Source organism: Parasteatoda tepidariorum, chromosome 9, assembly GCF_043381705.1.
Source record: "Parasteatoda tepidariorum isolate YZ-2023 chromosome 9, CAS_Ptep_4.0, whole genome shotgun sequence".
NCBI lineage: Eukaryota > Metazoa > Arthropoda > Arachnida > Araneae > Theridiidae > Parasteatoda > Parasteatoda tepidariorum.
In genome coordinates this window covers 62,979,357-63,035,580 of record NC_092212.1, presented here as the reverse complement: position 1 = coordinate 63,035,580, position 56,224 = coordinate 62,979,357, and the positions used below count along the sequence as shown (strand labels likewise).

At 31.8% G+C, this 56,224-nt stretch overlaps 3 protein-coding genes across 3 annotated transcripts in view; all 3 read left to right on the top strand.

Moving 5' to 3' along the window:
- Window positions 1-4,487: 4,487 nt before the first annotated feature.
- Window positions 4,488-29,776, top strand: LOC107440000 (uncharacterized). Its single transcript, XM_071185839.1, has 3 exons — window positions 4,488-11,696; window positions 13,070-13,122; window positions 22,271-29,776. Exons 1-3 carry the CDS (start codon window positions 4,488-4,490, stop codon window positions 29,538-29,540), a joined length of 14,532 nt encoding a protein of 4,843 aa, XP_071041940.1. The 3' UTR covers window positions 29,541-29,776.
- Window positions 29,777-39,102: 9,326 nt separating this feature from the next.
- LOC107440001 (uncharacterized) overlaps window positions 39,103-56,224 on the top strand; it is a 29,292-nt gene continuing 12,170 nt past the window's right edge. Inside the window, exons 1-2 of the mRNA XM_071185838.1 lie at window positions 39,103-44,580; window positions 50,296-50,410. Coding sequence (XP_071041939.1) covers window positions 39,196-44,580; window positions 50,296-50,410 — 5,500 coding nt within the window. The 5' untranslated portion in view covers window positions 39,103-39,195. The remainder of the gene's footprint in view (window positions 44,581-50,295; window positions 50,411-56,224) is intronic.
- The window catches only part of LOC107440002 (uncharacterized), a 29,189-nt gene continuing 25,604 nt past the window's right edge, over window positions 52,640-56,224 (top strand). The window contains exon 1 of the mRNA XM_071185481.1: window positions 52,640-52,773. The gene's annotated coding sequence lies outside the window, so the exon portion shown is untranslated. The remainder of the gene's footprint in view (window positions 52,774-56,224) is intronic.

Genomic DNA, 56,224 nt, shown 5'->3' with positions numbered 1-56,224 from the left:
TCCTGCAATTCCCTCACATTGCGAGGGGGTAGCGTGGCAGCACGAATTTGGTTTTCCAAGTAAGACCACAAATGCTCTATTGGATTAAGGTCAGGTGAATTTAGGGGTCAAGACATGACTTGAAAGTCACTGGAATGCTCCTCGAACCAATCCATGACGATTCGACCCTTATGACATGCTACGACCTTCCCCCTCAGAAAAAACTGTTGCCATGAATGGGTGAACCTGGTCTGCAACTATGTTCAAGTAGCTTACAGACGTCAGAGATTGTTCTATGAGGATTATGGGTCCTAATGTGATCCATGAAAACATTGTTCCTGGGCGAGAAACCATGAAAACCTGGGCGAGCCCATTGTTATAGGTGGAGGGTGGTCATAATGTAATGGCTCTTCGGTGTATATGTTCAATATCAGTGGATTAAAACATTCACTAAAAATTCGAAGGTTTGAAAATTATAGAACGTTGATGTACCAATATTAAGTTAATGATTTAATTACTCAAAACAAAAAATTCGAAAACTGTTTTAATGCTAGTGGATTAAGGTACCGATAAAAAGATAGCTCCCGTATAGGACAAAAGAGACTGGTTTTAATAATTGAAGTAGTTACAGAAGGTTCGCATATAGATGAAAAAATGGGTTCAAGTCTTTAGCTAAAAGGTGTAAGTTCCAGTCTCAATCGAAAGATTTTGATTTTTTCAGTTTTCGAGTTTACTTTCTATCTATGTCAGTAGATTCTGCTATAATTTTCTCAGTTTTCAAGATTCCTCTTCTTTGATGAATACTCGAACTCAAAACATTTTTCTCCATACTTGAACTCTCTATTATTTGGTCCTGTTTTCAAAACTAGTCTCTCTTAACAAATATCACCATGTTTTATCGGCACTCGAACTCGTTATCCGTAGAACAATCTTTTTCGATTACCATTCCCTACTATTATATCGGTACTCAAATTAGACATAATCATATCAGACATTTATCAATTTTCAGAATCAATGTTTCTAATCAATTCTCGAATCCAATATCCTTTCTTAGGTAATCGCACACGCTATCATTTGAGTAAATTATGATCATTTTCAATAAATAAACTTGGAATCCCACTATTTTTGTCTCCATGCATACACGAATCAGCTATTATTTGATCAGTTTTCAAATTCAATCATCATTTAATTAATATTTAAACCAAATTTATTTTTTGATTGATTCTCCCAGCTGCTAGCATTTGAACATTTTCCGAAACCTATATGTTTTAATCAACATTCGAACCCAATCAATTTCGGGAAATCATGACAATTATGGATCCTTTATTTCATTACCCACAGCCTGATGGTGGTATTTTAATCAGCATTACGCATTAACCGCCTTTACTTCTCAGTCGAGCTGGGATAAATTGAGTTGGTGGGCTTAAAAACATCGGGGAGCGAACCGCGGTTCTCCCCGAAGACAGCTTAATGCCTTAATTCTCTGGAACATAGTGACTTTCTTAACAGTGTCCAAGAAAAGATTTTAAAAATGGTCAGTAAACAAATAGTGTTTAGAGAAAAAAATGAGCCTACGATATCTGTTTCAAAGATATAAGTTCTTTTTTTTTTAAAGTTAATAAAATTTGTCTTAGCCATCCTTCTTATTTTGTTTTTCCTTCTTTCTTACGACAGGTAAACACTTGAAGGCAAAATCAAAAACCTTGATTTCTAGTTCAAATATTACCTGAAACATGTTTAGGTTATAAATTATTTTATCGGTCGGGAATGATGGACGAAAATAAATACCGACATTTTCTGATGGATTAGCGTAGGGAAAGAGAATACGAGATATTGGTTTCACGCTAAGGAATTCTGAGTGACACGCACTGCAGTGCTGGAAAAAAGCATTAAGTCGCTGATGAAAGTGATAAAACTTAATACTAAAGGACTTACAGTTAGTAAAAAAAAAGTTATCACCCTGAATAACTTTCATTCTAATAATCTTTCACGAACTATGTGTCAATCTTAATGGTTCCTGGGAGTGACCTCAAATATGCTAATAAATTAGTTCTAACTATTAATTAAGTTACGAAATCAGACACAAAAACGTTTTTTCTCTGAATAATTTTTTTTTTACATATTTGGAATTCAGACACTTGAATTAGTGGAGGGGGGGGGGTAAACAAAATTTTAAGAAAATTGGGTCGCAATAAAGGTTTATATATTTGGCGATAGTCCAGAAAAAGTCGCCAGCGCTAATTAAATATTTTAAGATAACACATTGACTAATTCAAAAAAAGAATGCTTAATTTTACTAGGTTGCTAAGCAACCAACCTCTGACTGTAAAAAAATTGAAATAATGTTCCGTGATGGCTCGGAGAGGTTTAATTAATAACTTATAGAAAATATCTCGAAGTTTCTACGCAACAAACAATTTTTAAGCTGATTTCTGTCCGAAAAGCAAAATTTTTTTTATTTTAATCTCATTTGAAAAGAAAATTTTAATCGATTTATTAAATATTTATGATTTTCAAAGTTTTTAGAATTTAAATACATGAAGTTTTTATCTGATATCATGTTGTTTTTGCTATATTTATTCGAGGATTTCAAACTGAAATCAAATAAACATAACTTATTATGGCTATATACAAAATTTTAGTGATAATCGTTTTTACAGCTTTATCGAGTCTTCTAGACAAGAAAGTTTGAAGGAAAAAAAGTACTAGAAAAATAAAATATATCTTGTATAGTAATTCTAATGCACATTCACAAAGTTTCTTATAATTTACGATATTTTTTTCTATAAATGAAGGAATTGCTGAATGTATAGTGGTATTTTAAAAACATTGAAATATGTTATGTTTAAGAATAAGATGTTGAAATAATATGTTGCAAATTGTATGATTCATTATGCTAGATATTTAGGTTACAAGGTTTTCTTTGGATAAAGACGATTAGCAAATAACATCCTCATGTTTCGATACATTCCGAAACTTGTGTTCACAAATTCACCATAAAATGTCGCACTGCAGATTCTTCAATTTCGATAAGCTACATTTACCCCCAAATACTGCTACTATGACTTTTTTTTCCTTACATATATCTGATACGATACTATGACACATTTTTCTAAAATAAGCAGAAGAAATTGTTTCTTTAGTCTGTGTTTCATACGCATTAAAAAAACACTGATCTTTAAAAAATTTCAAAGAAATTATTTTTACAACATGAATTAATATCAAGGTTATTTTATATAGAAGTATTAAAAAAGAGCACTCAGGAATATCCAAAACTCTAAAAAGTAATAATATTTTTTACAAAAATAATAATTTTCTACATATTAATTGCAAAAGCAGATTTCCAAAAAACTATTTTACGCTTGTTTAATCAAAGACATTACCTAGGTTTTCAAACTTTCGTAACAAGTAATATATTTAAGTAGGAACTTCATATTTGTTTTTAAATTTATCCTCTTTCTTCTATGATATGTTGACTATTTATGATGGATAAAAAAGATCGAGAAATCGAAAGGGAAATTTCAATGAACACTTTTAAATTTATTTATTTAAAAAACTTTACCTTTTTATTATTTTCAAAATTTTCTGATAAATCATATATTTTTATGGGAACTTCAAGCATGTCTCTAATTAAATCGCCTTTCTACTTTTCTAGGTTTTGTCGTTTAACTTACTTATTATTGTCTAAAGGATGTCCATCGAGGTTCTTAATTAATTAGGCAGATCGTAATTAACAACATTTTATTAACATAAACAACAACAATAGTAAAAGACAGAGCGCCGCATTAAAGCGACCGTATTAATTAGCTCGTACATATCATNAGTAGCTACTAGGATTACATTATACAGTAATAAAAGAAATACTAGGTTACTAATAGTAAAACCTAGTATTTCTTTTATGAAATAATTTAAATGACAAAGGTTAAGTTATCTGGAATGTCAATTTATCCGAGGGTACTGCATTTTTTAAATGAATCAAATATGACGACGTTAGCCAGTTCCACAATCAAGCCAATGATTTACAGAGGTTTCTGCACAGAAATCTAAAAGGGGTTTTCCATTTAGGTAGATATTCATAATTGCGTTTAACGCTTCTTATTTAAGACCAGTACGTAATGTGCTTTTTTGTAAGTTCATTGCTGAAAAGCCTCTTTCAGCCGGTGCAGTACTACCAGAGAAAACATCGATTCCATCATGCGCAGTATGTAGCTGTATTTCTAGATTAGAGAGCCATTTTAGAAGTGAGGCGCTGGGCTCTAGTAAGGTAACAAAAATGGAAAATGTATCACGAACATTAACGGTAAAATGGCCGTCCGCGCGGACGGCGGATTCGAGAAATTTGTTGTTCGCGGGGAATTTTTGACCGCCGAGGACGGGCGGTTTTTCGAGCCCTGTCGTACATATCATCTGATGACGTAGGTGGAAGCGTTACGTAATTCTTTTCGCATGTGCGCGTCTTATATAATCTTTAATTTCTCTTAATTCTCCGCAGGTTTCTTCTATTTATGATGGGTGAAAAAGATCTGAAGATCAATTTTGAAGTGCAAAAGTTATTAAAGCTGCTAACGAAATCTGGAAATGCAATAATGCACCAATTCATGCAATACGATGCAACAAATCAAAGACGTACTTACAGAAATATTTTAATAGCAATAGAAAATTCCTTTGAAATCAATGATGAAGTGAGCTTTAAGGAATTATCCAGTATTTTGGCATTACTGACTGATGTAAGCATTTTCCCCAATTTAATTTCTTGCTTTCATTATGATGATAATCCCTTTAAATTGACTAATGTTGTTATTTTGGCTTGTAAACACAACCGATTAGAAAACTTGAACCAAATGTTCAGTGATGATTCTTCGATTATCAGTGATCTCTCCACAAAAGTTGATGCACCTTTTCCTCTGCCTGCCGATAATGATGAAGAAGGTCACAATGCATTTTATTATGCGGTGCGTTCAGGAAATACAAACCTTCTTGAAGTTTTAATGAAGAAGTGGCCATTGGATTATTTTTCATCACACACCCAAGAACTGTGCTCTCTCCTGACGAAAAGCTTGGATGAGTTATTGCTGAAAAATGCCGATGTGTCAACCGAAATGAAAATATATGTACATAGTTTTTTGCTAGACAACTACTTTGAGCAAGTCATTCCATCAGACTCAATTGATTATTCTCACGATGATATCCAAGAAAGTTTGTCACTTATTTTGGAGTATAGTGGTTTAGTTCAAGCAATGTATGGACACAGCGAATCAAAGTATCTAACAGTTTTCTTAGTGAAACAAATAGCCCAGAATATAATGTTATCCAAAAAATGGCTGAAATCTACATATGACAGAATTCCTTGGGAAGAAATGGAATTTCACTTAATTTCCTTCATCCGGTATCTGAGTAATCAAGGAAGTTACATCAACTGTTTTGTAACAGAGAATGACTTGGTGAAATATCTTAGTAATTTTTGTGAGTGTCTGAACAGTGAAATCAAAGAAATTAATCATATGGACAAAGAATCGTTAAGTAAGCTTCCTGAGAAAATAAATCGTGATGATGTGGTAAGCCGCATCATTTCGAAATATCCATATTTCAAAGAATTTTACTTAAATTATGGGGTAATTCGTGATTATGAATCTCTCAATATTATTAAGAAATATGTCGACGTAGTGACTGAAGTGAACAGTCTTGAAAATGGCGGAAAAACTGTCATCATTAGAGCATTGCAAGTTTTGGGAGAGAATTTTAAAAATACTCTGGAATCGCCTAAACTCTCAAGCGCCACAAACGATTTTTTGATGCTGTTCATACCAAACAAAACAAATACTATTCTGAAATTTTTGAGAGACTCTTTTTCGCATGGTTTTCCTTTGTCAACTTGTAAAGTTATTGAAGAACATTACGGTCCTGAGTTTTACACATTTGTTCAGAATGATGTGAAAAGTTTAAGTTATGCTGTAACTTCAGTTCTCCAGAAAATAAAGTTTCAAACTGTCAGATATTTGCTAAAAAGAATTTGCAATTGCAAAGACATTTTTGAATACAAAGACATTACTCGTATGATTCGACCTGTATATTTTGAGAATGATGTAACAGATATTTTACTAAGTAACGACAATACAGTAATTACTGTATTAAAAAAATTAATTGCTGACTTAAGTGAAATTGTAAAAGGAAAAACACATTTTGAAGAGAGTATATTTTCCGAAATAGCAGATATAATTAGTTTTGAAAAGAGTTTTCTAGATAAGTCCAGACTTGAGTTGGAGTTCTATCTTAACTTGCTATATAATTCATCGGTCCCTGACAGTATATTGAATAGTTACACAATTTCTGAGAAAAAGAAGAAAATTAAGCACATGCTAAATGGTATAAACCCTGTAATGGTTCCAGAAAGCTTAACAAGAATAGGATATTTAACTGATGAAATTTTAAAGCATATTTTGTATAAAGAAGATGAGCAAGACATGTCAAATATCTATTCTATAATTTTGAAAATATTTTACATTACTGAATGTCAAGGAGATGAAATCAAACACTTACAGGAACTCAAGAAAAATTTTACGAAGACTAAAAAAATAACTATTGGTAGTATCAGAGAAATAAAAAAATCATCAACAACGTCTTATCAAGATGTCTTGTCAGATGATATTACTTCTTTAAGAAAAATAGTACGTAAACATAATTTATCTGAATTTAACACAGAATCATTTTTCATCTATAAAAATGATTTCAAAATGCAAGTAGAAATTGAAATGCTTATATTATCAATTTTGTCTAGCTTAGAACATTCGAATCTTTTTTTGATAACAACTCAGCTATCTAACGAAGAGGGTCCACTATTAGTTGGCAGATATCTGAGGAATTATCTAGCTCATGGGAATCCTCTCATGGAAGTTTTAATGGATTCCACTCAATCAATATTTTTATTTGCTTTGAAGATTATCAAGCATGATATTTATCAAAAAGGAAATTTTACAAAAAAACGCATAAAGAATCTATTGAATGCAAAATCTATTGTAGAAAATCAAGGAAAACTGTTTTGTGCTTTGTCTAACGGCTCCTTAGCTGATGTGAAACATTGGATGAAAGAAGGAGCTGATATCTACGGAAGGAATCCTGACATGAAAACAGCTTTACATTATGCTTCAAAATCTTCTAACATTAATATTATCAAGTTCTTGATAGATCGCGGATTAAATCCAAAGGCCAAAGATGTTAATGATATAAATATTCTTCACTTAGCTGCTGCATCAGGATGTAAAGATGCAGTTTCTTATATTATAGAAGATTTGGAAGTATCAGTTGATGAAAAATGTAAGCAAAATAAAACAGCTCTTCATATTGCAGCAGAAAATGGGTTTTTCGATGTCGTTGAAATTTTACTTAATCACAAGGCTACAATTAACGTTGATCAGTTTCTTGGGACACCACTGTACAAAGCTGTAATAAACAATAGAGTGAAAACTGCGGAATTATTACTTCAGAATGTTCAGGATATAAATTCAATCCAACATGTAACAGGAATGAACTTATTACATTTTGCTGCTGACTTGGGGTACAAGAATATGGTGCAATATTTGCTCAGTAAAGGAGCAGATGTTAATTCTGTATCTGATACGTTGGTCACACCATTGCACAAATCTGCTTACGCTGGGCATGTAGAAATTGTCACAATATTGATTTGTAATGGCGCAAATATAAATGCTAAGGATTCAGCTGACAACATCCCACTTCATTTTGCTGCGTTTAATGGACAGCCATCAACTGCTGAAATTTTGTTAAAACATGGTGCCGATTTCAATGCTTTTAACAAAGAAAAACGTTCACCTTTGCATCATTCCATTATGAATGGACATTTAAACGTGTTAAAACTTTTTATAGAACACGGTGCAGGTATTGAAGATGTTAAGAGAAGGGATTTTCCCGTATTTAAATATGCAATCCGTTATAATAACTTGGAACTCATAAATATTTTAATTGAAAATGGAATGTCGATTAACATAAGGGATTCTGATAGCTGTACTCCTCTTCATCACAGCATAAAAAATGGTTCGGTAAGTATTTCGCTGAGATTGATCGAATGTGGAGCCGACATTAATTCAGCAGATAAATTCAATCTTACTCCTTTGAGCCTTTCTATCAAACTTGGTTACTTTGAAATAGCAGATAAACTGTTATCCGAACAGGCCAATATTCATTCAGTTGATTATAAAGGACAAACTTTATTGCATATGTGTGTTTTAAGTTTTCTTTTTTGGGACACTATGGGAGAAGAATATTTTACAGAGACCTACAATAACTTAATCTCTAATTCAAGTAGGCTTAACATTTTTAAAAAGCTTGTAGAAAGTGGAATTAGTATTGAAAGTGAGAATATCTTTGGCAGAACTCCTTTGCACTTAGCTTGCATCTCAGGCTATGATGACATCGTTCAATATTTAATCCCTAAATTATCTGACATTAATACTTACGACAAACTAGGATATACACCCTTACATCATGCTGTCAAACATAATCATTTGGAAGTTATAAATATACTGTTAGCTAGTAAAAAATGTTGTTTGGACTCTAAGACGTCTCATAACCAAACAGCTTTATGCTTAGCTGTAACCAACAATTACACTGAATCATTTCGACTGTTAATCAAATATGGAGCAGATGTGAATGATGGGAATCCCCTTCATCGAACTGTATTGCTAGGAAATCAGGAAATGAGTATAATTCTTCTTGAAAACAAATCAACCAATATCGAAGAGCAATTTCAAAATAAATTTGAAACGCTTCTTTGGTACGCAGTGAATAAAGGTCTAAAACGAGTGGTATCTTTCGTTCTAGATAAAACGAAATTTTCGACGTCAGTTGCTTTGAATGAATTCTTATACTTTGCAATTCACAGGGGTTACGAAGATATTGTCACCATTTTATTGAATCATGGAGCTGACGTAAATTTTGTTTTTAAACCTAATTTTTCCCTTTTGCATCTAGCTGTGTTTTGTGGACACTCCGATATCATTAAATTATTGTTAACAAGAGGAGCTGATTTCAATAAACGGAATTCCGATAATCAAAGACCGGTTGATTTGGCTGTATTTCTGGGTCACTTGGAATCAGCACAAATATTTTTTCAGCAGCAAATTATAGACATAAATGAAAAAATCCATGATGGTTCTTCTTTGTTAAATTTAGCTGCTGAATATGGACACCTGGACATAGTAAAATTTCTCATGAATGAAGGTGCCGATTTAAATGTTATAGGAAGCTTCGGCTCAAAACCCATACACATAGCTGCTTATTATGGATATTTACATATTGTTAAATACTTCATTCGGTGCGATGAAAAGCTGTTAACAGACCGTGGATGTGCAAACATGACTCTTCTTCATTACGCAGCTAGTGGAGGCCAAACAGCAATTGTTAAATATCTAATTGAAAAAGGAATTGAGGTCAATGATGAGTGTGACGATGGATTCCGACCAATTCATTTTGCAATAAAGTCTGACCATGAGGAAGTAATCAAATTACTGCTTAACAATGGCGCTTTTTATGACTGCATTAGATTATCTGAGATAGAAGAAAAAGATATTAAAAGAATTTTTCTGATGATAAAAGAACTTTTTCATTCAGTTATATTCAGCAATATTTCAAAGGTTATATCACTTCTTGATGAGGGTGCGTGCATCAATGCTAAGGATTCAACAGATAATACGGTTTTGCATTATGCAGCATGTAAAGGTTATGCTGAAATTTCTCAAATTTTGGTACAAAACAACGCAAATCCTAATATGTTCGGAGAGGGGAATGCTACACCTCTTCATTACGCGTCAGTCTTTGGCAGAATTGAAGTAATAATAATTCTATTGAAAAATGGTGCTATATATGATGCAATAACAACTGATATGAAAACTCCTCTTGATCTATCATCAAGCAAAAGTGTCAGTGATCTATTAAAACTAATCGATAGCGCTTTCAAATCTGTGCAAAATGCTAATATTGAGATTTTAAAAACCCTGGCAAAAATTATGGATTCCAATGTGTTAAAATCGATTATGTGTACAAAAAATAAAAAAGGAAAGACTTTACTGTCTTGCGCTATCTGCAATGATTTTCCTAAAATAAATCATCTCAAACAACTATTTTTCAATTATTCAGAAACCTACAATCAAATTTATAATCATTTATTTATTAAAGAAAATTTTAATGATGATATAAGGATGCAAACGAATTTGCTGCAGAAAATTTCTGCAACTCATGTTTCAGATAATCCAAATTCATTAGAAAACAAAGAAAACTATGCAATAATATTGTATAAGCTGCAGAAATATCACGAAGCACTTGATATTTTTCAGGAAATGGTTCAGAGGAAGATGGAGCTATTTGGACTGGGTAACATTCGTACTCAAAAAACACGATTTTATATTGGTTCCATTCTCCATAGATTAGATAGAAACGAAGAAGCAATAGAAATTTTAAAAGATGTTTACTTACAACAAAGCTTTTTAATGGGTTCAGATCATTTTGAGACTTTGATTACTATGTTTAGTGTGGCAGAAGTTTTAAATGAACTTAAACGGTATGATGAAGCACTAAATCAAAATAGGATTATGTTGAGAAAATTTCAGGAAATGTTTGGTTCAGAAAACCCTCTAACTATATACGCTCAACAATCTCAAGCAGATATTTTAACAAATTTGGGCAAGTACTGCGAGGCTCTATCTTTCTGCAAATGTATTTACGAATACAAAAAAACAGAGCTAGGGCCTTCTCATCCAGACACTTTAATGTCACTTTTTAAAGTAAAGTCTTTGTTATGTTATCAAAGTTCATCTGATAAAGCTCTCAATGACTTACAAGATTTTTTAAATATTCAGGGAAATGTTTTAGGTCCAAATCATCGATTTACGTTAATGGCTGAGTATGAATTAGCCAAACTGTCATTCAAATGTCATAGATTTAGTGAGGGTCTTAAAATTCTTAAAAGATATATTCCGAAACGAAAGGTTGTCTCAGGTGAAAATGATTCAATGATTTTAAAACTGCAACAAAAAATAGAAAAATGGATGGATGAGGTTGATTTTTTCAATTTACTAACATCATCCGATAAAGCTCCGAAACCAATCGTGTCACTTGTTCAAGATATGTATCAATTTGAAACTTTTGATTCTGAAGGAACAACGTTTCTTCATTTTGCTGCAAGGGAAGGACATACGTCTTTAGTAAACTATGCATTGCCGATTGGATTCAATGTTATGGCTGTAACCAATACAGGAAATACTGCACTACATGTAGCAGCGTCTAAAGGTCATGCTGAAATTATCGAGTTACTTCTCAAGCATGTAAAAAAAACTAACTTCAAACAATTAACTGATTTTATAAATGCTGGAACACGAAATAAAAGAAATTCTGCATTACATGCAGCTGCAGATGTTGAAACTGTCAAGACTTTGCTCAAGTACGGTGCCATCTATAACATACGAAACAAGGATGGCAGAACACCAAAAGATTGCACAACAGTAGACAGCATTTCTGATTTTTTTCAACTGATTGAGGAATTTTTCATTGGTGCCTTGATTGGAGACGGCAAAATAATATCCAAATTCAAGAATCTTTGCCCAGAAGATAAATTAACAGTTTTAAATGCAAGAAATGAGTTGCACCACACAATACTGCAAGTTGGTTTGAATTATGGGCACAAAAAAATTATTGAGAGTATTAAACTTGATGTCTGAGATTGGAAATTTCATTTTTTAAATACTATAAAAGAAATTTAATGCTTCAAAGCTTCCCAAATGCTAAAGTTGGTAAATTGAATTCTATATAACAATATACATACTTTGTGATACATTATGACTGGCTCCGAAACAATGGGATGGGGGAATTTGAATAAATTTGATAGTTTAACCTTAAAATAAGTGTGTCATGAACCGTCATGAACCGTCATAAACCGTTTTAATATATTTGGTAAATATATTTATGTAATGATTCTTATAATGCATGTAGCACGTTTTGCATCTGGATCTATTCATATTTTATATTTTTTGTATAAATGGTTTGCTAAGTAGAAACTGCAACTCTAAATTTGTATTTTTTTTTTTTTTTGTAAATAATTCTATCCAATCTGGTAATTTTTACGAAAGAGTTTTCCTTTTAACTGTCAAAGTGGAATAACAATTGGAGAATCTAGTTGAATAGATGAAACGTTATATATATTTGGTAAATATAATTGGCAAATATATTTATATAATTCGTATAAAGTATGTAGCAGGTTTTGCATCCAGACCAACTCATATTTTACATTTTTTGTATAAATGGTTAAGTAGAAAATTCAACTCAAAATATGCAATCGTTTTACTAGTTAGTAATTCTCTCAAATCTGGTAATTTTTAAGAAAGAGTTTTCTTTTTAACTGTCAAAGTGGAATAACAATTGGAGAACCTAGTTGAACAGATGAAGCGTTATATATATATTTGGTAAACATATTTATGTAACGATTCTTGTAATGCTTGTAGCACGTTTTGCATCTGGATTTATTCATATGTTACATTTTTTTGTATTTTTTGGTTTGCTAAATAGAAGCTTCAACTCAAAATATGTAATACTTTTACTAGTGAATAATTCTATCCAATCTGGTAACTTTTAAGAAATAGTTTTCTTTTTAACTGTCAAAGTGGAATAAAAATTGGAGAGTCTAGTTGAATAGATGAAGCGTTTAAGTGTATTTTCAAAGATGTTCATCTGAGTAAGAAGAAAATATGGTGTTCGAACTATTTTGTGATAGAATTAAGAGAACGTGGGCTAATACTTCTGTGCCCTATTTATATTACCACTACGTCATTTAAAGAGAAACTAATTCAATCACACACACAAAACTAATGTTTACTTATGTTAAAATTAAAATTGGAAAATAAAAAAAATCTGTTACAAATAGAAAACCCACATTGATTCAACCAGTTTTTACTATTTCGCTTGTTCAATTTATATATTTCTGTAAATGCTCCTAAAAATGTCACTTACTCTCTTCTTTGACACAGTTTTTCGATTTAATTCAATCATTTCCATTAAATTGCAAGAAATATTATTTAATGTTGGACTGCAGTTAGCAAAAAAACCAATTGTTTATGGGTTATCTAGCAATTGGTTAACAGCAAAGTATATGCTTTCACCTTTATTGCTGCAATCAACAATAATACTGCCAAATGTCACTGCTACTAATATACAATTTATCTTGAAAAGAAAAGCTTGTAAAAAATAATATTTTGTATTTATCTTGTTTTTGGAGAAACTAGATCAGCTATTTCTAAATGATGTTCCTCGAAACCCTGAGGTTTTCATATAAAGGCCACAGGGGTTCCGAAAATTAAAATTTTTTTCACGAGTTACGATTTTTGAAACCTGTAATTAGAATTATGTCCAATTAATAAGTTGTTATTTATTTAATGTTTGCGTACTTTGTATGAAATTGTTTAATTGAAATGTTTGTGAGGAAATAAATTTCATAACATTGTTATTTCTAATACTAATATAATGAATGAATTATGAAGAAAAAAAAGTTTATGCATTCGAGAAAAATTACATTAGCATTTCTTATGGAATAAAAAAACGTATTCAACATTGAAAAATTATTTTTCTTATTTAACCATTCAATAACCTCAACTATACTATCTGATGTTTCTCATTTATTTTTCAGTATTATAAAATACATTAACATTTGTGAACTTTTTCATTAAAGTGTCTTATAAATCGGAGATGAGGCTTTTGTTTTGGGCATAGTTCAAGAGCTTATTTCAAAAAAATATTCATAGTTCAAAAAGCATGTTTACGAAACTATGTACAGTCCGCAAAAAAAATATATATATATCACCCGGAATAGCTTTATTCGTTCTAATGATCGGATTTTCACGAACTAAGTGTCAATCTTAATGGTTCCTGGGGGTAACCTCAAATTTGCTAATTAATTAGTGCTAACTATTAATTAAGTTACGAAATCAGACACAAAAACGTTTTTTCTCTGAATAAACACATATTTTTTCACATATTTGGAATCCAGACACATGAATTAGGATGGGGCGGGGTAGGCAAAATTTTAAAAAATTGGGTCGTAAATTGGGTCACAATAAAGGTTTATATGTTTGGCGATAGTCCAGAAAAAGTCGCCAGCGCTAATTAAATATTTTAAGATAACACATTGACTAATTCAAAAGAAGAATGCTAAATTTCACTAGGTTGCTAAGCAACCAAGCTCTGACTGTAAAAAAAAATTGAAATAATGTTCTGTGATTGCTCGGAGAGGTTTAATTAATAGTTAATAGAAAATATCTCGAAGTTTCTAGGCAATAGACAATTTTTAAGCTGATTTCTGCCCAAAAAGCAAATTTTTTTTTTAATTTTAATCTCCTTTAAAAAAAAAATTTGAATCGATTTATAAATTATTTATGATTTTCAAAGTTTTTAGAATTTAAATACATGAACTTTCTGTCTGATATTATTTAGGTCATGTTGTTTTTGCTATATTTATTCGAGGATTTCATACTAAAATCAAATTAACATAACTTATTATGGCTATATGCAAAATTTTAGGGATAATCATTTTTACAGCATTAATTGAGTCTTCTAGGCAAGAAAATTTGAAGGAAAAAAAAGTACGTGAAAAATAAAATGTATATTGTATAGTAATTCCAATGCACATTCACAGGATTTTCTATAATTTACGATAATTCTTTTTTATTTAACTCAAGGAATTGCTGAATGTTTTATGGTATTTTAAAAACATGGAAAAATGTTATATTTAAAAATAAGATATCGAAATAATATGTTGCATATTGTAAGATTCATTGTTTAAAAAATCACTTCATTCTGCTAGATGTTTAGGTTACAAGGTTTTCTTTAGATAAAGATGATTAGCGAATAACATCCTCATGTTTCGATACATTCTGAAACTTACGTTCGCAAATTCACCATAAAATGTCGCACAGCATATTCTTCAATTACGATAAGCTACATTTACCACTAAATACTGCTACTATGATTATTTTTGTTTTCTTATATATATCTGATACGATACTCTCTTCTTAAACAGAGCTCGTAAGGTCCTTAAGATGCTGAAATGGGGGCACGAAAACTTAAAAGATAAAATATTAATAAATATCATTAACTCAAAATATCTGGTCTCAAAATTTTAATTTTAAAGTTATATATAATTTTTGCAATATTGATGCTCTTACGTTTTTAAAGACCACATATATCCTGTTAAAATATGAAAACGCATATGTTTAATGAAGAGGGAAGTAAAAGTCGACATGTTTTGAGCGTTCAAATATAATCGCCCATTCTCAAAACTTGTCAAGCTTGAACAACTTGTGACTTTTATTATTGGAAGCACAAAACATGTCTATTTTTATTATCATCTAATATTTTTTAAATCAGTGAAGTTTTTATATTTTCGATTCAGTTTCTTGGGATTGTCTATTTAGTTACACAACATATTGAATTATTTCACTCGATATTTAAATAAGTTTTTAAGTTATAGGCACAGGTTCTTAGATTGAAAAAATAATAATTCACTACTTTGTAAAAAAATCAATGAAGTGAAATTTTTTTTGCTGCGAGCCTTAAAAATTTAATTTAAGGACATAAAAAAATTCTGTTTACAATTGAAATTTGAAAAGTCGAATGTGAAAATGAAATGTCCCCTAGCACCAGGAATCGAAATTAAATAGTTACAAGGACAACTATTCAAACAAGTTATTGTTTCCGAACTACTCGAAGTTGTTTGAAAAGGTATTTTTTATATATCGATTCCAAAGTCTATTCTACATATATATACTTTCGGAGTATTTAAATCAAGTTTATTTTTACACCCTTATTTGCTTAAAATTATTAAATAATTTGCTTAAAATAAATTATTCAAGCTACATGATTTAATACTATTATAGTATAATAGTAAACGGGGATTCCATCGCATATTTTTAACCTTGATACGGCTTTTTCCTCGTTTTATTTTTCAAGGAAATATGTTCCGATCGAACAGATTTCATTCTGGAAATAGCGAAATTATTGAGTAGGTCCGTTAGAGCAATATCATTCTTATCCTCTTTTGACGAAATATAGGAAAAATTGGTTTTCACAGTTTCTATAAAAAGTATTATTAAGTTATTCTTTAAAAGTAAGTCTTCTTGCCACGTTTTTTTAATTATTTTTTTAAAATTTTTAATCTAAATAAGTTTTTATTTTTTATCTAAATAATTGTGTATTTTTTATTGCATTTTTTCTTAAATCAGATGGTTGAAAAATTGACCGGCTTCGGAATCTTCTAACAAATTTCAATTTTTAATATTTCCTGCTTAACAAAATAAGGCATTTTTCCTGATAACAAATTATACTACAATAATATATTGGGAATCGTGCTGAAGTAAAAAATTAAACAAAATAATTTAGTGTATTATCCGGAAAAAAATCTACATGGAATCATAAAGAAAGAGTAAAAGATATAATGAAATAATTAGTGAATCACACATGGTCAGATAATTAAAAATTTAATTTCACAACTAAAATGTTAGGACGATATTTAAGATACTGATATATTTTAAGACGCTGAAAAATTTTGGCTACGTATTCGACAGTTTTTTATGTTCGGTATCTTTATACTCTTTGTAGTGACTTATAAGACATCAACACTATTTTAGATAATCTATGTTGAAGTCACAAAAAACAAAAACAAAAAAGACAATAAACGATTTATGTTCCTTTTTCAGAAAAAATAGTATGCTTAGTAAATAATCAGCTGTTTTGCATTAAATAATTTTAAACAGTGGAATGTTTTTAATTTCTTAACAATGTTTTATTCTTAGCTAGCAGACAATAATTCTTTTATAAAAAAACTTAACTATAATTTAAAAAGGAACTTTACTTTCAAGAAAACCTAAATTAGAGTACTAAAACAATTGATTAGTATATTAATGAAGAAATAATAAACGTAGTAGGGTAAAGAATAAGATTTTTAAAAATGTTAAAATTTAATTAAGTTGTTGGTAAAATAGTACTGCGTATTACTTCCTCACAGGTGATTGAAAAATCACTTTTAAGATTAAGATAATATATAAGATGTTGAGAAATTTGCGATGATGTGAGATATGCTTAAATATGTTTACTGCGTATTTTTATTAATATTTATAAAAAATATATTGAGGAAATTGATAAATATTTTATTCTAAATCTATTCATACATATGCATATAATTAAAATTGTTTCAGTTATTGAGAAAAGAAACTAAAAAATAAAAAATAATCACATTAAATAAGCACAATCTGGTGAATAATTAAATTCTATCAGAATCAAGCTTTTATAAAACTCGATATTCTTTGAATAAAATTTTTTTTATTCAATAAAGAATTTTACTCACATTTCTTTACTAAATTGCAAGCAGATTTTTAGACGACTAAAAAAGAAACACCGTATTTTATAGTTGTAAAAAAATAAAAATAAAAATATTAGCAAACTATTATTAGCGAAAAAAATATGAATTAAAATTTATGCTACGCGCGCGAAGTCAAGTTCCTCCTAAGTTTATTACATTTTAATATTGATCGTCCCATTTAATTATTTCTTCATTGTCGCCAAATTATTTTTTTTTAAATAATTAATTTTAATTTTTCTCTTCGAATAAATAAAAACAGTTAAAACTTTAGATTTTTCAATTGAAAAATATATAGATCTATATGGTATAAAAATATCCATACCTTGTAATTCAACATTTTTTCATTCTTACTTTAATTAAATAGTAAAAAATGATAAATAATTATTAAAAATTATTTTTTCCTGAAATTATCTTTGGGTAAATGAGTGTTTTGAGTGGGTGCAATTTTTTTTTGAATTGCTTCATTAGTTTTTAAAATATTACTGAAAACGCAAAAAGTGAAATTAATATTAAGGGGTCCAAGCTTTGAATCGCTCTGACCAAACTATGGGGACCACATTTCCCAGATTGCGGCTATCCCCTATATTTTGAAGATAAGAAACCCATATATGCGAAAAATATTTATGTTTATTCAGAGAAAGTACGTTTTTGCGTCTGATTTCGTAATTTAGATAATAGTTAGCACTATTTAATTAACATATTTCAGATCACGCCCCTGAACCATTATGATTGACACTTAGTTCGAGAAAATCCGATCCATTAGAACGAAAGTTATTCAGGATGATATCTTTCTTTTTGTGGACTCTACATCGTTTTATTTTATAATATAGTCATAGATTATGACATAATAAAATCAAAAGCGAAATGAAATTAATAGCAAAATACACTTTACTTTATGTGTCACAATAAGATTTCAACATAATGTAAATTAGAAAAAAGCATGTTAGAAAAGCAAAGTCAGTACGACTATTACATCAGTAATCAAAGTGAGATCCTTTCTATTCAATTACATTCTCGCATTCGTGGACACAGAGAGCGTTCACAAAATGATGATATCAATATTTCTTTAGACATCTTAATTGCATCAATCAAAACCGACTTGCTTCTCAATTGTCCACCAGATCTGTAAATGTATCTTACTAATGTGCCCCAAAGTTTTTCTACCAGATTGAGATATGAGCTACTGGATGGCCGATCAAGGGATTTATGCTTCAGTAGCTTTCATCCAGGAGTGAGTTGAATTATGAAGTATGGACTGGCGCATGTCTTGTAAAATTCCAGTCTCCGAATGTCATAAGAAGAGCAACAGGCTATAGATTTTGATACATTCTGATCTTTTATATATTCTGATTTTTAATATATTCCGAATATATTCTGAAACGTAATTGAATTCATTTTAGTTTGTGTGAATGTAATAGGAGTACCACCGCCTGTAGCAAAAGAAACCGAAACCGTAACAAATCATCCACCAAATTGACGTTTGGTAAATAAACGGGTTATTGTCCGTAAGTAGTACCAAAAACTATTGACAGCCATCTAATTAAACTTCAGAAAAGGACATATCACTTCGATTCGCACCTTTCTCAAGATGTTTCTTTGCAAATGCTAAATAAACATCATCGTGGAAATTAATAAGCGGAGTTTTCTAAATATTAATATTCTTAAATTAAATGTTCTGATTTACTACTGCATGTTGATTGCATTTCATTTTTATTTTACTGCCGATGACATCTTATCGCGCAAGCAAGATTCCAAATTTGTTTTTCTTGCTTTGATATTTTTTTTTTTGTCTTCTGATACGCTGTTTATTGCCTTGGTTTTCAGGATTCCTGAGGTAACTATTTACCTTAGACCTTTTTATTTTCTAGCAGTTTCAGAACCACTCAAGTCAATTTCTTAAAAAGCTAAAATTTTATCGACAGTTCACTAGTATATAGCACGTGTTAACTTGATTTTATCTTGGCGTACCTATTGAGAGATTAAGGTTGACATTGTCCGTAATATATCACCACAAGATCGGCTCGCAGGCACGCTGCTTGTCTCAATCTGAACATGCCTATCTCGATAGAAACGTCCACCTCCATTTGAATATGCCTAGCTTTCTGGAGGGATCAGAGAGAACAATTGCCTTTGCAATATACGACATTGGTCTCCTTGTGCTGTTGCTACTCAGACTAGATCAGACACATTGGGGTACTTTAGCCTAGCCCAACATGGGTGATTCACGGACGTGATCTGAACACGCTTGCCTCAACTAGCTCTCTACAAGCTAATATAGTGAGGTGTATATTTTTTAATATTGGACCAATATCATTTTCTATGTAGGAACCTTATAGACTTAAAATGTTGGGTAAAAATTGGGATGTCTAGATTTTTCAATATTGGTAATAGAATGACTTTCTTTTCAAATTTGATTTCTTGATGCAGGGAACTGAAATACACCAAATAAATCTAAATTTTGCAAAAAAATCGTTTAAAAAGTTTAAAACAGAAATTTGCTAAAACATATAGAAGGTATTAGATGACACTATTGATTTAATATTGTTTGATAAGTTTATTCTGTGTTACAAGTAGAGATATTTGATGGGTATGATTCATTGCTGATTCTGCATATTGCACAAGTTTATCAATATCTGAATCAGTGATTCTGCTAGTGATTAAATCTGCTTGTGAAAATTACGGGTCCTTCTATATTTCTGGGTTCCCTTTTTACTAAAAGCAGCTTTCTATTAAAATATGAATTCCCAACCTCTTTATAGATCTATTTATAAACACATTCATAATATTATTTGATATATTGCTATAAGAAGATATTGATATAGATTTATATATTGATAAATTGATAAACGAAGGATTTTATAACAAGTGGAGTTATGTTTTAACAATCGAGACTTTTACTTAATACTGAACAGACAACTTAAACAAAGAAATGATGTAATTACTCATATTTTATCTTCCAGTTATTTATAATAAAATAAAAGACTTTTTTTATATGTATTTAAAGTTTGTTTTTTATTTTTATTTTGTATCTATAAGTTTACTAACACACTATTTTTTCGCACTGGAAAAATAAGCGTTTCAGGGGACGCGTGTTAACACATTTTTCACTTCCTTCTCGCAATTTTGGCCTCTTTGGCGCGTAAGCGAAAGACCTTAGATAACATCGATTCTAATGTTAAATGTTTTAAACAATATGTCTCATACCATAAAAACTCATATTTTTAAAATCATTTAAAAAAATTTCATTAATGAAGTGAAATAATTCAAAATTAATAATTTTCACTAAATATTTCTAGACATATATAAGTATTTTAGGAAATTATGGCTCCCATGTTACAACATGAAACTAATTCAAAATGAATAGCACCTTACGAGAAATTATTTAAAAAAATTAGCCAACTGTCTATCCTCATGCTTTCGCTTGTCATGCGTGTTTATTAATTAAAAAAAATACTTAAAAATACTCATTTACTTATTTTTATAAATTTTTTTTATAAATAATTCTAACTAAATGTAGATATTTTCGAAATATAACACCCATAGTTCATTAATTAAACTACTTTCATGTTTTATGTTAGCTTCATGTTTCATTTTAGTTTCAATGTATATATTACGAAATACAAAAATGCATATTACACGCAAAAAATTACTAAACGTGTAACAAAATGATAAGAAAAAAATATAAATCATCCACGATAACGTAAAGGCTATATATTCTCTGGACTTTGCGTAATTTTAAAATTTCATAAAAAAAAAATTTAAATTTCCCATGCACATTTAAAGACGTATCGTATATGGTTATTTCTTACAAAAAAATAGTGCCCCTATTTTAACATGAAACTTACCAGGTAGTAAATTGGGCGAAGGGCTTGTATGAATTAGATGCAATTTTTTCATCTTTATAATTAGCCAGCTTTCTTCGTTAATTTATGTTATACAAACATAATAATTTAGTATAACTTTTAGAAAGTAGCTTTCTTTTAATCAAGACGGGACTAGGAAAACATTTTTAAATAACAATTTAATATTACTAAAACACTTAAAAAACAGTAAAATTATGTTGTTCGTCATTTCTAATGATACTTAAATGAGCCAAACTTTTTGCGAATTAAGTTGGGAGGCGCGAATTTCGTTTGACAAGAGAGCACAGCGAAGGTGAAACTAAGTCTCAGCTCACAACCCCACGAAAAAATGGCAACCTCACTCGTGTGACCATTTTTTCAATTTAGACATAGATCTATTGGTAGGGAAATTTTCTCCATATCCCTGTACCTATGGTACTCAGCGACCAGCCTCAAGACTTTGGATGATGCATATTTTACGAGCAAGTATGCGTCGCATGTACTCGGTGGCTCTTAGCGGAGTTAAGAATCAAACCCCAACCCAGAGAATCAAACCCCAACCAATGCCAGATTCTCTAGCCACTGGAATACCACGACTCTAAAGAATTAGAAATTAGTTATGAAATTTCATACTATAATTGTGGTTATTACAAAACTCTATGTAGTATTAAAGAAAAGATCTACCCTAATAATGATAAATGTAAATTAATGCAAAATTTTAGTTGCTGTCAAACAATTTTTGTGTATGCTTAAATTGGAAATAATCTTTAAGAAATGAACTATTCTGAAATTTCATTATAATTTAGAAGCTAAAATAATTGCTTAATTCCAGGAGAACTGCTGAAATACAGAGGCTCCAAATATCCCAGATCTAGAAAATTTGTACCTCCTTATAACTCAGGTAAGTTTTTATAATTTTATTATAAACTTTAGCTAAAGAACACTCTGTATCTTTTACATTAAAATTTCATTCCACATTATAACTCTTAATATTCTCCAAAACCTGAGTTTAATGTAATGTATTTTTTCTTCTCTCTCTCAGGTTCATAATTATGATGAATAGCAAAAAATTGGAAATCGACCCTCAAGTGCAGCAATTATTGAACTTGTTAATGAAATCAGAGAATGCAGTAACTGACCATTTTTCTCAGTATGATGAAGAAAAGAAAATACGTATATACTTAAAAATTTTAATAGCAATAAAAAATGCTATTGAAGCCAATGAGGAAGTAAAATTTCAAAGATTATCGACCTCCTTGTCATTGTTGAGTAAAGGGGCCAGTTCTCCAAATTTAAATTCTTCCTTTAATTGCGATGACAATCCATTTAAAATGTCTAATGTGATTATAATGACTTGTAAATATAACCGATTAGAAATCTTGAACCACATATTTAGTGAAGATTCAATGATTATCAGTGATCTTTCTTCAAAAATTGGAAGAGAATATCCTTTGCCTGCCGATAATGACGAAGAAGATCACAATGCCTTTTATTATGCAATACGTTCAGGAAATATCCGACTTTTGGAAGTTTTAATGAAGAAGTGGCCATCGGACTATTTTTCTTCACACACTGAAGAATTGTGTTCTCTCCTATCAAGGAGCTTAAATGAATTGAACTTAAAAAATGTAGATGTATCAATTGAAATGGAGATGTTTATAAACAGTTTCTTACTTGATTACTATTTAGAAAAAAACCCTCCATCTGACTCAAATGTTTATTCTCACGATGATATCGAAGAAAAACTATCACTAATATTAGAGTACATTGATTTATTTAGAACAAAGAGTGAATTTAAAGATCTGATGATCTTTTCAGCAAAACAACTTGCCGTGAATATAATGATTTTGAAAAAAAGACTGAAATCTACTTATGACAGAATACCTTGGGAAGAAATGGAACTTCATTTAGTTTCGATCATCCGATATCTGAATAACCAGGGGAGTTATATAAACTGCTGTGTAACAATGGCAGACTTCGTAAAATACCTCGGTATTTTTTCACAATGCATACTGAATGAAACCAAAGAAATCGAGCAAGTGGATATAAAAAAGCTATGTGAGCTTCCTGAAAAATTAAAACGAGGAGATGTAGTAAGCCGTATCACCTCTAAATATCCAGACTTTAAAGAATTTTACCAAAATTACGACTTAATACGCGATTATGAGTCTCTTAATATTATTAAAAAATATGTCGATATAGTAACGGAAGTCAACTCTCAAGAAAAGAGTGGGAAGACTGTAATTGTGAGGGCACTGCAAGTCATAGGAGAGAATTTAAAAAATTCACTGGAATCGCCTAAACTTTCTTCTGCTTCAAACGATTTCTTGATGTTGTTTATGCCAAATCAGACTAATACTATTTTGAAAACTTTGAGAGATTCGTTTTCTCACGGATTTCCCTTATCTACCTGCCAAGAAATTGAAGAAGTTTTCGGATCTGATTTTTACTCATTAGTTCAAAATGACGTGAAGAGTTTAATCCATGGCATCACTTCAGTACTTCAGAAAATAAAGTTTAAAACTCTCAGAACTCTATTGGAAAGAATTTGCAATTGCGAAGACATTGATTCATTCAAAGACATTTCCTGTATGATTCGACTTATTAATCTTAAAGATGACCTAACAGATATAAATAATGCTATAGCAGGCAACAATGATATAATTACAGTAGAAAAACTCGTGTCCGGTTTGAATGAAATTATGAAGGAAAAAACACCTATTGAAGAGAGTAACTTTAAGAAAATAGCAGATATTATTAATTTTGAGAAGGGTAAGTTGAAAAACTTCGGAATAAAATTTGATACAACCCTTGCTCTGTTAATTTATGCACGCGTTCCTGAGTGTAAAATGGATAGTTTCTTCATTTCCGAGAGAAAAAAGTTTATAAGGCAGAAGCTGAACTACGTGAATCCTGATAATATGTCACGAAGCTTAACAAGAATTGGAATACTAGCACATGAAATAGCAAGGAATGCGAAAGTAGATGAACAGAATATTTTTAACTTCTATTCCATAATTTTCAAAATTTTCTACATTACTGAATGTCAAGGGCATGAAATTAAACACCTTAAGAAACTCAAGAAAAGTTATGAAAAAACTGTAAAAATCACAAATGAGAAAATTAGAAGCATAAAAAAGTCGTCAACTACCTGTTATCAAGATATCTTATACGATGATATTATTGCTTTAAAGAAAATTGTAAGCGATCACAATTTCTCAGAAAAAAATGTTGTTTCATTTCAACTCTATCAGAATAATAAAAAAGTGCAAGTAGAAATTGAAATGCTTATAATGTCTATTTTATCTAGCTTAGAGCATTCCAACCTTTATTTAATAGCGAGTCAGCTGTCTAACGAAGAAGATAATCCTTTATTGGTTGGAAGATATCTAAGGAATTATCTAGCTCATGGTAATCCTGTAGTAGACATTTTGATGGATTCAACTCAGTTAATATTTTTATATGCTTTAAAAATTATTAAACATGATATTTATCGAAAAGAAAATTTCATGATTAAACGCCTGAAGACTATATTAAAAGCAAAGTCCATTGTTGAAAATCAAGAGAGATTGTTTGGCGCTTTGACTAGAAATTCCACAGACGATGTGATACACTGGATAACAGAAGGGGCTGATATCTATGGAAGAGACCACGACTTGATGACATCGTTACATTTTGCTTCAAAATCATCTAACATTGATAATATAAAACTCTTAATTGGCCGTGGTTTGAATCCAAAAGTCAAAGATTTTTATGACAGAAATATTCTCCACGTAGCTGCTGCAGGATGCAAAGAAATGGCAAGTTACATTATAGAAGAGCTAAGAATATCAGTTGATGAAAAGTGTAAAGGAGATCAGACAGCCCTCCACATTGCAGCAGAAAATGGCTGTGTTGATGTCGTAAAAACATTGCTTCAGAACAAGACTGCAGTAAATATCAAGAGTCTATTACCTAGGACTCCACTGCACAATGCTGTGATCAATAATAAAGTAAACGTTGTTGAACTGTTTCTGGAAAATATGGAAGATATAAATTTGATCAGAAATCCAGAGGGGTTTAATTTATTGCATTTTTCTGCTGAGATGGGTCACTTGGATATGACTTTTTATTTACTTCAAAAAGGAGCTTATGTTAATTCTGCATCTGATAGATTGCTCTCACCATTGCATCTATCTTCTTATGCAGGTCATACTGAAATAGTCAAAACATTGCTTTCAAAAGGGGCAAACGTAAATGCGAAGGATTCATTTAATTACACTCCACTTCATTTCGCTGCAGTAAATGGTCACGCATCCACTGCTGAGGTTTTAATTGCATATGGTGCAGATATATATTCTTCAGGTCATGAAGACCTTTTACCTTTGCATTTAGCCATTGTGAAAGGACATATTAGCGTAATAAACACTTTTGTAAAACACGGTGTAAGTATTAAAGATGTCACAATAAGAGGTGCTTCTGTACTTGAGTATGCAATTCCCCACACAAATTTAGATTTGATAAATTTTTTAATCGATAATGATGCCCCTGTTAATGTGAAAGATGTTAATGGCAGAAATCTTCTTCATCTAAGTATAAAACACGGATCAATAGATTTATTACTGCGATTAATTGAAAGAGGAGTTGATATTAATGCAGTAGATAAAAACGGTTTCACACCTTTGAGTCTCTCCATCGGACTGGGATACTTCGATATGGCTAAAAAACTCTTATCCAAAAAAGCTGATATTGATTCTGTTGATAAACGTAGACAAAATTTATTACACATGTGCGCTACAAATTTAGAATATTGGAATTCAGTTAGCAGTGGTTACAATTTAATTAATGAAGAAAAACACAATGTTTCATTTCCTAACTCGAGTGGGCTTGAAGTATTTAAAATACTTGTTAACTTGGGAATTAACATTGAAATGAAAAATATCTATGGCCATACTCCATTGCACATTGCCTGCATGTTCAATAACCTCCCAATAGTGCAATATTTAACTGATAATTCAGCCAACCTTAACATTCCTGATAAAATTGGGTTTTCACCTTTGCATTACGCTGTTGACAGTAATAATCTTGAGCTTGTTAAAATACTTTTCGCAAGTGGAAAATGTTCATTAAATTCTATGACTTCTGAAGGCGATACTGCATTGTGCTTAGCTTCCAAGAGCAATTACGCTGAAATAACTGAGTTTTTGATCAAAAATAAAGCTGATGTGAATGACGGTGATCCACTTTATAAAGCTCTCGTGCAGGGAAGTCAGGATACGTGCATAATTCTTCTGCAAAATAAATTTATAGATATCGAGAAACAGTTTAAAGATAAGGGTGAAACTCTTCTACAAACAGCTTCACTCAAAGGCTTAGAACGATTGGTGTCCTGCTTTTTAGATAAAAAGAGACTTTCAAAATCAGTTAACATAAACGAGTCCTTGTTTTCAGCAATCCAGTATGGATACGTGGATATTGTAATCCTTCTGTTAAATCACGGAGCTGATGTTAACATTGTTTTTGAAAATCATATTACCCCATTGCTCTTAGCAGCATCACTCGGTCATTCTAAAATCATGCAAGTATTGTTAGACAGAGGTGCGGACTTTAATAAATTAGATTTAGAAGGTAGAAGTTCAATTGAATTGGCTATCATGCATGGTCATTTGGACTCAGTAAAATTATTTCTACAGAATGAGACTGTGGATGTAAATGAAAAAATAAATGGCGATTATACTCTGTTGCACATTGCCGTGCAATGTGGAAATCTAGACGTAGTAAAGTTTCTTATGAACGAAAATGCCTCATTAAATGTTGCTAACGAAATCGGTTCAAAACCTGTTCACGTAGCAGTTCAAGCTGGACATTTACATATTGTTAAGCACTTCCTCCAGTGTGATGAAAAATTGTTAACAGAGCGTGGATGTTCAAACAACACACTTTTACACTATGCAGCTCAAGCAGGCGAAACAGAAATTGCAAAATATTTGATTGAAAAAGGAGCAGATGTCAACGAATCTGGAGATGATGGAGTAAGGCCTATCCATTTAGCTTCAAAGTTTGGCTTTGAGGAAGTACTAAAAGTACTGCTGAACAATGGCGCCATTTACGATTGCAATCTTGATGCCTTTCCAATGACACCACTACTTTTTACTCATAAGGAAGGTGTTAGAAAAATATTAATGCTGACAAAAGAAATTTTTGACTCAGTTAAAAGCAACAATGTTACGAAGGTAAAATCGCTAATTGATAAAGGAGCTTGCATCAATGCGAAAGACTCAGGAAATGCCACCCTTTTGCATTATGCTGCATGGAAAGGGTTGGTGGATATTATTCAAATTCTGTTGCAAAACAAAGCAAATCCTAATATAGTTGGAAAAAATAATTCCACTCCTTTGCATTATGCGTCGAAGTCTGGGAATATTAAGGTCGTAAAAATTCTATTAGAAAATGGAGCCACATATAACGCGATGTCAACAGCTGGGAAAACTCCTCTTGATCTAGCTTCAAGCAAAGACATTATCGATTTATTAAAACTAATCGATACTTCTTTTAAAAATGTACAGAATCGTAATACTCAGGTTTTAGGTGTTCTAGAAAAATTTAAGAAGTCTGAAGAGTTAAGGTCAGTGGTGTGTGCAAAAAATACAGAAGGAAAAACTCTAATAGCTTGGGCTATTTATAATGATTTTCCTGATTTAAATCAGCTTAAGCGTATATTTCTAAATGAATCTGAATCCTACAGGCAAATTTTTAATCAATTATTTAGGAATGAAGATTGCGACGCAGCTCTAAACATTCAATCGAATTTACAGCAGAAAAATTCAGAAATGTTTGGCTTAGATAATCCCTTTACATTAGAAACCAAAGAAATTTCAGCGATAATACTGTATAAGCAGCAAAAGTATTTACAAGCACTAGCTATTTTTCAGGAAATGTTGCAAAAAAAGAAGAAATTGTTTGGACTAAATAATAGTGGAACACAGAAAACACGATTTTATATAGGCTCTATTTTGCATAGCTTAGGTAAAAGTATAGAAGCGATAAATATTTTAGAAGACGTTTACTCGCAACAAAGTAAACTTTTGGGATTCGACCATTTTGAGACTTTGATTACTTTATGTAGTTTGCCAGAAGTTTTGAACGCACTTAAGCGGCATGATGATGCACTGAATAAAAATAACATTGCGTTTAAAAAGTTTCTCGAAATGTTTGGGTCAGACAATCCTATAACTATTCACTCCCAAGAAAATCTTGCGAATACTTTAACTCACTTGGGCAAATACGAAGAAGCATTGTCCAACTATAAATGTGTTTACGAATACAAAAAGAGAGGATTAGGGCATCATCATTCAGCCACTCTGATGTCCCTTCATAATATTAAATATACATCATGCCTTCATAATTTATCTGATAAAACACTCAATGACTTGCGAGAAGTTTTACATATCCAGGAGAAAGTTTTAGGTCCTAAACATGAGTTTACATTGAAAGCTGAAACCAATTTAGGAGCATTATTGTTCAGAAGCGGTAAAATTAGCGAGGGTTTCAAAATTCTTAAAGAGAATATTGAGAAACAAAGAGCTGTGTTTGGTGTTAATAACCCAAAAGTTTTGAAAATGGAACAATTTTTAGAAAAAATGAATCATGGCGTCGATTTGTTCAATTTACGAAAACCGTCGAATCATACTAAGCCTGATCAAGATCCGTCATCTAATGAATCGCTTGCGAAAGACCTGTATCAGTACAGAACTTTTGATTCTGAAGGTAGAACTTTCATTCATTTTGCTGCAAGTGAAGGACAGATGTCTTTAATAAATGATGCATTACAGAATGGATGCAATGTTATGCATACAACCCACAAAGGAAATACAGCTTTGCACATTGCATCGTCTAAAGGACATTTTGAAATTGCTGAAAAGCTCCTAATGCATGCGAAAGAAAATAACTTCGATCAATTGTCTTCATTCATAAATGCTAAAACAACAACTGGAGGAAATTCTGCACTGCATGCAGCTGGAAATGTAGAGACAGTCAAGATTTTGCTTAAGTACGGTGCCATCTACAACATGCGAAATAAGGAGGGTAAAACACCAAAAGATTACACTAAAGTAAAAGAAATTTCTGATTTTCTGCAACTTATTGATGAGTTTTTCACAGGTGCTTCGGTTGGAGACTGCAAAATAATTTCCAAACTGAAGAGCCTTGGACCTGAGGAAAAATTAGCTGTTTCAAATGCAAAAACTGAAGAGAACCTCACGTTACTCCAAGTGGGTGTGACCAATGGAGACAGGAAATTTATTAAAGAAATTGAGATTTGTTTTAAAATCTAAAATTATCTAAACACAAAGTTTTTTTTCAATAACTCTATCAGGGTATCAATTAAATCCAGGATTCTTAAATTTCAGTTCTGATATATTCTATTTTAAATTACAAGCAGCTTTGCTGCGAGATCTGTCAACCAATTTTTGAAGAAATTTACGTAAATGGACATTTATGGCAAAATAATAACATACATATGTGCTTACTGAGATTTGTTCATTAAATTAAAACATGTTTACATTGGTAATTGAAAAATACTTGATTAAATTGTGTATTAATTGTTTTTCATTACTTGTTAGCAACTTTTAATAGTTTGATTTGCAGGTTTTGCACTAATTTTTTCACAAGTGTTTTGCAAAGTGAGAATTACATATTTTATTATCATTTTTCTCAACACTTAGAAACGTCTTTAAATAACTTTCATTTTATGATATGTTTATTAAATATTTGTTTATTTGTATAAGATGTGATAACAATTATTTTGAATTAAAAATACTTTTTATTAACCAAACTAATTTTTTGTGTTGAGACAAAATAATTTATGATACTGAAGATATCATATTTAATTTTGAACTAAGTTTGTATTTTATTTTTATCAGTAATTAGTTTTATAAGTTAAAAATGTCCTTTCAATAAATAAATATAATGTTATTTCATTATAAATTTCTGAATTATCTAAGATATAAAGTTAGAAGCTGAAGGTTTTTGAAGGTTTAAATATTTGAATGTATGTAAAAGATGCTTTAAAATACTGTAGCTAAAACAGTAGTGGTAGCTCTTAGCTCAATATTAAAATAAATCAAATACCAAGATACAAATGATGATTCAAATTATAAATTCAAGGAAAATAATTATATATATATATATATATATAGATATAGATATAGATATAATAAATCTTGGTAGTCAGTGATATACTTAACTTTTCCAGTAAACAAAGTGCATACTATAACGAGGTTTCCAAAAGTCAGTCAGACTGCTCATTAAAGCAAGAAATTTTTCTCCTAGTAGTAGCAAGAATAATACATTCATATTTCAATAAATTAGAATTAAAAGAATTTTTTCCACCACTAAACAAGGGTAACTTTTTTTTTACGCCATTCACTTAACTTTTGCTCTTGACTTCGGAGGATGCCGGATGTGTTGCTCATTTAACGTTACCCAGTGGACACCTGTGAACCTAAGTCACGGAGGCTAGCAACATTACCCACGCCACAGTACCACAGATACCCGTTCATAGGGGGAACCACATTCACACATCACACAACAGAGAACAACACACAGAGAGGGACACATCCATGCCCTGAGCGGGATTCGAACCCATGGCCACTGGCTTCACAGTCAGGCACGCTAAAGGCTCGACCACCTAGCCGGCAACGCGAATAGTTTAAACAGATCATATAGAAGAAAGGTCATATGGACAATCTAAAGGAACAGAGCCCTATCAGATAAATTATATTCATCACCTAACAATAATCTTAAAAGCTGCCACTTTCCTAAACAATGGAAGAAAGCCACCATCGCTCTCTTTCGTAAGCCCCTAACCCAGTTAACCCCTAAGTAAATCCCTAAGCCCCTAACCCAGTTAACGCCTAACTAAGTTAATCCCTAAAACCGTAATAGTTAATCAGTTAACCCCGAAACCCCTAACTAGGACACGGTTATACCACAGAACCATAAACCAATTAGCCTACTAGCAACCTTCAGAATTTTTTTTGAACGTATTACTTATAATAAACTTGAAAATCATTTGCACGTGCTCCTCGATGAGCAATATGGTTTCAGAAGGAACTTGATACGACAAAACAAATTACTCGTATTTTAGAATTCATTGGGCAGGGGTTTAGAAATAAGCAAATTTCGGCCTCCATTAATGTTGGACGTAACTAAAGCTTTCAACCGAGTCTGGCATGCTGATATTACAAAGAAATAATAAAATTAAATATCTCAATAGATTTAAAGCGGGTCGTGATAGCCTAGTTGGTAGGGCACTAGGCCCATGTCGAAGGGATCGGGGGTTCTGTCCCCACCGGCTGAAGAATGTAAAGGGAACATGAAGGAATTGTGAATGGATCTTCATATTCCCATAACAAATATACACCTCGGGGGGTACTGGTCCAGGAACTCCCCTGTCTTCTGGATTGGCATCAAAATTACAAGGATGTGGAGTTGAACATTGGTAGTTTGAAACTCAGAATCGGGTCGATTGTTCATCTAAGATTATAAAATGAAAATAAAAAATAGATTCAAAAACGAGCCGTGATGGCTCAGGGGATAGAACGTTCGCCTTCCAATGAGGTGAATCGGGTACGCATCCCAGCGATGATTAGTCGATATAAATCCGCATCCGGTTTGCACCAACCACAGTGTTGACGTGAAGTATCCTCAGTGGTAGACGGATCATGGGTTAGAGTTTCTTTGCCGTCAGGCTAACCGTGGGAGGTTCTCGCGGTCTTTCCCTCCATGTGCCGCAAATGCTGGTAAGTTCCATCAAAAAGTTCTCCACGAAGGCAAATTTCTCCCAATACTTGATCCAGGAGTTCCCCTGTCTTCTGGATTGGGTTCATAAATACAAGGCTACGGAGTTGAACAATAGTAGTCATAAACTCGAAAATTGGGTCCGCTGTTCAACGACGATTATAAAATAAAATAGATTTAATTATATTCTCTTAAATAACTATCTAAAAAACCGATGCTTTAAAATTAGAGAAAACAATATCCTTTCAACCAGTTGAGTAATAAGGCCCGATTTACCCCAATCAATAAGGCCCGATTTACCAAACATCTAACTTACTAGCAGTTAAAAAATCCAGAGGACATACTATTACTAACACCCTAACTTTCTTTGGAAATGAAATACCTATTGTCAATAATATTTAGGCCTCACACTTAATAAAAATCTAAAATGGAATGATCATATTAATAAAATTATTGCTAGAGCCTCCGGGATTTATAATAAATTAAAATGCCTACTGGGTTCATATTCTAAAATATCACTTAAAAATAAACGATATATTTATATTAAGTCAATAATCATATATGCTTCCCCTACTTGGTGCAATATTAATAAAGCCTGAACCAAACTCAATGTATTTCAAAAGAAGTTACAGGCAGAAATGAGTGGTGTCTCCTTATTTTATCAGAAATAAGGACATTCACAGAGATTTTAAGTTAAAATCACCCTCAGAAACATTAATGACACAAGAAACATAATGATAAGAAACATAAATGCATAATTTTTCAAAAAAGCTGCTAACTCAAATCACATTTCTAAGGCCGAAATGTTAATATAAGTTGTAGATCCGCAGTGGTAGACGGATCATGGGTTAGTGTGTCCTTGTCTTCAGGCTAATCGTGGGAGGTTTCCGTGTTTTTCCTCTCCATGTAAAGCAAATGCGGTTTAGTTCCATCAAAAAGTCCTCCGCGAAGGCAAAGTTCTCTCAATACTTGATCCGGGAGAACCTTGTCTTCTGATTGGCTACAGAGTTGAGCAATTGGTAAGCATAACCTTAAAATTGGATAGGCTCTAAACGACAGTTATAAAATAAAATATTTATGCCAAAAGTTTTTAAATCTTTGTGGTAATAAAAGAAATTATATGATTAATTCTTTTTAAATGAGATACAAATTTTATCATATAAATTCAGTTATCACTTTAAACATTTTGTGGAACCTTCAGCTCTTTTAAAAACTTATTTAACATCAGAATTTCTTTTTTTTCCGGGCTACAAACAGCCCCATAAAGGACTGCAAAAACATTAATTTTATTGCATATACATATCCACATATAAAGAGAAAAAAATCATTATTTCCGTCAGTTTTTATAATAGCCATTTTCGCAAGCAAGATGTTGTGTACATATTGATAATTTCTTTATCAACGCGTTAATTTTTTATTTGTTTATTATCTACAAAAAGCGATTATTTATCAGTTAAATATATCACTTTTACGCAAGCACTTTGAAAGGAATTATTTCAGCCAGTTCTTTCTTTACAGAACGCGATAAAGTCAGTTTATGACTAATAGGAATCACTACTATGTAGGATAAAATTAACTTTTTGTTGGGCTAAATTTGGTTGACATTTCGCTATTGCAATACGGTCTGTTAGGATTTTAAATATTCATCAAAATTAGGTAAATATTAATTTTTTTTACTACTTATTAATTTAAATATTAAATCATATGAAATGTTTATATAATGCCTTAGCAAACCATATTTAATTGAATGCATCTACATGAACAAGTTGTCATAACTCGATTATATAGCCTACCATCACTCAACATCAAGCTTATGTGGTAATGTACAACCACTACAAAATATTGATGGAATCATTTTTGACAACCGTTATTGAATAACCATATATGCTAACTATATATAACGTATATATATATACTAACAATTCCACAAATGTAAATTGGTGCCTTAAATATAAATCCCCTTGTATATAATTTTCCCACTCCCCATATTTTTTGTATCATATTAGTGTTTTTTCTACATTATCTCATGCAATGTATTTGTTTATCCAGATGTATTTTCATGATATGTTATATTTAACCACGCTTCTTCTGTATAGTCACTATTTTGGACGCTCATCTCCCATGGGTCTTAAATGTCACTAATCAATATTCTATTATAGTTACATAACGTCTGTTTATATCTGTATCTCTAAATAATTATATAGTAATTAATAAATAATAAATGTAAGGATCCTAACGGGAGCTCTGGCGACGTTGCAGATGCTAGGGTGGGCTTGTGATTAGCGACTGACATCGGGGGAAGCGTGGTATGTCGCCGTTGTAACTGTTTTCCTGGTCACAGTTTTTCTTTCTGATAGATGCCCCCTCCGGGGGCATAGGTGCAGAGCTGTGTGCCGGCGTCCATGTCCATGTGCTACTCATAAAAAAAAATTTAGAAGTTCTGAAACATTTCGAAATCTACTTTACGAATTTTTCGTTAGATTTTACTTTGAATGTAGTAAAGTTTTTAACATTTGTAGTTACAAAATTTGATTTAAAATATTGATTTTAATCCCCATTTCATATAAATAAAATAAACTCATCCCGTACATTTCAAATATTTTGAGAAGTGGTAGACAACAGTAAACAACCCGATGTCTAGTAAATTGGGCAGTGGCAATTCAATAAGAAAATCTCCCATACACACACATGTGACGTATGACGTCAGCGCAAACTAATTTTTATAAACAAAATGGCCTATTAAAGTTGAGCCAAGTTTCTTCAAATAAGTTAGAATGTTAACTAACGATAAGTTAATTAAATACAAACCCATATCGAATTAGTTGAAATATAATTCTTCCTCGCTTACTTTTTTCACTTAACTTAGATTTATTTTCTTATTTGTTTATGTATTCTATTGTAACCATGATATATTTTTGTTCTGTGTGCCTGGCAACTTCGATGCATAATTTGCATGTTTATGTTCCGCATGGCTTCGTTCCTGTCTTTATGTTAAGTCTCTGTGCTAATATATAGGGAAACAATTGAAGTCCTTGAGAAAGAATGTTTGTGAAAGATTTAAGAATGTGCCACATACGAGAATTATTACTTTCCAGGGCTTGGCTCACTCGAAATAGAATGCAAAGAACATTTGCTAACGTGAACAAATGCCACGTTTCAACAATCGGGATCGAGATACCCTCACCACGTCACTTGCCGGCATACCATTTGAAATTTTTTTGAAAAACCTCAAACAGGTAAAAAAAAGTGTCATTTTATCTATCTATCTATCTATCTATCTATCTATCTATCTATCTATATATATATATATATATATATATATATAATATACATATGTTTACATTATTTATGTGTCATGGTACTCAAAACCAATTTAAATCTCATTTACTAATTTACTTAGCCAGGAATTTAAAAAATATATTATACTTTAGTTGCGTTTATATTTTGTCTGAATTTTTTATCTAAAAGTTAATCAATTACATCGAGGAACTAACATTTTGTTGCCTTGATACAAGATTTGGATTTCATTCGGCTATAAGGATTTCAAATCTGGAATTAGCTTTATTCTAAAAGCTACAGATTATTTTTCTGATTTTTTTTTTAGTTATGTTTACATTTTGTCCGAATTTGTTTTTATCTGAAAGTTAATCGATTGCATCTAGGAACTAATATTTTGTTGCCCTTATACAAGACTTTAATTTCTGAAAGTTAATCGATTACATCTAGGAACTAATATTTTGTTTCCCTTATACAAGAATTTGATTTTACTTAATTCGGCTATGGGGATTTCAAATCTGGAAATAGTTTTGCTCTGAAAGCTACAGAATTTTCGTTAGTTACGTTTATATTTTGTCTGAATTTTTTTTTCGGAAAGTTAATCAATTACATCGAGCAAATAATATTTCGTTGACCTTATACAAGAATTTGATTTTACTTTATTCGGCTATGGGGATTTCAAATCTGGAATTAGTTTTGCTCTGAGAGCTAGAGATTTTTCTTTAATTACGTTTATATTTTGGTCTGAATTTTTTTTCTAAAAGTTAATCGATTACATAGAGGAGCTAATATTTTGTTGCTTTTATACAAGAATTTGATTTTACTTAATTCATCTATGGGGATTAAAAATCTGCAATAGCTTTGTTCTAAGAGCAACAGATTATTTTAGTAAAGTTTATTTTTTGTCTGAGTGTACAAGCATCTAATGAACGTATAAGTTTATATTCATACATTCACTGTTGTCTGCTCCTCCACTGAAAAAAACACTAGGACCTTAATATGTCGCATCAAAAGATGAAATGTACTGATCTTCTTTTTATCACTTCCTGTGTATCAGAGAAGTAGGGAATTTTAAAAGTGAATTTTAAAAACTCCTATATAGTAACATATTATTAAATTGCATAAAACCTGTAGCCTGTTGAGAGACACCGATTACAGATTTAAAATCAGCGATGCAAAAATATCTAAGATCCGTTCAAAAATCTCCTACGACAAAAATTTTTTTCTCCAGTTTAACTAATAAAAAGTTTATAGCATCATTTTAAAGTAACGTGTTGACTGGCAGTTACTTGCCCATAACTCTTAATAATTTTTGAAAATATTACCTCTTTGTTCAGAATAATGCTTTACATTTTCTACATCATTGCTTGTTCAGGTTTATTTCTTTCATGTTAACAATACTAACGTTCATGTTACCATTACTAAAAATAAATGTATTTTTCTTAAAATAAAAGGGTTAAATTTGATGAAATGTTCTTAAAGATATTTTTTCTAACTGACTAACAAGAGGCATATATGTTTCCATTAATATCCAATCACAAAAGGTTATCTTTCATGCAAAATTACATTCGGGCATCAATTTTATAGAGTAATATGCTTAGCAGAGTTTGTAACTCTATATGTTACTCATCTAACCAGAGCATTTTCAGTAGAATAGCATGCTCAGCAGTATATGTAAAAATTTTGAGATTTTTCAATAAATGTTGGTTTCGTGCTTAAACGAAATTTAATAGCAATAAAACTTATGGGGCTATTTTTCCTCGATTCTTATACTTTCGTTAGCAATATTACTTTCCATCAGTTTTAAATTAATTCAAGTGTGTGTAGTTTTCAGGACTGCCTGAAGGAAACTGTAATGTGACCAGGCTTAAAAGACAATAATTTCTACATTTGTTCAAGTCCATTTCTAGTAATTTATAACAAACATGTTTCCCCAAAAATGTTAGATCTTTCTTCCACAAATTTCCATTTTAAGTAATTAATTTAAATATGAAATGCGAATCTGTTTTTAAAATATTCTTTCTTTCTTCTTTGATAGTTTCATAATTCATGATGGATTATAAAAACATGGAAATGGCAAATGAAGAGCAAAATTTATTAAAATTGCTAACGCTACCAAATGATGAATTAATTGAACATTTTCTGCAGCTGGAGGATTTCAATCAAGGACATTTTTACAAAAAAGTTTTAAAAGAAATAGAAAATGCTATTAAAACCGATGATGCAGAGCACTATATGAAAGTATCTCGCACCTTAACCTTACTAAGTGATGCGAACATTTTCCCCAATTTGATTCTTTACTTTAATAACGATGAAAACCACTTTAAAAAGACTAATGTGATTATAATGGCTTGCAAACTCAATCGAATAGAATTTTTGAAGCACATATTCTGTAATAATCCTTCAATTATAAGCGATCTTTCGACTAAAGTTGGCAGGACATTTCCTTTACCTACCGATAACGACGAAGAAGGTCACAATGCCTTTTATTATGCGGTGCGCTCAGGAAATACGCAACTTCTAGATATTTTGATGAAGAAGTGGCCACTAGATTATTTTTCATCACACACTGAAGAACTGTGCTCACTGCTATCGAAGATCTTGAATGAGTTGATGCTAAGAAACGTAGATGTGTCAACAGAAATGAAGATGCTTGTAAATAGTTTTCTACTCGACTACTACTTCATAGAAAATCCTCCTTCAGACTCAAATGATTATACTCATGACGATATTCAAGAAAAAGTATCTCTTATTTTGGAGTATAGTGGTAGAATCAAAACAAAGTGCGCCAATAGCGAATCTAAAGACTTGGTGATTTTTTTGGCGAGAGAGGTTGCTCTTAATATATTCACTTTGAAAAAAATGCTGAAATCTACATACGACAGAATTCCTTGGGAAGAGATGGAATACCACCTAATTTCATTCATCAGATACCTGAGCAATCAAGGAAGTTATATCAACTGCTGCGTAACGGAAAATGACTTCGTAAAATATCTTAGCACTTTTTGTGAGTGTCTGATCAATGAAACCAAAGAAATCAAGCATATGGATATGAAGGAATTACGTGAGCTTCCTAACATGAAACGGGTGGATGTGGTTCGCCACATTACTAGTAAATACCCTTCTTTTGAAGAATTCTACCAAAGTTATGATTACATTCGTGATCATGAGTCTCTAAATATTATTAAAAGGTATGTCGATATTGTGACTGGAGTTAACCCTGTAGAAAAAAGCGGAAAAACTGTTATTGTCAGAGCACTACAAGTAATAGGAGAAAACTTGAAAAACACACTCGAGTCGCCTAAACTGTCTTCTGAAACAAATGACATATTGATGTTGTTTATACCAAACAAAACTAATACTATTTTAAAGACTTTGCGGGATTCCTTTTCGCATGGTTTTCCTTTATCAACCTGTCAAGAAATAGAAGAAATGTATGGTTCCGAATTTTACACGTTAGTTCAGAATGATGTGAAATTTCTAAACCATGGCATCACTTCAGTGATCCATAAAATAAAATTTAAAACTGTCAGAACTTTGTTGGAGAGGATTTGCAATTGTGAAGACATGGATACGTTCAAAGACATGTATCGCGTGATCCGGCTGATAAATATTAAGGATGACGTATCAGTCATTTTACCGAGTAATGCTAGCATAAATGCAGTGGAAGAACTTGTATCTGATTTATGTCAAATTATTAAAGTGAAAACACTTTTCGAGCAAAGTGTCTTTTCGAAAATATCAGATATTATAAATTTTGAAAAGAGTAGATTTAAAGATTCCGGTCAAAGTTTCGAGGCGACGCTAGCTTTGTTTACTTTCGCACAAAATCCTGAGTTTAAAGCTAATAGTTTCTCAATTTTAGGGGTACAAAAATTCATTCGACACATTCTTAACAACACAAACCTTCAGATGATGTCAAGAAACTTAACAAGAATTAGAAAATTAACGCATGAAATAGCCAAGAATGCTATCTGCAGGGTAAGTGAGCAAGATTCACTGAAAATGTTTTCTGTAGTTTTCAAGATTTTTCACATTACGGAATGCCAAGGACACGAAATTAAACACCTTCAGAAACTCAAAAAAAGCTATGAGAAAACTGTAAAAATAACTTTCGAGAAAATTAAAAAAGTCAAAACGTCACCATCCACTTGCTATCAAGATATCCTATCTGATGATATTACATCTTTGAAAAAAATTGTGGATGAGTATAATTTCTCTGAAAATCTTCAGTCTTTTTTTATCTATAAAAACAACTTAAAAGTGCAAGCAGAAGTTGAAATGCTTATATTATCTATTTTATCCAGCTTAGAGCATTCTAATCTTTATTTAATAACGAGTCAGCTATCTAACGAAGCTGGTCCTCTATTAATTGGCAGATATCTTAGGAATTATCTAGCACACGGAAATCCTCTGGTGGACATTTTAAAGGATACATGTCAGTTTATATATTTATATGCTTTGAAGATTATCAAACATGATATTTATCGAAAAGAGAATTTAGAGATCACTTGCATGAAGAATAAATCGAGTGCTATCTCTATTGTAGAAAATCAAGAAAGACTTTTCGATGCTTTGTCTGGCTGCTCCTTAGAGAACGTGATACAAGCGATAAGAGAAGGTGCTGATATGTACGGAAGAGATATTAACTTGATGACAACATTACATTTTGCTGCGAAATCTACGAACTTTGATGTAATGAAGTATTTAGTTAACCACGGTTTGAATCCGATGGTAAAAGACTTTTTTGGAAGAAATTTGCTCCATGTAGCAGCAGAAGCAGGATGCAAAAATATAGTTGATTATATTATAGAAGAATTACATATATCAGTTGATGAAAAGTGCGGGCGAAATCATACCGCTCTCTATATAGCAGCCGAAAACGGTTTAGTTGATATCGTGATAACTTTACTTCGACACAATGCCGCAGTCAAGGTAGGCCCATTTAATGAGACGCCAATATACGCAGCTGTTATCAATAATGAGGTGAAGGTCATTGAGTTATTTTTTCAAACAATTAAAGATATCTATTCAATCCAACTCGTGCAGGGGTTTACTTTACTTCATTTTGCAGCTGAAATGGGCCTCTTAGACATGGTTCTTTGTTTCCTCGATAAAGGAGCTGATGTTAACTCCGTGTCGGATGAGTTGGTCACACCATTGCACAGATCTGCTTCAGCTGGTCATTCTGATATGGTCTCAACATTGATTTCGAAAAAAGCAAACGTAAATGCTAAAGATTCATTTAATCGAACTCCGCTTCATTACGCTGCTCTAAGTGGACAGTCAAATACTGTTGAAGTTTTGCTAAACCATGGTGCAGATCTGGAAGCTTTAGACAATAAAGGACATTTACCTTTGCAATCAGCAATTATAAATGGAAGTATTGAAGTAATAAAAACTATTACGAAACATGGTGCAAGTATTGAAGATGTTGCAGCAAAGGATTTCTTAATCCTTGAGTATGCCATGCTTCATAATAATTTAGAGCTTATTAACTTTGTAATTGATAATGAAGCACCAATTAATGTAAGGAATGAAAGTGGCAGCACTCCTCTTCATCGAAGCATACAAAATGGTTTAATAGATATTTCGTTGAAATTAATTGAATGCGGAGCCGAGATTAATGTGGTAAAAAACGGTTTGACACCTTTGAGCCTTTCCATCGGACTAGGATATTTTGGGATAGCTGACAAACTCTTATCCAAAGAAGCCGATATTTATATTGTTGATAAAAGAGGAGACACTTTATTGCATAAGTGTGCTTCAATTTCAGATATTTGTAATTTCCTGTTCAACGATTATGAAAAAAATAACAAAGAGAAATATAATGAACTAGTTTCTAATTCGAACGGACTTGACATATTTGATAGACTTGTGAAAATGGGAGCTGATATTGAAAAAGAAAACAAAAATGGCCATACACCTTTGCACGTTGCATGCTTATTCGGAAATATACCTATTGTGCAATATTTGATCAAAAATTCTGCAGACCCAAACATGGTTGATAAAATTAGGTTTTCGCCTTTGCACTTCGCTACTTACGGTAATCATCTTGAAGTTGTGAAGATCATTTTAGAAAGTAGAAAATGTTCTTTAAATTCTAAGACTTTTGAGGGCGATACTGCATTGTGCATAGCTTCAAGCAACAATTACACTGATATGACTAAGGTGTTGATCAAAAATGGTGCTGATGTAAATGATGGTGACCCACTCTTTAAGGCTCTCATGCAGGGACATCAGGATATATGTGTAATTCTTCTCCAAAATAAATCGACTGATATCGAAAGGCAGTTTAAAGATAAAAGTGGAAAGTTTCTTCAAATCGCATCAATTAAGGGTCTGGAACGAGTCGTGTCAAGCTTTTTAGAAAAAAAGAAATTTTCGAAATCAGTTGACATGAACGAATGTTTGCTTTTTGCAATTCAGTGGGCTTCGGAAGACATTGTTACTCTTTTTTTAAATCATGGAGCTGATATGAACTTTGCCTTTGAAAATCAAAAAACCCCTTTGCACTTAGCAGTAGAGCGAGACCATTCCAAAATCATAAAAGTATTGTTAGAAAGGGGTGCAGATTTTAACAAGCTGAATTCAATTGACCTAAGACCCATTGAGGTAGCTGTAGGGCATGGTCATTTGGAATCAGTAAAAGCATTTTTTCAAAATATAACGGTAGACGTAAACGAAAAAGGAAACTGTGATCATACTTTGATACATATTGCTGCAACATGGGGACACCTAGACATAACGAAATTTCTAATTAGCAATAACGCCGCATTAAATATTGGTGACAAATTTGGTTCAAAACCCATACACCTAGCAGCCCAATTTGGACATTTACATATTGTTAAATACTTCCTTCAGTGCGATCCAAAATTATTAACAGATCGTGGGGGTTCAAACAACAGTTCTCCTCTTCACTTTGCAGCCCATGGAGGCCATGCAGAAATCGCAAAATATTTAATAGAGAAAGGAATGGATGTAAATGCACCTAGTGATCATGGAATTAGACCCATTCATGTAGCTTCACAATTTGGACGTGAGGAAGTACTCAATGTTCTGCTGAACTATGGTGCTATGTATGACAGCATTCTTGATAGAGTTCCTTCAACACCATTACTTCTAACTCATAATGAAAATATTAAAAAAACATTAATGATGATAAAAGAACTTTTTCACGCAGTTAAAAGCAATAACATTTCAGACGTAAAATCTCTCATTGATAAGGGAGCTTGCATGAATGCAAAGGACTCAAAAAATTCTACAGTTTTGCATTATGCTGCATGGAAAGGTTATGCAGAAGTTACTCAACTTCTATTGGAAAACAAAGCGAATCCTAACGTATTTGCGAAGGGAAATGCCACACCCCTTCATTATGCGTCAAAGTATGGAAAATACGAGGTAGCAAAAGTTCTTCTAGAAAATGGTGCTATTTACAATGCGATGTCAACTGACGGAAAGGCTCCTGTTGATCTAGCCTCAAACAAAAGTATTATTGATTTGTTAGAACTAATCGATAGTGCTTTCAGAGATGTACAAAACTGTAATATTCAGATTTTAGAAACTCTAGAAAAATTCAGAAATTCTGATGTTTTGAAATCGGTGGTTTGTGCAAAGAACATTGAAGGAAAAAATTTGATGATTTGTGCTTTTCAGCATAAGTTTTCTAAATTGGATCATCTCACGCGTATATTTTCAGGTGACCCTCAAACTAGAAATGAAATTTTTAATTACATTTTTGTGAAAGAAGATTGCGTTGCCGCTTCAGATATGCAAGCAAATTTGCTGCAGAAAAATTCGCAACTTTTCGGCTCCGACAATCCTGTTACGTTAGAAACCGAAGAAATGTCAGCATTCATATTGTTCAAACAGAAAAAATATGAACAAGCCCTTGATATTTTCCAGGCTATATTTCAAAAGAAGAAAGAGATGCTTGGACCAAGCAACAGTCGAACTTTGAACACGCAGTTTTTTGTCGCGCATATGCTCCAATGCTTAGGTAGAAATCTTGAAGCAATCGAGATTTTTGATGACCTTTACTCACGACTGAATGAATTACGCGGATTAAGTAATATTGAGACATTGATCACAATATTGCATTCGGCAGAAGTTTTGTGCGACCTTGGACTGCATGAAGACGCCCTGAAAAGAAACGACGTAGTGTTCGCAAAGTTTTATGAAACACTCGGTGCAGACAACGCTCTGACCATACAATCTCTAGATAGCCGCGGAAATATTTTAAGTCACTTGAGTGCGTACGATGACGCTCTGGCTTGCTACAAATGTGTTTACAATCACAATAATAAATTATCAGGGCCTTCAAGTTCCGAAACTTTGAAGTCGCTTCAAAATATAAAACATGTACTATGCCTTCAAAATTTAACTGATGAAAATCTCGAAGGTCTACGAGAAGTTTTTGACACTCAGAAAAATGTCTTAGGTCTTGAGCACTTGGACACTTTAAAAACGGAAAGAAATTTAGGAGAGTTGTTATTCAGAAGAGGTAAATTTAGAGAGGGTTTTGAAATGTCAAAAGAAAATCTTGAGAAACAAAAAGTTGCCTTGGGACACAAACATTCAACAGTTTTAAGATTGGAAAAACTTGTAGAAAGAATGAAATATGTCGTTGATATGTTGGACATTCAAAATTCGTCCAATTTGAACAATAAAACTAGTGAAACTCCGTCATCATATGAATCGCTTATACGAGATCAGTTCCAACATAAGACCATAGATCGTGAAGGCAGAACATTTCTTCATGTTGCTGCGAGTGAAGGTCTTACAGCTTTTGTGAGCGATCAGTTACAGATTGGATGCAACGTCATGCACACCAAGCAAAAAGGAAATACGGCTTTGCACATTGCCTCGGTCAAGGGTCATGCTGAAATTGTTGAATTACTTCTGGTGCATGTCAAAGAAAATAACTGTGATGAATTGAATACCTTTATAAATGCTAAGACAAAGAACGGTGGTAATTCTGCACTGCACGCAGCTGCCAATGTCGAAACTGCTAAGACTTTGCTGAAGTACGGGGCCATTTATAATATCAGAAATAAGGACGGTAAAACACCAAAAGAGTACACTTCAGTCAAAGAAATTTCTGATTTTCTAGAAATTATTGAGGAATTTTTCATTGGCGCTTTGATTGGTGACAGCAAAATAATATGCACATTCCAGAACCTAAGATTGGAGGAAAAAATGGCAGTTTCAAATGCGAGAAATGAACTAAATCACACAATGAAGCAAGTTGGTTTGAAATATGGACACAAAAACATTATTGATAGCATTGAACTTGATGTTTGAAATTCTATAATTTAAAAATTTGGTTTTTTAGTGTAAAATATTATAATACCACTTTGAATGCTATATTAATTTAAAAGAAGGAATATTATAAAACGGACCTTTTCAAACTGAACATCAGTAAGGTTCAACCAGGATTAAAAAATATTATGATGATACATTTAATCTAATAGTGTTATTTAAAGTATAGAAAAAGTTGATTAAATTTTGTATTTGTGAAATTTTATTTTATCAAGTTTTTGTGAAGTGAAAATATCTTGTTAAAATGTGTTAAATAATTATATGCGTAAGTTTCCAAGTAGGCGTGTTACCCTAGCTGCCTACTTCTCCGGTTTCCTTTTCCTGGAAATAGTGACATAACCAAGAATTATGTATTGACGTCTATAGACAGAACCATTTAATATTGTCTATCCTTAAAAAAATCATTTAGTGATTCTTAATTGCTTAAATGCGGAATTTGTTATTTTACTACCACTTTAATTATTGTATGAAGTTAAAATATATTTCAATATTTTTTTAAAAGCTTAAAAACTGCTTGAAATATTTCTTTACATATATCACTTGAAAATTTAAGATACAAAAGCGGGAATTTTCCAACTAGATACAGTTATTAAACGTGGTGGTGAATATGGTTTTGATGAAATACATCTTATACATTTTTCAGCACTCTTTAAGTTTTTTAAAAAACGTACGAGCTTTGTCAGAGGTAACAACAACGCCACAAGAGTAATATATTAAAACGACTGCCTAATTTTTATATTTGCTAGTCATATGGTTTTTGGGGGCCTTACCTCTCCATGATGTATTACTTTGTAACAATTTTATCAAAATATGGTTTATTTATGGTGTATTTGATGCATTAAAATTAAAAACATTTTTTTATGAAAATTTATGTTTTGCGATTAAATTTTTATTTAAAGAGTGGCTCTTGAATTTTAATTCTTTTGATTCCTATTTAAAAGGGGTAAAGCATTTCTTAACACATAGAGTGTTCTTCGCTCTATGCACGATCATGGGATACCAAGTTTGGGTATCTCGATCTTGATTAATTGTAGAAACGTGCATTTGCTTACATTAGCAACTGTTCTATCCATTCTATTTTGAGTAAGCAATTTTCTTTGAGTATCAATTCTCTTAAATAACGCACTCTATATTATTTCACAAAGATTTCAACTGCGTCATTACACATTTCTTATATAAACACAAAAGCAAATACGAAGTCATGTAGAACATAAACAAACTAATTATTCATCGAAGTCAGTACACAATAACCAATTCACAATAGCAGTAATACTAATTATCAAAATTAATAAAACATCACTTGCGTTAATAATAGCTTAGCATTTTTTGTGCTTTTCACACAAGATATTAGTAACTTTTGTTTTGCTTTTTAGTAAATTAATTATTTTTTCTTTTTCAATTATCGTTGATTTTAAATTATATAATTTTATAAAAACACCTTTTAGGTAAACCGCATTACCTGTAAAGAGTCATGTCTTGAAATATGTGTAACAGTTAAATGTAACCAATTTTGTTATATACTTATTTTGACTAAAAGACATGCTTTTTCTAACGTTAACAAACCTTTTTCTTCAACGAATTCTGATTTATATTCTCCTTAATTGAAAAACTTAAATTATTATTTCATTAGTACTATAAATATATACGTTGTGGAGAGTCAATAATTCAGACCATACAACTATGTGTAAAAAACACTTTATTAAAATGTTGTTTATTTTTGTTTTTACTGTAAATTTTGTTAAAATATGAAAGTACAAAATTATAAATGCGTGATATAATTATAATAAATGATAAAATAGTTCTGTGAAGATGCAAAAATGATGAAAAAAAATATTGTTTATGCTTTAAGAAATGTTGATTGGAAAATGAATTAAAAAGCTTAATTGTTGAATCCAAAAGCATTTACCAAATATTACGTTCAGGAAATTATGTACGATAATTAAATGACATATCATGAGGCGATAGTTCAGTGAAATGATTCCAATAGTTTAACGTAATCCCAGTTGCCACTCTAACGTTTCAGCTCAGAGCAATCTATTTCGATGTTAAAACTTTCCTACTTCCTAAATCTAACCCACTAATGATCAGCAAAAAAAATTAAAAAAACTATACACTATACATATAAAAACTACCCACTCGAAAAAAGTAATAGCACATATTTGCTTAAACCGTGTGGGTATTTCTTTCCGTTACTTAGCATTTTAGCTTTAATACTATTTACATTAAAATAAGCATTGAGCTTTGACACCAAATCAAAACATCTATAACATCATATGGTAAACAGAACTACCTTGTTTCTGCAAAATAAATCCTAATAATGAAACATTCCTGTCACCACTTTCATCTTTTTGTTAAACGAAGCCGTCGTCCCACAAAGACGCTAGACACATGTGTATAAAAGTGAACTTCAAAACTTCAGAATTTTTAAGTCTCCCGAATCATTTGTACCTTTTTTTGGAAATTTTACTAGAAGTGCCCGATGGTATTATCATAACAAAAATGGCCTTAACCCCTTCCCTCTCACTCCCGTCGAAATCACAGTGTGAGCAGTCGTCTCCTATTTCTCGTGCCCATGATATTCCCGGGCTAGAGTGTTCAAAAGTAAAGCCTCAAAAAGTTTTAAATATATTCATATCTTGTACCCGGAACTTTTTATTTCACATTTTACCCGCTAGATGGCAGCACCAAACTATTTGTAATGTAACTGCAGATAGTTAGCTTATTTCAAACTAGATGTCAGCAGCATCTAAATATATGTATTTGTGATCTGTATTTCGTACTCTTAGCTCAGCTACTTATGTTTTTTTTTTTTATTACCAGTGGTTTGCGTTCTGTGATAAAATAATTCAATATTGTGTACATTTTGGAGTGAGAGTTAAATGGACATACGGAGTTTTAAATTATTTCAAGCTAAAAAAATTTCAAAAATCAAAAATGAATACATATATTATACATACACCTTTTCCATATAATTTTCTTGAAATTAAAAACAAAGTATTTTTGCGACCGTTATCTTAAAATTAATATCATCGTTAAGGTGTTAACTTAAATAAGTGTTTGAAATTTACTTTCCAAAAAAAATTTTACTTATTGACTTAAGCTCAAATTTTAAGAATAATATTCTTTACTAAAGAATATCTTCTTAATTATAACCGTAAAAAAATTATAAATAAAAAAAATTTTTTTTTAAAAATTGGAGAAAATTTTTTTTGCAGTAAAAACAAATTGTGACATTAGTGGAGGAAAGAATTCTTCAAAGTGAAAGTAGAATAAGAGAAATGATATCTATTGTCTTATCTGCACTTAAATTCAAGTGATAGGCAAACACATGATATCCATGCATTAATCATTATTTAAGATAAGAAAGTTTCCAAAATTAACTTCTAAAGATACTTTCACATTGAATAATTTTTAACGTTTTTTTGCTACACGAATCGACAGCCTAATTTCGGGTTTTATTAATCTTCATTTTTCTCTTATTACTACCAATTTCCATAGGCGAAGGTCGAGTGATATTTTAGGACGACACACTGCTTTTTTTCTGCTAGAAAATAGCTCTAGAATTTTAAAAAATTGAAAATTATATATTAAAAGTATCAAGAAGAATTAATTTTCCTTAAATAAAAAAAACTTATGGGGATTAAGAAAAGGCATATTTTTTTTTTTAAATTCAGATGTTTTAGAAAGATGATTGAGGGAGTGCTCGTGCATAACCCCCTCCTTGACATCTATGTGTTTCTTCTACCTTATGCTTCTGATTAAACAATACGTCCATTGTTTGCTATAGTAAATACTAATTCAAATATTCTGAGTTTCCATTTAAAAAAAGAAATAATCATAATAAAAAAAACCTTAATGAGATGTATTTCACTTTTTATTTTAGTTCAGAGACAGAAAAAAGGCCAAAAGTGTCCGCGATTTTGAATTGTATTGCAAAGAATGCAATAATTTTTAAAGAAAAAAAAGTTCGTTCTCAATTGTTGTAGTAAATCCAAGTATTTTAAAAATTACACAGCTTCACGCATTTTTTTAATATCGTGGTTTTTCATTGAAGATTTCTGGATTGCATCAGAAGGACTTCAAATAAGAAGATAATTGCAGAACTGAGTGTATAAACTAGGTAATCCAGATCCAGAAACTGAACACTTAAGACATATTTCGGTCCCAATTCATTATGAACTTTTTAGCGTTTAGAGGATCCGGATTCTTTAAAAAGTTCTGAATCGTTGTTTTTTGTTAAAGATTTCTGGATTGTATTCTTAATNCACTTTTTATTTTAGTTCAGAGACAGAAAAAAGGCCAAAAGTGTCCGCGATTTTGAATTGTATTGCAAAGAATGCCATAATTTTTAAAGAAAAAAAGTTCGTTCTCAATTGTAGTGGTAATTGCAATTATTTTAAAAATTACAATGCTTCACGCGTTTTTTAATATCGTGGTTTTTCGTTGAAGATTTCTGGATTGTATTCTTAATGACTTCAAATAAGAAGATAATTGAAGAACTGAGTGTATAAACCAGGTAATCCAAATCCAGAAACTAGGCACTAGAGACATATTTCGGTCCCCATTCATCATGAACTTTTTAGCTTTTAGAAGATCCTGATTCTTTAAAGAGCTCAGGATCGTAGTTTTCCGCTAAAGATTTCTGGATTGTATTCTCAATGACTTCAAATAAGATGATTGAAGAACTGAGTGTATAAACCAGGTAATCCAGATCCAGAAACTGGACATTTAAGAGATATCTCGGTTCCCATTCATCATGAACTTTTTAGCTTTTAGAAGATCCTGATTCCTTAAAGAGTTTTGGATCGTTGTTTTTTATGTTAAAGATTTCTGGATTGTATTCTCAATGACTTCAAATAAGATGATTGAAGAACTGAGTGTATAAGCCAGGTAATCCAGATCCAGAAACTGGGCATTTAAGAGATATTTCGGTTCCCATTCATCATGAACTTTTTACCGTTTAGAAGATCCGGATTCTTTAAAGAGCTCAGGATCGTAGTTTTCCGCTAAAGATTTCTGGATTGTATTCTCAATGACTTCAAATAAGATGNATTCATTATGAACTTTTTAGCGTTTAGAAGATCCGGATTCTTTAAAAATTTCTGGATTGTATTCTCAATGACTTCAAATAAGAAGATAATTGAAGAACTGAGTGTATAAATCAGGTAATTCAGATCGAGAAACTGGGACATATTTCGGTCCCCATTCATCATGAACTTTTTAGCGTTTAGACGCGTTAGGTGGTTGGAACACAAAAGAGTAGAAAAGAGACATTTTGCCACCATATACAAAAAAGAGGTTTTTGCTGTTTTACATCTAGGAGAGAGTTGTATCGTCGCATAAGTGGGCTGCTGTGTCTTATTCTGATGCCCTCTGGTAACACAGCAAGAAATAAAAAGTTATAAAAGAAGTTCGCATTTAATTTTGTTTTATGCTGGTGTGAAGATAATCAATTTTTAGATAGCAAGGATGCACATTATCTATCAGACTTTATTTAATTTTCGTAGTATCTTATTTTCTCATTTTGCCAAATTATCAACCATAGTGAGTGATATATTGCACCCGGTAGGCGACACGCGTGTTAGTATCATGGTTGTCTTATCATGGATAGTTGAAAAAGAGGAGAAGAAGTTATTATAAATATTATGAATACTGCAATATTTATGTTAGAATGCTTTTTTTATTATACAGGGTGTCTCAGCTAAACGTTTCAGAACTCCTAAGAGGGGTAGAGTGCATCCAGACGACTCGAAATCATATAGCAATGCGGGGTCGGAAATGCTTTCCAGAGGCGGTAGATGGCGTTGTACGTAAGTTCCGAGCTTTCCAGTGCGTTGGCCTCTTCGGTCACCCGACCTATCATGTCTTGCTTTTTATTTCTGCGGTCATATGAAAGCGCTGGTTCATGGCACCCCTGTTGACAATGCTGAGGAGCTGGTTGTAAGAATTGAAGTAGCTGCGGAGAAATTCGAGATATGCTTGGAATATTGTTGCATGTTCGGATGTTCATGCGCCGGTGATGTGAGGTGCGCATTGAAGCCGGTGGCAGAAACTTCGAACGCTTACTTTGATCCATGTACCTTATGCTTATTTCAATGTATTATTAAAAAGATTTTTCACTTACGGTCTCTTTTCTTTTTGGTGCTTCTGTGTACATTACCGCTTCAGGAAAGCATTTCGGATCCCGCATTGCTACATGATTTCGAGTCGTCAGGATGCACTCTACCACTCTTATGAATTTTGAAACGCTTAACTGAGGCACCCCGTATATAATAATTGTTGAGAAACGAAAGAAGCTTTTAACTTCCTATTATCATTTTGGTCGAAGCAAATTTTGCATGGGTAAAAAAGACTCCAACGATCTTTGAAATTGTGTCAACAGTTTTGCCAGGCAAAATCTTCTGAAACATTTGAAGCTAAAAGTGAAATTGCTTACATAGAATTAGTATCAAAATTTTGCTATATTTTTTTCCAATCCCTGTAGAGTTTGGGCTGCCTATTTGTTATTACTTTAATAAAATCATCAGTATCAATCATTAGTACGAATGTATTCGAAAGTATCATCTAATTTGGAACAGAGAGAGTAATAAAATATTACTACTTTTTGAAATAAAACTCTTTTATATAATTTTTATTGTTGATAATGAAAATGCGGTTCATAGCAAATTTCCTCAGAAAGTGGTAAATACAGTTACTCCAAAAAATGACCAGTTTAAAATATCAAATGGAAATAATTTTTTTTTTAAATTTTCATAGGGCTGCCATCTTTGTACACTTATTGCTAAAATTTATTCTAGTATTAACTAAGTTTATGTTTTAATGTATTATTTTTAATTTATTTAATCTTATTTTTCTCACCACTAAATACAAATGATTTAAAAGTTCATATGCAACGTCACTTTGTTCCAGCTCTTTCATGGTGAAGCTTTTTAAATGTTGGCAAAATTGCCAAATATTCGGAGAGCTTTGGTTTTTAAATGTCTACCTCTCTGTAAAATATTTTACAAAAAGAGTAGTATACGAAAGAGTAGTACAAAAGAGTAGTAGTTCACAGGATTGTATACATAGGTTTTTTATATGCCTGGTATATTTGTTTTTACATGTATGATATAGTTTGTCTAGGAATAACTCCTATAGTTTGTCTAGGAATAACTCCTAAGAACTCCTCTAGCCCTTCGTTGATCCATGGTGGTAACTATGGTAACGAGGTATAACTATTTCATGTAGGGGTGTGGGGTCATTGTTTAGGACAGGTTTTGGCTCGTATCGACGAGAGAAAGGGAGTATTTTTCTTTGGTCTACTGTGTTAATCTCAAGAGTGAATGGGAAAAGCGCTATTCTTCTCACTGAAGTGAGCTATTCTTGTTTCCATAGCAACAGACGACCTCAGACTTAGTGACAAGGGGAGTTCTTCCCCTCAACAAACTATACACAGTATAACAATATACATTAAAATTGACTTATAAGCAACGATTTCAAATCTCTATGAATGTTATTTCACAGTTGTGGAAAGTTATTTAACGCGTTCACGCTAGATTGTCTCCTCTTGGCAGCGCACCGGAGTAAAAACTGGCAACAATAGATTTCATTTTTTAGTTTTTTTCCGGGAATAATAAAAATCCATAATTACCAATTGTTTTTAACGGATGCAATTTTTATATTGAATTGCTTCTTCGCCGTGATAAATTTCCTTACAGTGAATTGTTATTGTTGAGAATAGATTAACTCCTCCCGAATATTATCTAATATTGAAATAGTTCTTCTACCGATATTTTCTCTTTTCCCGTACCAGTATTTTCACTTTTCCCGGCGTGAACGTGTTAAAATGTTTCTGACCCCTTCCTTTTCTTTCTTCCTCGAAATAAGTAAATAAATAAAATAAAGATAGAACAACAAAGAATGGGTTTAGAATTACTCAGAAAAAAAAAAGAAATAATGAAATAATCAGTTATGAGAAGGTTCAACTCTTTATAGTATCGCAAACATCCTTATCGCAAGCAAGATAAGATAAGTATTGGTGCTTCATTACCTAAGGAAATAAAAATATCTATCATTTGAAGTTTTAACTTCTTGAAAACTCTTCACTTCTTATTTTGTTGTTGAATGTGAGTTCATTTGATTTGGTATTTTATACAAGGACAGTTTTCATGCGTATTAAAATTATGTGAGGTAAGATAAATGTTTTGTCATAGATTTGTAATGAAAATTTATTGTTCTTTTTCATAAACTGTATTTGTTGTCGTCAACTTCCCATTCTCCCATCCTAAGTGAATTAACAATAACCTACTGCAGCAAACTCAATTTTTTTCGCTCTATAAAATTTACAATAGTTAAGTGTAATTAAAAATATTTCTTTAAATTTATAGATGGTTATCAAATTCAAATTTATATCTAGTTTTCTACAAACTGTTTTTAGTTATTTTTTTAATTATTGTAAACAAATTGTTGTGGTTTTTTTTTCAATTCATGCTTACACGTTTAAAATGTATTATAATGAATACTGAGCAGCCACCGGTGGTTGACGCAGCCTAAATGTAATTTCAGTGTCAGCCAACGCGGGCTAAATGTAATTTCAGTGTCAGCCGCCGATGGCTGAGGCGGTGCTCAACGTGTTAATAACAACATTATTATATGAATTGTAGAAATTATGCAAAACTATTGCACAATAACCTGCGGATAGCCGCGTTGGAGTTCGGTTCACTGGTTGTTGCACCTATATTGCTTTTATTATCTTTCAATATTACTGTTTGTGTCCTCGAAATACTAGATTATATGCCTAGTCATATTATTATTTTATGTTTTGAGTCATGTCAAATCGGATTTTATATTTTGAGTCATTGAGAGCCCACCAGGGATAGTATTGTGTAAACAGAGCAATTCTAAGTAGCTTTAAAGATTTAGTGTTTACATTAATTGAAACAGCATATTAAAGCATTGGCGGAAAAGGTTAATTTAACAGAATTGATTTTGCTTTTCCTGTAATTTCAACATAACTAATCCACATTAGTTTTAAGTATACTTGCATGGCTTTTTTCGATACCTTTTTCGATATTTTGGCACCTTTTTTCGATATTGTGGTCACCCTGCTATTTATACTTAAAAAATAATGGTAAAAATGAGACGTTCTTTACTACTAATATCTTGTTTGTTTGTTTGTTTTCGAAAATTAGTGGCTTTGGGACTGTTAGAAATTTGTTATTCAATGAATTGAACTAACTTTATTATTTCATTTTTGATACTTCTCATGGATAAACCACATATTTTTGTTTTTAAAAAAGTATTAATGGTAGAAATACATCTTTTTTAAAACTGAAATAATTGAGTCAAAGCTTCTCATTTTTAGTACGGGGTAACAAGTTAATCGATTACATCGGGGAACAAATTCTTTGTTGCATTTATGCGAGCATATGACCATATCTAATTCAAATCTGAAATTAGTTTTGTTCCAAAGGCTACTGATTTTCTTTTTAAAATGATGTTTTTAATTTAGTTTATTTTTATCTGAATGCACAAGTTATATAAAGAGTATATAAGTTCAAATACATGCACATACATTTATCCTACCACTCCCTACGTAGCAGAGAAGTGGTAACGCTTAGTATTCACTTGAGTGAATTTTAGAATGTTTGGTGAGGAATATCTTATTAAATTGCATTGAAACTGTAGGTTGTAGACTTAAAATCAGCAAAGTGAAAGATCTAAGATCCGTAGGAAAATCTCAGGTGACGAAAAATAACATAAAAAAATAACTGTTTCCCTGTGTTGCTTATTTAAAAAATTAAAAAACTTGAATAAAAGGTGGTCCCAATCAGGAAAAGTTTAAAAAGTCGGGAGAAATGTTTCATGACTTTATCATAAATTAATATTTGCATATCGTAAATTCATATTTTCAATTGTTTGTATAGCCGTCAACTTTAGTTATCCACCCTCAAACAGAAAAACGAAATTGGTTGAAAAATAAATATAATTAGCAAAGATTTCTAGCTTTCTTCCAGATTTCTTACAGTAAATTGCTGTTAAAATTTAAACTTGATAACAATTGTTTTTAATAATTATAAATGATTTTTTTTAATTGGTCATATGATTATAAATAGTTTCTTTTTTTTCAATCAAAATTTAATTCATTTTCAATTTAATGGTAGTTAGTTACCACCATCGCTCAGTAGTTTGAGAACTGAACTGTCATTGTGAAGAACTGAGGTTTGATCCCCGGGGACGGCTTGAAGCCCACCCAATGGGTACCAACTTATCTAGGTAGTAAAAACGGCCTGTGTGCAGTGCTTACTACATTACCACAATCATACCGTTGGTCTCAAAATTGTAAAGCCTTAACCTTTATTACCCCCTCGCCCACATCGGGCTGCTGCGGAAATCCTTTAATAATTTTTTGGGGGGTTACCCACTCACAAGTAAACAAAATTATAGGAATAGATCACTTGAAGAGGTTTTTATCATCTTGTTAAGTGCCAGATTTTTCCAAGGACCATGAGCGGTGTGAAAAAGTCCTGAATTAAAACAACACGGCATTTAAAAATTTACTTAAAATGTACAGTTTCAACAATCTATTAATACCACATGCTTAAAGTTGTGTTGCAATCACTTTAGATGCGGCGATATCTTTATAAGGCCGTGTTAAGTATAGTTCCCACCAACCTCATCAGTTTCAAAATGTCAATAAGATATTTTCTCGCCTTCAATTTATGCTGCCATCTGCTGATAACTTCATACTATACAAAAATAAGAAAAACAGTACATAACATTTGTTACATACTGTTTATGCACCGTTATGCAAACTTTGTTTACATAAATGTGGGTAACAATATGGGTTAGCCAGGAATCAAGAAGAGCTGTCAACATGGGGAGCCATTTTCTCTTGACATCAATCTTTGATCATATCTCATCGAGTTTGTTTGTAGTTATAAACACCGAATTTGCAAATTCGGTTATTTATAAGAGAACACGTTCAAGAAGTTTGTGGTCAATTCTTTACAGTAGGTAAAATTTAGAAAATTCCACCAGTTCTTCAAGTTTATGGTCAGTTCCTTACAGCAAACTCCCCCTGTTCTCCCCCTGAAAAAAGCTGATCAAATATTAAATTAATATTCGATAATAAGCCTAAATTACTTTGTTCCTATAAATCAATCTAAAGCCTAAAAATATTTTAACAAAATGAAACTAAAAATAAGTGTTCGTAACTTACCGTAAACTCATTCACGAATGCAAAAAAAGGACATATACACTGAGTGGCCAAATTATTATGACAACCTCAGAGTTTTATGCAAATGAGTTATTGCGTCACAGCGCTGCCGCTAGAGGGCAAGATAACTATAACACGGGAATGCTGGACAAATGAGTCATCAGTTATATTGTATTGCTTGCTCAGATATGGGAAAGAAAAGTGATTTAACTGAATTTCAACGTGGAATGATTGTGGGTGCGAGATGTGTCGGAACGAGTATCAGCAAAACGGCTGCACTTGTGAAGTGTTCTAGAGCAGCAGTTGTTAATGTGTACAAAGAATGGACAATCAAGCAAAAAACCGGGTCTCAACGTCAGACTTGTGGTCGTCACAGGGTACTGAATGCTCGATCAGAGAGAAGGCTGGCCAGGGTTGTGCAGC

Coding starts and splice junctions, on each gene's coding strand:
- LOC107440000 (XM_071185839.1), top strand. CDS start 4,488: ATGGGTGAAAAAGATCTGAAGATCAATTTTGAAGTGCAAAAGTTATTA. Junction 11,697..13,069: donor TTGAGAGTATTAAACTTGAT/GTCTGAGATTGG, acceptor GTTGGACTGCAG/TTAGCAAAAAAACCAATTGT. Junction 13,123..22,270: donor AGCAATTGGTTAACAGCAAA/GTATATGCTTTC, acceptor TCTCTCTCTCAG/GTTCATAATTATGATGAATA.